Raw genomic sequence first — 72,089 nt, 5'->3', positions numbered from 1 at the left:
AAGTTTGAGAAAATACCCACATGGCGGGGTAAAGTTGGCATAGTACATATGTTAACCAATCCTGCATGGCGGGAGAGTTTGGCATAGTACTTATCCCGCATGGCGGGAGAAGGATGTGATGACTCATGTGCTCTAAGTGTATCCCGCGCATGGAGAGAAGTTTGAGGTAGCTTTTATGCTATCCTAGTATTGACCGTACACTCTGATTGTGTCATGGTCATTAAGTACTCAATGAGTTTGAGAACAAAAGAAAGTTGCATGTGAACCAAAAGATAAGAATGATATGCAAGTATGACTTGCAGAAGTATTGATAATAATAGACTATGTTGAGTTTTGAAGTGTAATGAGGAAAATATACTCCCATATGAATTTTGTTTGCATAATGTAATCATGTGGATGAAGTAAGTAATCAAAGTTTCCTCATTCACAAGAGTTCTGAATGTTTCAAAATTGTGGTAGAAAAGTTCATACCACATTTCGAGGGGGAGAAATGTAAGATTAATTAAGAAAGACAATTAAAAAAGATACTTTCCCCATACTTCAGATAATGCAATGCATACTATGCATTGAAGGTAAAAGTGATTTATAAAAGATGAGTGTGATCGTTGAGGGAGTAAGACGGTCATAATAACGATACCCCTAAAGTGAAGAAATAGTTAAATTCCTGGACTTTTTACAGTTCCGATAGGAAGATAGCATAGTCGGCTAGTATTCATACTGGACGAGTCACAAAGTTATTAAGACGGTGCTTAAAGCACCATTCGAGTTTTGAAAGATTAAACCCAAAATAAGAAATTTGAAGATACACCATCTTTAAAGAAGATGGAGTAATCTGGGGGAGCATGGTATGTAGATACCTAAGGCTTGAATAGAAGTGGGATTACATATCCACTAAAATGTTTTAGAGCAACAAATTGCTTAATACATGTTGATGTTGTATGACATATACACCACCTGATGTTAGCTCTTAAAGAAGATGAATAAGTAAATAAGGATCTTGTGATACAGGAGGCTATAGAACAATTGTCTTTTGGCAATGAAGAGTAATAATAGCCCCATATGAAAGAAGTGCCATGAGGCCCCAGAAAGTCTCAAAGAATAAGAAAATCAGATATTTCTGGCGACTAAGAAGTAAAAGTTAAGGAAGAAATTCAAATAGAGAGTGATTCCACCTCATTTGAAGAAGCCATGAGAGGCGTTCACTCGTCTAAATGGCAAGAAGCAAAGGAACATGAAATGAAATCGATAAATACCAACGATGTTTGGGACTTAGAAGAAATTTCTAATGAAGCCAAAACAGTAGGCTATAATGGGTCTACAAGACAAAGGTGACTCTAAAGGGAATATAGAAAGATATCCAAAGGGAATATGGAAAGCTTTAAAGCGCCACTTGTGGTGAAATGATTTACATAAAGAGAAGGAATAGATTATAATGAGCATGCAAAGATTCTTTTAGAATCATAATGGTATTAGTGGCACATTACGATTTATAGTTACATCAGAAGGATGTAAAGACACATTCCTCAACGGGGATTTGTATGGAAAAGTTTACATGTCATAACTCAAAAGGTTTTGTCGTGGAAGGAAAAGAACGTAAAGGGATGTTGCCTAAAGAAATCCATTTATGGATTAAAGTAAGCTTCAAGACAGTGGTTCTTGAAGTTTGACGGTACAATAAGAAAGTTTGGGTTTTAAAGAGAATGTAGAGGACAATTGTATTTATGCAAAGTTTAAACATGGGAAATTTATTTTCCTAATCCTACATGTGGGTAGCACCTTACTCGCTAGTAGTGGTGTTAATCTACTGTTGGAGAAGAAGCAGTTCTTGTCCTCAAGTTTTAATGAGAATGGTCTTGGTAAAGCATCATTTGTTCCAGGAATTGGAACTTACCGAGATAAAAGGAAAAGGGGTATTAGAACTATCTCAAGTGTATACTTAGAGAAGATTCTAAAGAAATAAAGTATATATGTGAATAAACCAGCGCCTGTTCCTATAGTCAAGGGTAATAGTTTTCGGAACTTTCAGTGTTCCAAGAATAAATGTGAGATCGATCAAATGGACGTCCTATATGCTTCAGCTGTTGGAAGCTTACTGAATGCTTATAAGCAAGAACTTACCCTGACACAGTTTATATATCCGGGATGTTTTTGGCAGAAGTCCAGTCCAGATATAGATCACTGGAATGGAGTTGAGAATGTTTTGCAATTGTGCAAAGATTTATAGTCCTCATGGTGAGTAAGAAAGAATAAGTACTCTCAAATAGTTGTGGGTACAAATGTTAAATTTTAGCGAGATGTTTAGTGAAACCCACATAGTAGCTAACACTCACAGTTGGAGTTTTATTGTGGAAAAGCTCCAAAGAAACAGTTGTGGTGTCATCAAAGATGCATACCCACAATATAGCTTGTTATGAGGCTTAAGGACAGGCGAAGTGGTTAAAAGAACTTACACCTGGAATTGATAATGGTATACAATAGCAATAACCATTTAAGTAGTTCGCTCCTATAACAACGGGTCAAGTGTGCTGCCAAACACATTGACGTTAAAGTTGTGCGTTGTGAAGGAGAAAGTCTGGAGTCATACTAAAAGTATTGAACATATAAGTAACAAGCAAGTGCTTGCGGATCCGCGTACAAAAGGCTTACCACCCAGTGTGTTTGGAGAACACACAGTCGACATGGGTTTATGGTATAGCCTATGATTTCTGGAAAATAAAGGGCCCAAAAGTTAAAGAATCTGTTTCAGAACAGAGACGTATTTTGTAGCTGTTAAGTCTATCGGCGATTGACCGTGACAATGAAGCATGCTCTATGCACTAATCCGTAATGGAACAAATAAAAGTGAAAAGGATTAAAGTCAAAGTTTAAAGTCAAAGTATGAGTTGAGATCAAGGGGGAGAATGTTAGAATTGATCTCATCCGTCTTGACCCAACGGTCGAGACGGACCCCTTGACCGCGTCCTGATCGGGGACGTCCAGCCATCTAGTGGCTGATGGGCCCCGTCGCACAGTGCCTATAAAGGAGGAGGTGGGGCAAATGGCTCAGGGTACGAGGTTCACCGCCGCCACAGCCCCACGGTCCTAACCCTAATCCGATCCAGAGGGTGGCACTGCCAGCGGCGGAAAGCACCACCGGACCGCCGTAGCTCCACCCCGCCGGGACTCCGCCACTTCTACACCGTCACTGCCACACCGCCACTGACACCGATGCCATGGACTCCTCGAGCTCGTCCACCAAGCCCGACGGTCTGTACCTCTCCTTTTCTCCTCTCTCACTCTCTCTGGATCCATGTGTTCTAGTTCTTTCATACCGAATGGACTAAATACCCACTGATCTACTCCTAGTCGATCCAAAAGATCTAACAGTCCGGCCTGACGGCGACGCACGTGGCCATGATGATTGGCATCGGACACCGTCTGACAGAGTCCAAACGCTTCAGCCGCCACATGGTGATGCAGAACAGCGAGGGCAAGCTGTTTGGGGTCAACGGCATCGGTAGGGTTGGGAAGAAGCAGACCCTCAGGAAACTCTACTGGATTGAAGTCGAGGATGTGAAGCCGAAGCCAGCTCCTAGCACTTCCGGCCGCCGCCGCCGCTGCCAAGCGAGCGAGGGAGGTAAGTGATGCAAAGTGCGAAGCATCGTCTGATCAGTGACCTGAACCGATGAGCGGACACGGACTCATGAAGCGACCAGCTCAGCTGTGTCGTCGACCTGCTGCGTTGTTTAATTGCAGCAGCATTTTTGTAGATCCGGTAGACCATTGCCTTGTATGTTTTGCAGATTGCTATTGCATCCCAAGGCACATGCCTGCCTGGTCAGTGGCCTGAGACTCACTTGCTGACGCGCGCGCATGTGATGGCTGCTAACGAACTCTTGATGCTATGTCATGGCGTAGATGATGTGGTGGACATCCTCCGTTTTTGGTGGGTGTTCCCGGACACGATCAGACGTGAGCAAATCAAAGCTAGCATTTAATTTTCTTATCATTGGTAGGACACGATTCTGTTGTCATTGCTAGGACGAGTTATTGCCTAGCTACTCCCTGCATTCCAAATCTTACTCTACTTTAGGCCCCGTTTGGCCGGGCTCCCGCGGGCTCCGGCTCATGCACTGTAGCAAGGTATCGGCCGCCCAGGAGCCGATAGGTGCCGATAGGAGCCGGAGCCGCGGAGCCAGAAAAACGAGCTTCTCCGGCTTTGGTTGTGTCAGTGAGAGAGGAAAAGAGGAGAGAGAAAAACGGCACCGATGAACAGTAACCGGGTGTCGACCGCCCCACAGCGACAGGCGGGAGCCGGAGCCCGGCCAAACAGGGCCTTAATTTAACTTTGTTCTATAAAAAAACACTTCATTCTATAATTCAAATTTCTCTGAGTTTCACATTGTTAGTAGAAAATCCATCAACTTTTACAATATGATTAGTTTCGGGTGGTGTTATAAAATATATATTTATTATTAAAATGTCCGGCCTCTTGATTTAGAGCAAAACTAAAATTATCTCTACGTTCCAAAATAAATGAAGTTCTAGAGTTGTAGAAAAAACGGTCCGCAAGCTTTAGAAGTTGTTCATACTTGTGTTTGATTCCCACGTACTTAAACTTATCAGCCTGTTTTATCAGATATGAAACAATGTTTTTCTCTCATAATAAATTAGTTTTAGCCGGCTTATCAGCCGTAGAATCCATCAGCCGAACAGCCTATAAACTTTAGTCCCTGTCAATCGGATGTTTGATACTAATTAGAAGTATTAAATATAGACCAATTAAAAAACTAATTGAATAGTTGAAGGATAATTCGCGAGACGAATCTATTAAGCCTAATTAGTCTATGATTAGACAATATGATGCTACAATAAACATATGTTAATAAAGGATTAATTAGGTTTAATAAATTCGTCTCGGAAATTAGTCGTGGCTTATGCAATAAGTTTTATAATTAGCTCATATTTACTCCAAATTGACAATAAAAAATTTGATATGACATGAACTAAAGTTTAGTCCTAGGATCTAAACACCCCCTTAAGTTATCTAAATCCATCGTAAAGCCCTATGATTATATATTGGGCCCGTAGATATTTTCAGGTGCGCAAATCACTGTAGCATCACCTAGAAGCTTGCATCCGCAGCGGCTTAAAGCTGTTGCGAACAGGCCCAATGGGTGTGCTCGCGCGCCTCCGACGGATACCGGAATAAACGCCCCGAGTATACCCAACGTGGAATGACAGATTGGATGGGCTGGATCCTCGCTGCTTGGCAACCCTGATCGGGCGATCGTCGCTCGGGTCACCATGAAGTGGACTCACCTTAGCGGTCGGCCCTTCGGCACCTGACCGCCCACATCATGCAGGAGGTGTTCAAAGATCTGACAGCTTGTACGGGCAGGGACACAGCAACGCGTATATATCCCTGACAATGGATCTGCTAGAGCAGCGTCTATAGCGGCTCGCCATGCCCGCGATATGCACTACCACAAAAAAGAATTTTGGAAGATAGGTCCCCGGATTAATAGAGGTGGATACAAAAAGGTGTCGCCTTGTTAATGGAGGGGGCGACCTGGGAAAAGCCCGCCTCTATTAATCATTAAGGAACCCGACTCTACTAATGTTTTATTAATGGAGGCGGTCACTTTAAAATGGCCGCCTCCGTTAAACAGTTAGAAGAGGAATGATGTCTTAAAATGCTCTCTAGGAACGGTAAGTGCCACCCTATGCGTGGTAGGAGGCAGTAGCCGTGTGAAAGGTTCTAATATGGCTAGAGGGGGTGAATAACCTATTAAAAACTCCACAAGATAACTAGAGCAATTTGTTAGAATGCTAAACGGTGAAATGCAATTTTACTCTAGCTCTACAAGAGTTGCAAGCCACCTACCTAACAATTCTAGTTGCTATAATCTCTAGGTACACAAAAGGCTAAGTCACTACTCATTAAGAGCTCTTAACAAGGCTACACTAAAGAGCTCCACTAGGTGAAACTAAGCTAGGAAGCAAGCTCCCAAAACTAGCTACACTAAAGAGTTTGCTACGCAACTAGTTTGCAAAGAATGTAAGGGAATGAGTAGGGTTATTATACCGCCGTGTAGAGGAATGAACCAATCACAATATAAAAGCCAATCAATCACCAGGAGAAATCCAATCACAAGATGACACAAGTTTTTTCTTCCAAGGTTCACGTGCTTGCTGGCACGCTAGTCTCCGTTGTGTCGACCAACACTTGGTGGTTCGGCAGCTAATTGGTGTTTCACAAACCTGGTCCAACAAATGGACTCCACAAGAAGCTACCGACAAGTGAGGTAACTCAATGACACGAGCAATTCACTAGAGTTACCTTTCGGCGCTCCATCGGGGAAGGCACAAGACCCCTCACAATCACCGGGAGATGGCCACAAACAGTCATCAACTCGTGCCGATGCTCCTCCGCTGCTCAAAGCCATCGAGGCGGCGGCAACCACCAAGAGTAACAAGAATTCCGCAGCCACAACGATTCCCATGTGCCACTAGATGCAATCACTTAAGTAAATACAATAGGAATAACTTCCAATCTCACTACGATGATGAATCAATGACGAAGATGAGTGGGAGGTGTTTGCTTAGGTTCACAAAGATGTCAAGAATGTCAAAGTGCCAAGAGAGTGAGCCCCAAACCGGCCAAGACCTATTTATAGAGCCCCCTTGGCTCAAAGAGCCGTTGGGCTCGCGCAAGCAATACCGGACTCATCGATCGGACTCTGATCAGGGGCCAGTCGCCTGGGTCCGGTCGCTCCTGGCCGTCCATGTGTCCTCACTTTGAATCTTGGCCGCTGGATCTCAATGGCTATAACGGTCAGTGCCAAAGCCAAACAACGACCGGACTCAGAGAGGTCGGGTCCGATATTTTTCACGCGCGTGAGTTTCATCGTTTACAGAGAGTTCCCGAGCGCTAAAAAACCGACCAGACTCAGTCCAGTTTTCATGACCGGACTCCCAACAGGATCCGATCCTCACACCTGCTGCGCCGTGCGCTACCGAGATGATGACCGAACTCAAGGAGGGGTGGATCAATTCCTAATATGCCACCTAGGTCCGGTCACTTCCAGAGAAGTCCAGAGAGCGCCAAAATCCTTTGGACCGGGTCTGGTCATACATGACCGGACACACCCTCCGGGTCTGGTTGTCCTGTGCGCGCCATGCGTCCATGCCGTGAACACACCGCATAACAGGACTCTGGGCGTTGGGTCCTGGTACTCCCGCGCACCTAGGTACGGTCGCCTCCAAGCCTTCTTGGTCGCGCCGGAACACTGACTGGATTATAGCTCACAGGGTCCGGTCCCAGCGCAGTTAGGGTCCGGTCCTAGACCAGCAGCCCCTTTTCTTTTTCTATTTCCTCAGTCGCTTCGCCCTTGCTTCCAAGTTGCTAGCCACAAAGTGTAGAACTTGTGTGGTCGTGTGTTAGCATTTTTCAAAGCCTTTTTGAAGGGTCAATTGTTAGCACACTAGGTCCCTAATGCATATGCAAGAGTCATGTCACCTAGTGGCACTCGACAACCGCTTAGCCAAAGATTTCCCCTCTTTATAGTAGGACTATCAATCCTAAACACACTCACATCCTCTATGATGTCTTGAGTGCCAAAACAAAAACCTATTAGATACCTTTGCCTTGATTTCCTTGGTTTTTGTTTTTCTCTTTCTTCTTTTCCAAGATGGAGCACTTGATCATCTCTTTTGTGGCCACCACCTTCACCATGACCATCATCTAGCTCCACCACTTGGATTGGACTACCTTATCTAATTCACACACTTAGATCAAGGTTAGTCCTAGGGTTTCATCAATTATCCAAAACCAAACTAGGGCTTTCAATCTCCCCCTTTTTGGTAATTGATGACAACTCTTCACAAAGATATTCAATGAAATATTTTAGGATTCATGTTGCTTGCCCAAGCATTTTACCATGTGTAAAGGATATGGACAAGTTTCATAAACCCAAATTGGTAGCATTAGCTCCCCTTACATATGTGCTAAGAGTTTGAATTTAAAAGCTTGCACATATGCATGGATTAGGAAATTTGGGAGAGTAATGTCTACCAAATGATGCTAAGGTGTAAAAAATGGACCTTTGAAGCGTGATACCAATCGGAGTTGCCATTTGAACATCATCCTTAGCACCAAGGTTTGCTAGATACCACTTGAAAACTAAAACCTCTAGATACCTCGTGAGATCAACATTATATGCAAGGCTCTAGTACCACTTGTAAAACATGCAAGGCAAATCTAACAATCATCCTATGCATGCTAGTTTTTCATTTCATCAATCAATCCTACAACTAGCATACACCACACAAGCATGGATATGGAATGTAAAAACTTGTGCCATGCAATCAAGCATATGTAATGCACATACAAATACAACATAAAAGTTTATGAGCTTGCTCCCTCTACTTGTGTACTTCAAATTTTAATTGATCCCCTAACAATGTCATTTTATTTGTTTGCTCCTCCTATCTTACTATCTTTGTGAATCTCTCTCCCCCTTTGGCATCAAATTCCATAAAAGGTGAGCTCAAATTTTAGATAGGTTGGGGTGAAACCATGTTATATGAGGATCATTTTTCCAATCTGGTTCAATCTAGATCGCTTGCAAAAGATATTTAACTTGGTTTGATCCAAGGGCAAGCTTCTTCACACCTCATTGCAAGGGTTATCTTTACCATGTTGAGTTAAACAATTATAGCTCGTTTTCTATATCAAACACTAGGTTCATAAGCCCACAAACATGTCATATGCTACCACTAGATCATTTCAATAATAGAGGCAATAGTGGTACCATACAAGCATTAAATTCATTTAATTTTCATGAATGAACCTAAGACATGTAAGGAATGACTAGATGCACTAAACAAGTCCTTAGCAATGGATGAATGACATGCCAATCAACTTTACCTTGCTTTGCTCGAAGGAGATGCATGTCATATAATGGGGGTGCATCAACATATATTTGAGAAGTCAAGTATGTTCAATTCATTCCTTAGCTTGCAAAACCTGTTCTCATCAAGTGGCTTGGTGAAAATGTTGGCAAGTTGATCATCGGTGCCCACACTCTCAATGCAAATGTCCCCTTTTTGTTGATGATCTCTTATGAAATGATGGTAGACATCTATGTGCTTTATTCTTGAATGTTGAACTGGATTGTTGGTGAGCTTCACGGCACTCTCATTGTCACAAAGCAATGGCACTTGTTTGAACTTGATTCCAAAATCATTCAAGGTAGCCTTCATCTATAGTAATTGAGTACAACAACTACCGGCCAAAATGTACTCCGCTTCGGCGGTTGAAAGTGCTACACTATTTTAATAGCTGGGGTTCAATATTTATGCCCGAGGCTTGACTACAAGTCCTGGTCGAACAAGACCAATCTCAAACTTGGAAAACAAAATAAAGCTTCCTAAATTACGATAACTTGGACCTCAATCTTTCCCTTCTATGAAGTCCAACATATCTTCTCGCTTCATGCCTTGTCATTCTTGCCAATGCGGTTCATTCCCCTAATATGATGGCGTCATCTTACTCGGCTGACGACAACTTGGTTAGCTGATCTCATTGAATATTTTGGCTTTTCCTTGACAAGTTTTGACCTCAGAGTCCTTTCTTCTCGAACCAAATTTTGGTGTCAACACATGCCCCCCAGTTTTGGGATAAAATAATTTTATTCCAAAATTACTTCTCATGACCGTTACATGAGATGCACTTCCAACCATCTGCTCTAATCTCATGTTAACTTCTTCGACCTCCTTGCAGATCTATCCCATTGGCTCTTCTCGATCAAGGATTATATCGAAGATCATGATGTTTGGTCATCTGATGGTGATCATCCTCTTGACCTTTTGAGCCATTCTTCTCCCCTTCTGACTCGTGCTTATAGCCAATCCTTTGTTATTCCTTGAGTTCAGCTGATACCTGTTCTTTAAATCCTTCTACCCTTGTCGACTATTGTACTGGTGATCCTTGTTGGATTGATCATCTCTTCAAACTTGGTCCATCAGCTAACTGATTGATCTTTAGTTTGATCAACTTCCAGGGCATTCTTTTGGACGTGCGTGAAAATGTAAAACTACAACAAATTACAGTTTACATCTGCATCCCAGATTTGAATGAGACTGTAAATAATCTTGATGAATGAAATTTTCAAATCCGTTGCTTCTACAATTGCTGCCCTCTCATTAGGCCACACGTGGTTTCCTTAATATTCGAGATGGCCTTCCCTCTTCCATAAGTCAAATTTATTTTTTCTTGGCTCAAAAGATCCATTAGTATCCCACTTCAGCTATAAATACACCCTTGAAGGATAGCCAAGGGACCACATCTGTTCCTGCACCCATTTTTGTCACCATGCAACCTCTTCCTCTCCAGATCTAAACCGTCCCTCCTTTTTCCAAAACCATGGCCGATGATAAGTGTCCTGTCGGCGATATCCCAGAGGAAGAGCTCTCTATGCGCCAATGCCACTGCCATCATGGGTAAGTTAGACCTTGTCCACATCTTTGTTCTTTTCAATGATCATCTTAACTGACTTCTTTTGATCTGTAGAGCCATATCCCATGCTGGCGCCCGTTGTCATGTGGCAGGGCCTTCTGGTGCCGCCTGAGATGCCAAATCAGCGACATCGACAGGATCTTCTGATGACTCCTCCGACTCCTATAATGGAGACGCCGCCGCCATTATCTTCGTGAGCAGAACACGGCGATGGACCGCTACTCGGAGGAGACTCATGAGAGCGGTCGTCTAGAGGTCACCTTGAACACCTCCCAGGCTGCCCTCACCGCCGTGGAGGGGGAGACCAATGCCGTTCGGGCACAACTGGCGGCGTCTGATGCTAGGGTTGTGGGTAAGTTCTTCAAGACAACTTTGTATTTTATTACTCTATTTTCCTAATCCTATCCTGACGACCTCTTTCTTCTTGTTGTAGCTCTGACGGAGCAACTGGAGGCACTCCAGTTGGTGGCAAATGATGCGACCGATGCCCTAACTGCTTGGGGCGGTGTGTTGGAGGCCCGCCTCCAGGACGTCCCTATGCGTGTCTAGGAGGTGGCTCTCCATGGCATTCGACATGGAGCCGTCATTGTCCTGGTGATTGCTCAGGTGCGCTCAGGGCATGATCTCCATCCGCTATAGCCCAGCTTCCTAGAAGGTAAGGACCCTGACATCAACCAGGAGTTGGTGGATGATTTTGAGGGAGCCACCGAAGCTGTAGGGCACATATCCCCGGTCGAAGGAATCATCAACCACGTTTTCTTTGGCCCTTAGATTGTAAATAGGGTTATGTCAATGAGTAAAAAATTCCTTTTGCACCTGTTCCTTGTGCTTTGGCTTTGATCGTTCTTTTTTGTCACCAATTTCCTTTAGCGATAGCTTCTAAATTGATAACCGAAGAATCAATTAGAGAACTTTGAACTTAGGTCCTTTATCTGACCTGAAAATAGCAGATTGAACTGAGTCAACTATCTTTCTGGGGTCAGACCGTCTAGGGTCAAGTGCGAACACAAAACTGCACCAAGCAAATTTCCTTCTAAATCTATGATCTAGAACCTTGAGTGACTATGTAGTTGCAATAACCGGTGCCATTTGCTAAGATGACCTAAATGTAACTCGCGCGGTCTTGAACTTGTAACTTGTAGCTCTTGTGTATATCTGATCTGCGACATTTGGTGCAAATATTTAGCCGATGCATTCTTTGTCTTGTATAAATCCTCCATTGTTTAGCGGTCGACATTCAAAAACTGGCTTTTTACAACCATCTTCAACTGATTAACCCCCTAGAGCCGGTCTCTGGACTTGGGTTGTAGCACAAAATTGCAGCGAATGAATTTTCAAATCCACAGCCCGGAACCAAACCAAAATGTGGAAAATCCTAGTAAAATGGAAATTCCTTGCATCTGTGATCTCCATAACCGTTGCTTCCTCATTTGGCCATGCATTGCCTCCTCGATTCTTGGAATGACTTTTGTCTTTCATTAATTGCACTTTATTCTGACACGGCTCGATAAACCTACCCGTGTCAACTTTAGTTATAAATACATAATTCCAGGGGATAGCCAAGAGGTCACATATGTGCTCGCCTTGATTCTTGCCATTGCACAACCTCTTCTTCTTCTTCCTTAGACCAAAAAAGTCAATCCTAGCCAAGAACAATGGCGGGCAGCAAGCATCCTATTGGCGACATTCCAGAGGAGGATCTCCCTCCGCACCAGCGCCTCCGTATCCTAGGGTATGTTTGAATTGCATCCCCGATCTTCTGATAACCATCTGAATTTGGTAATTTTTGTTTCGCAGGAACGTCACTCAGGGCCGGTGTCCAAAACTTGCTGGCGAGGTTCGAGGCCTAGCCGGTGGCACCAGTGCCTTCTTCCATCGATTCCACGGACTCATATAATGGAGATGATGCCCAGCAGTTATCTTTATGAATGAGATGAGGTGCTTGGGTCGTCATTAGGAGGTGCGAGCATCTAGAGGCCACCTTGGCCACCTCCCAAACTGCTCTCGCCACCATGGAGGGGGAGAGTAGCAGCTGCTCAGGTGCTGGTTAGCGGATTCTAACTGCCTAGAGTCACAGGTAGGATTCTTAGAAGAAACCCTATCCCTCTATCATTTTGCTCCTATCATGTTCTTCTTGATGATTCTTTCTCTTCTTATTTCATGCCCTGACGGAGGAGTTGGAGGCCCTCCTACCTGGTGACTGAATAATGTCCGTTGGGGCTCTGAATGCCTGGGGCGACATGCTAGCAACATGCCTCCAGGACATTCCTATGCGCACTGGGGAGATTGCCCTCCATGATGTCCGCCATGGGGCTACGATTGCCTTGATGACTGTCCAGGTGAACTCTGGGCATGAACTCCGGTGGCTCCAGCCTAGCTTCGCCAGTGGGGATGACCATCATGAACTAGTGGAGGATTTCGCCGGTCATGCCGATGCTGTGGCGAACACTACTTTGGCCAAAGGAATCATGAACCAGGTTTTCTTCGGCCCTTAGTTTGTACCTAGGATTATAATTATGAATAAAATCTCCAGTCAATCCTCTTTGTGTCTTTGTCTATCTCACGTTTGATCTTGTGAATGCCACTGATGCTTTTTCCATATAACTTGTATTTTTATTTTTTATTTTTGCACTATAGGCGATGCGTATTGCATCAACTTTTGCACCCTTAAGCTGAATTTGGATTGCTAATTTTGTTCTAAAGGTGAAACTCTGCTAGTATCGGTTGTTCATCCTGGCGATATTTGATCTTTTTTTTTGTTCCATCCATTTTTTTGGTTCATCTCCCTCTAACTACTGGACAACGGAGAGTTATTTCTGTCTGGGCTTATATATATATAACCCGCACTCATACTACCGGACAATGGAGAGTTGTTTCCGTCTCGACTTATATATATAACCCGTGTTCATGTGATTTAGAATAACTCTTGTCTAGCGTGATATGGAGTCCGATTCTAAAACGTACTGGGTCATGTACGTGACTCATAATACAAATCCAAATAGATCTCTACGATTCTGAATAATATGATTAGAATAGAATCCTATTTCTAATCTAAATAAAAAATATAAAAGTAGCCAAATAGTAAACTACTATATACGAATACGAAGATAATAAAAGAGCCAAAATTTCTGCCGGCAAATTTTTCGTCCACCTATCCTAATCACCGACCGCCTCCTCGGTCACCCACTCGGAAGTAGCCCACGCGTTTTACTCCCATGGCACGGAACCGTCCGGAATTTCTGGTGCAAAACGTCCATATCCTTTCCGGTTTTCTCTTTTGTTTTTTTCACCGTTTGACCATCCCGTGTTCGCTTCCTTGACTTGTTTTCTTTTTTTCTTCTTTTACTATATGTCATAAATATAATATTTTGGACCTTTAAAACTCTAAATTATTGATGTAATTTTAATGAGAAATAAAACTGTACATTAGAACCTTGATCAATCTAGGATCCAACTAATCAAACTGTAGATTGAAATTTTAGTTGTCCAATCTAAATGAAATAAATGTATGTTCATGTTGTACGCGTATACGAGTGAAATACTCGATGAGGGCTGCCATGTAAAAATTGAGTGTGGTCTTTGTCGTAATCATCAAGTATGTTCCACTACCGGAGACCTACTCTTTGCCGAGTGCCAAGTGGTTTGCCGAGTGTTGTTTTTCAGGCACTTGGCAAAGACGCCTTTGCCGAGTGTTTTTTTTTTACACTCGGCAAAGAAGCTTTTTGCCGAGTGTTTTTTTTTTGACACTCGGCAAAGAAGCTCTTTGCCGAGTGTTTTTTTTTTACACTCGGCAAAGAAGCTTCTTTGCCGAGTGTTTTTTTTGACACTTGGCAAATAAGCTCTTTGCCGAGTGTTTTTTTAACACTCGGCAAAGAAAAATTCAAAGCACATTTTGAAGCAGTAAATTAATTCAAATGAAAAAGTTTTCAACTACAAAGTTGTATAACTCATCAAGATGTACAATGTTTGTTTTGGTCTTTTCTTCATATGACAAAGTGAAAGTAAATTTGTTCACAAATCTAACATATCTCTCTTGTAGTTTATGAAACTACAAGAGAGATATATAAGATTTGTGAACAATGTTAAAACGACCATGTCGGATGAATAGATGATTAAACAACCAAAATAAACTTTGTATATCTCGAAAAGTTATGAAACTTTATAATTGGCAACTTTTTTATTTGAAATCATCTTGTCATGCAAAACTGTGTTTGAATTTCAAAAATTTAAAATTCGAACTTTTCAAATGACCTCGGATGGAAAAACAACCAAAATAAACTCTGTAGATCTCGAAAAGTTATGAAACATTGTAGTTGGCAACTTTTTAATTTGAAATCATCTTGTCATGCAAAACTGCGTTTGAATTTCAAAATTTTGAAATTCAAATTTTGTAAACGATCTCGGATGGAAAAACTTCCTAAACTAAAAGTGTAGATCTCGAAAAGTTATGAAACTTTGTAGTTTATAACTTTTTTTTGAATTCGTTTAGGGCCTCAAACAAACAATTTACACTCGGTTTAGTATAATATATTGGGAACTAAAACAGAATCCAGACACAAGTGAGAGTATGGTGTAGTGGTAAAGGAGGTTTGCGCGCAGGGGGAGGTCACAGGTTCGAATCCCGTCGGTCGCGTTGCTGTGAATTTTACGCGAAAAATGCCGGAGATAGGTGGACGCTGGACGGTGGGGGCCTCCACCGATTAAAAAAAATTTCCATTTTTTCTCATTTTTTTCGGGTTTTTTTTCGGTTCCAACTTTGCCGAGTGTCCGACAAAAAACACTTGGCAAAGACACATTTGCCGACCCATTTTTTGCCGAGTGTTCTTTGCCGAGTGCAGCACTCGGCAAAGCCTTTGCCGAATGCAAATTGGGCTTTGCCGAGGGCACTCGGCAAAGCCACTGAGTCCGGTAGTGTTCCCCAACTCTTTGACATCTTACTCATCAACAAATGGATGCTATGAAAAATAAAGCTATGATGTATTTACGAGTTAATGTTTATGTGCCTTATACAATGAAAAAAAAAATCTATCAAGGCTACATTTTAATTCCATACAAACATAAGAAGATATTGGCAAATTACCGTCAATATTAACTTATATTATTGTTAATATTAACTTATATTATGAATGTCATGATCATCATAAAATAAATTATAACTTTTAAAGAAAATAATTATGCATAATTAGGATTCTCATTTGATATTAACGTTTGATAGTTTTTTTTCTTTCATTGCAAGACACGGGCATATATGCCAGTATTAATATTAAAAAGGGAAGCAATTTTTGCGTCCATCTTTGTTACTTTTCACAATGCCCTTGCGCTTCTCATTGTCTCCTCTGGAATCTAAACTCACCACATGTGATCATATAGGTTAGAATCACCAACATTTATGCATCCAACGATGGTATTGAATTCGATTTCAATACATATTGGCACTACTACAGAATTGGATATCACTATCGGCCTCATCACTGCCGGATTTTAAGAAACCGACAGTGATAGTCCATCACTGCCGGTTTTTGGCTAAAACCGACAGTAATAAGATCAATCGACACTAATATTCGGGTTTTCACTTCGGTTCATATTATTGTTTGTTTTAGCCAAGAACTGACAGTGATATTGGGTAATCACTGCCGATTTTAGCCAAGAACCAACACTGATTTTATCACTGTCAGTTCGTGGCTTGAACCGACAGTCATATGTTGCAAGATTTCATAAGTTTCTTATATGATGTTCGATTAAGACGAACTTTATATCAAAGTTGTAGTACTCGACGAGACCTACAACTTTGTAGTTTAAACTTTTTAATTTAAGATCGTTTGGATATCCAAATATTTTCATTTAAAATCATCTATCTAATGAAAATTACGTTTGATTTCTCAAATTAAAAATTTGAATTTTTCAAACGACCTCGGATGGAAAAACGCCCAAAACAAAAGTTGTAGATCTCAAAAAGTTATGCAACTTTATAGTTGACAACTTTTTCATTTGAAATCATTTACTAGTTCAAAATGCTATTTGAAATTAAATTTTAAAATTAATTAAGAACTCTGATTTCTCTTTTTAATCTCTGGCTAAAACTTGTAACTAGTCTTTCTCCCTCATACTAACTTCAATTTTGATGATTTTTTTCTTAAAAATTCTAAAATCATGCTCTATCAATTTATTGTGTTCTTACGGCTATTATTTTATCCATCTTTTCATATGACTGTGTTTTATCTATTTGAATTTTGAATTTCAAAAAAATAGCAACTTCAAATGTCATTTTGGAACACTAAATAATTTTAGCTGAAAAAGTCATGAACATATAAGTTGTAGAACTTATAAAGATCTACAACTTTTGTTTTGGTCATTTCTTCATCCGATAAAGTGGTAGTGACATTGTTCATAAAATTTACGTATCTCTTATAGTTACATAAACTATAAGAGGTATATTTTATATTTGTGAATAATGTTACTACAACTATGTCATATGAATAAATGATCAAATGAATAAAATAAAAGTTATAGATTTCGGAAAGTTATGAAACTTTGTGGTTGACAACTTTTTAATTTGAAATCATCTTGTCTAGGAAAACTACGTTTGAATTTCAAAATTTTGAAATTCAAATTTTATAAACGACCTTGGATGGAAAAAGTACCAAAATAAAAGTTGTAGATCCCAAAAAGTTATGAAACTTCGTAGTTGACAACTTTTTGATTTGAAATCATCTTATCAAGAAAAACTACGTTTGAATTTCCAAAAATTTAAAATTTGAATTTTTTAAATGACCTCGGATGGACAAACAGCAAAAAACGAAAGTTATAGATCTAAAAAAGTTATGAAACTTTGTAGGTGATAACTTTTTGATTTGAAATTATGTTGTCATGGAAAACTACGTTTGAATTTCTTAAATTTCAAATTCTAATTTTGTAAACGACCTCGGATGGAGAAACTACCAAAATAAAAGTTCTAGATCTCGAAAAGTTATAAAACTTTATAGTTGACAACTTTTTCATTTGAATTCGTTTAGGGTCCCAAATACTTATTTCAAAATTAGATAAACATAAAATGGCCAGGACGAAAATCCCATTCGGACACAAACAACTTGCAGGTGGAGTGGTTAGGGGCTGAAGACACGAAGCAGGAAGGTTCAAGCGCCGGTGGCCGCGAAGCGTGTGTTTTTCGCATGAAAAATCTTGTGACTTGCGATGCCCGACCGTGTGGCTGTGCAATGGGACCTCTCCCGAAATTTAAAAAAAAAATCCTTATTTTTTTGGCATGTTTTTTGGATTTCCTAAAAACCACATCAGTGTCGATTCATAAGAACTGATAGTGATGTCAACCCCACATCACTGTCAGTATGCCACTACCGGTTCAAAATCCGACGGTGAAGGAGGGTTTTGTATCGACAGTGATGTCGAAAACTGGGATAGTGTGGAACGTAATTGTTACACAAATCTCCGATCAACAATTCTTGAGATGACCCAACAACAAGGTGTAAGACTCGTTGCAACGCACGGACATGTTATGCAAGTGGTATAATAAAAAGAGATGCGGGAGTTTTTTTTCTATTTTTGCTTCATTTCATTTAGCAGGAGATCCCTCATGTCACTTCATTTTTTATCCGAATCACGACAAAAGAAAACGTGCAACTAAAATTTTTCATAGGCATGGGTCACCAAATCCATAATCACAGTGAAAATTTTTGTGCTATTGTAATCTTTTCGGTGCACCGCGCACATGTTTAAGCTTAACACTATATTAAAAAGGCAGCCTGATGCCTTGATCTTTTTTTAGAATTACGCAGTATAATATAGACGTCCACACGTATGAACACACGCGCTCAAATTCTATCCTTTTGAGCCGCTCTGAAGGACTAAGCCAGCGGGGTCGTCGCCTACCACTGAAAGTATAGAGCCGTTAAATCCTGGAATAAATTTAGAAAAATACGAGTACTTATGCCAAGTCGAGGATTTGAACTCGAGTGGGCATGTTCCACCACATGGAAGCCATATTAACTTATCTATGATCAGTTCACCAGATGCCTTATTCTTGTATACAAATTTAGTTTTGGAGCTCACCTTTCATACGCAGCTTAAACCATAGAGTTTTCCAACTCGCAAAAAAGTATTGGGAGGAAAAAATAAGACCGTCTTCAACAGTTTTCTATAATTCACTCCTAAAATATAAAAGATAATTTTATATCAGGAATCCTATATACTATTTCTAAATTATCCTAACTATATATATATTCTTTCTCTATTGTATGTTTGCATCATGAACCTTTTTCTACTCTTTATTCTATTCCCACGTCTTTCCACCTTAAATTGGGACGGTGATAAATCCGTGGAAGACGCGCAGATATATCCGCGCGTTCGGTGATTTTTTTCGAAGTGGCAAAAGATTAAGAGGTGGTATTGAAAACTCTTGGAGATTGATTTTTTCTATTCTTGACAAAAATTCTAGATGCATGATTTATTGGGAACTCTTAGAGGTTGGTTGAAACAGGAAGGGATCAGAGCCGTTAATTTTATTTTACTGCGACTACCATATACACCAGAGTAGCAGACCAAGAAAAATATTCCTAGCATACTAAGCCCTTTTCTAAAATGTAGGTCCTATATAATCGAAGGCTAATTGGGTGGCCCGTCCTTGCCTGACACAGGCCCATTAAGGCAAGGCTATGCTTCCGGTCTATGCATGGCCCTACAAGGTATTGGTCGTATTTTTATATTTTTTGATTTGAAGGAAAGGTATTGGTCGTATTGGTCGTTGTGGCCTGTGGGTTGATCTAGGCTGGTTTGGGGTTCCAACCGTTTGGAACCAAACCATGAATGAACAGGCCTATTTGTGGGCCACCATTGGCGCCACGTCCAGTTTCTGCTTCGCATCAGCCTTCTTAGGTAAGATTAGTGGTGACAGAGGATTGGCTTGGCAGCCAGAAGTATTATGTAGTAGTTACGTGGAGAGATGATTTAAATATTAAAGTGTGTAAATGAAAGGAAGTAAACAAAATACAAGAGATCACATATAGGGATGAAAAAGGCAGGGTATCGGATCCTGATATCACCTTTTAGTGCATTTTAATTCGAAATACAAATATGGATTTGGATATTTTTTAATAGAAATACAAAACAGGTGTCTCGGATTTGAATAGAAATACAAAACAGCTCCACTCAACTAAAAGTTACCCAAACGGTCTAACTCCACGAAATCTAGATTCACCGAAATGGTGGATCGGCAGGCCAGATTCAATGTTTTGGTGGAGCTTCTCAAAGGGTGCTCCGCCAAACTCAAATTGGCGGAGTTAGAAAAAGTTACCTGTCGCTGCCACTAGTTACACACATCCCTCCCGTAGGAGTTGGTTTTCTATTCTATTCTTCTCCTCCTCGTGAACAACAGACTCCGTCACCCGCCTCCTCGAGGCCACTGCTCAACAGCGAGCTCCCCTACTCCGGAACTTGTCCCCCTTTTTCTCCCCAGCCCCTTTCTGCCCCTGGATGCGGGGCACGGCTAGTTTGGCTGGGGCAAGGCCCCTTGAGCGCCAACGCAACTCGCCTAGCCGAGGCGCGCCCCCCTGGCCGCCGGCACGACTGGCTTCGCCAGGGGCATGGCACCCCTGGCAGCCTGGCCGGGGCGCAACCCTCCTGGCCACCAACACAGTTGGCCTGCCCGTGGCGCAACCCCCTTGATTGTGAAGTTTGTTTAGACCTCGAGGAAATAAAGAACACCGCGTAGTTTTTTTCATACACCAACACATGGGGCCTATCTCGAGGGCAAATCAGTGCATTCCAACCCGAATGCCTTGTGTGGATCTAAAGTTGTTGTAGCCAAATAATTCCTTGGTAGATCCATAGTGGATCTTAGATCCACTAGTGAAGCTACTCCACGGTGAATCCCAGATCTAGATTCACTTGTTCAATGGTGGAGCTATCCCAAACAGCCCTAAATCTCTTAATAGGAATTCTGCTACCAAATCGCGGGCACCCGTTAGCCTGCTAACCGTCGGATTAAGGCAGCTCGCGATAAGGACTGTCCAATCGAGGGCGTAACGGGTCTCTCACCGTCAAACCCGGACGGCCGCGAATCTTCACGAACCCGCTCGGGGCGACTCCGGCACCTCCCTCATCGGCTCCTCCCATCACGGGCGCTGCGCTCTGGCCATCCCGGCGCGGGTGAGAGCCCGATGACCCCGGCGCAGGCGGGGTACGAGCGCGGCGGACCAGGCCGTTCCGGTCCCGGCCATCCCGACGCGTCGCACATGGAGCCTATGCACGGCTCCTCGCTCGCCCTTGCGCCCTCTCTGCTCAGCTCCCCTTCCCTCACTCTCTCTTCCTCACGGCAGCAAGCGCCATGGCCGGCTTGAGCACTTGCCACCGTCATTCTTGCGGTCAGCAGGCACCTCCCTATCGCCCTCCGCCCCTACCGCCTCGCTCTAACCGTCCCTACCGCGGTCGTGCGGCCGTGCTGCGCCGCTGCAGCAGCGCCTGCGCGCGTGGCCAGCAGGCCACGGACCACCTCCCGGTACCGCGCGGGCCTGGCCCAGCTCGTCGGCCGGCCGGCCAGCCACCGCCGCCGTGGCCATCCCGGCCGCTCTGCTGAGCGTTCATGGGTCTTCCCTTTGTCGCTGGTATTTGGTTCATCAGAGGTTTCCCATTTGCTGCCGGTACTTGGCTTATCTGGGATCTTCCATTTGCTACTGGTGTTTGGCTCATCAGAGTTTTCTCATTTGGTGTTTGGCTCACCAGCTGCCTTCCATTTGCTGCTGATGTTTGGTTCACCACGGTTGCTACTGGTGTTTGGCTCACCCGGGTTACCTCTGGTGTTTGGTTCACCTAGGGCCTTTCATTTCTATCAACTGGTAGTTGGTTCATCAGGGGCCTTCCGTTGGTTGTGCATCTCTGGTCCTTCAGTCAAGATGAAAAACATAGAAACTAAAGAGGAGATACAGATGGAACTTCGACTTGCTTACTATAGTAATGGATACATACTGTTGGCATTCGGATTGCATCAATCTTACTATTGAGAGATCTGACAGCTCTAACAATCTCCTGCACAAAGAGGCAATGATCAGCCAGTGTCCAAACACTGGTTCTGCATTGCCTTTTTTGGCAACCCAAGTGACCTGGTTTCAGAATGCAAAATGGAATACAAGTGACATGGTTTCAGAATGCAAAATAGAATGCGAGATTCACCATATAATTTGAGCCATCTCCAAATTTGAGCTAGCTTGTATATTTATGTGAAACCGAACTGATATCTACTGCGACGACAGGGAAACTCAGAAACTAGCAAGTTGATAAGATAATTATTTGTGCGCACGTGCCAGCCATCACAAAAAACCAAAAGACAAATGTAAGTAACAGATTCATATCGAATTAGAGGCTGATCATAGCATAAGAAACCCAAGAGCTACCTCTATGTCTTTTCTAAAAATTCTGAAGATGTCGTCACTCTGCTCTTGCTTTAAATCTTTTTCTATTCGTTTCGGCAAGATTGAAAGGGTTGAGGACATCTCATCCAGTTTGTTGAAGTGGGATTTCATAACAGTCAGCTGATCAGAGATGCTTTTGGTGTTGCTCTCAACAAGCGCGTCGAGATCATCTTGTCCCTTAAGCTACAATGGCGTAAATAATCTTATACAAAATCACAGAAAAAATCACAAAATGAAAAATTAAGTTTTGTTGAGTTTCTCATGTAGATCAAATTAAGTTTTGTTAAGTTTCTCATGACTAGATCTATGCAGTAGATATATAATATCATATGAATTAGTGCAACTTCAAATGTTCAATATTAGCGATTTACTTTTTCTGTCTTTATCCATTTCACGTATAGAAGTATTCTTTTCATTTACTTTCAGATATTCATAATCCAGATCTCAATTGGCATCTGTATAATATTTGACAAATCAGATCAAGCAAAGGTTTATTGTCACCCGTTAAAATCCAGCCATATGCTGTTAGTCTTAAATAACCACGTCTATAACCGCTATTGCCCATTTTCAAAATTTCTATATGAAACTTGGAGATTCTAGACTTTATATGAAAATTTCTTTTACAACAAACACAATATATTTAAAATATTAAAAGACCTCGTACAGTTCTGCTAGTTATCCTCAAAGTAAAAGATCAACACTAGGTTCATCTCCTGCACAACTGGTTCGACCCAGGTGGCCGCGCGGCAACGCCGCACGTTGCTTTCTAGTGCTTTCCTAATCGCACTTGCATATCTATGTGGGGAGATGTGGCGGCAATGTGGTGGAGAATATTGGGACTCGAGAGATGGATAGAGGCGATGATGGAGCTTCGGATTGGGCAAAATCTGTCACAGATACAATCGTGTTGAGACGAGATTATTAGATCATGGATACAAATGTTTTCCTCACACCGCCTGCGGATGCCAAGACACACCAAGTTACTCTGTGGTGTAAAGTGTGCTTCACCTGATGCCTCAGGTCCCAAGTTCGGTTCACAAGAGCCCAAGATAAAGAGCTCTCATTGAGTTATTTTTTTTTGGCTCTTACTCTATATTTTCTTGGATGTTGCGGTGTTGTCCTACATTCCTTGGCAGCCAACCAGCCTTCAAGAAAATCATCCTTGAGTGCCAAAACATACAAAGAAAACAATTTCCTTTATCCTCTATCCATGACAGAATTTGCTTGATGGTTTAAGCATTTTTCTTGACAGTTTTTGGCTCTCAAGTTAATTCGGAATTTTTATAGTGATTTGATTTATTTTTTAGTTCCTCCCCGAACATAACCTTGATGACCATGTCTTCTTACCTCGTCGCATAGGTTGTATGTTGTTGTTTAGTTTCTTTTTTTTAACAGGAAAGTTTGAGTAAAGACGCTCACAAACATACACGCACACTCATTCCCATGAACACATACACACATGCTTTATATTGATGATCACCTCCAAAAGATTTAGCCGACAGATCTCAAAAATGATGAAATAATTTTAAATAATAATAATTTTAAATAATAGAATAAATCTAAGAAAATATGTGCATTAGGCTCCGTTCGGCTTATCTTATAATCTGACTTATTCGGCTCCTTTTTTCAGCCAGAACAGTGTTTTTCTCTCACAATAATTCAGCCGGAACAGTATTTTTCAGCCAATTTCAGCCAATCGAACGAGACTATATATATATATATATATATATATATATATATATATATATATATATATATATATATATATATATATGTTAAGTTGAAGACTTGACCTGAATGGGCAGTCTCCGCCATAAAAGAACCAATTTTTTTTATCTAAGTGCTTCATTTTTTAAAAAGGGTTTGGTGGCTTTTTTGGAGTATCCAAGCATACTATCAAATATGCTCGTGCGTTGCATCGCCGGACGCGAGTTGTTCTAACACATATGACGACGGACCCAATATGTTTTGAAATCGGACTCCGTATCGCCCTAGACAAGAGCTATTCTAACTCGTATCAGCGTGAGCTATATTATAAGTCCGGACATAAGAAACTCTCTATTGTCCGCTAGTTAGAGGAAGACATACAAGAAAATAGATGGATGAAAAAATGGGCTGAAATTTTGCCTCTTCATTATTAGGTATAGATATAGATATAAATAGGACCCTACTGTTTATCCATAGTAGAATTTGGACAGGTAGCAAGATGTCATATTTTTTTTAAATTACATAGTACAATGTAGATGCCCAGCACAAATGCACACTAACCTCTATGAACACACGTGCACAAACCTACCCCTATAAGCATCTCTAAAGAACTGAGCCAGCAGATCTCGAGATTCATGAAGTCACCATATATAGGTGCCTCGCTGTCGACTGGGACGTCGCCTACCATTGAAAGCATAGCACCGTTAAATCCTAAAATAAATCTGGGGACTCAGCCTCTTGCGCAAGTTGAGTGGAAATCTGGGGACACGTACTTTTGGGTATGAAGGTGAAACAGATGTTCTTTCATTTTGGAACGTTCATAATAAAAGATAGATCCCAAATTAGATGCTCGGAGGACAATTGGTTGGGAAACAAAACACTTCGCGAACAATAATATTCATGCTTATACAACATAGCAAGAAATAAACAGGCTACAATTGCTGAAGTTCTTAGTTCATCCCCGCCAAATTTGTCTTGGCCCAGGGATCTAATAGGCGCAAAGTTAGCTAAGAAATAAACAAGCTACAATTGCAGTTTGCTTATTAAAGTTTGAACAGTACACAACAATAATTATACTACCATGTAGAATGGGGTGGTAGGACTACTGGTAAAGTGGCAAACGACTCCGACGAGCCTGCCGTCGTGCCAGCGGTCTCTGCCGAGCGGACTCCGCTAGCGAAGGAGCTGCCGGAGACACCAGAGTCATCGACGACCGTCGAGGCAACGTTGCCAACAGATGGTGGCGTCGCCAGCTTGCTGTACATGTGTAACGAGAGCGCCGGCAGCTTCAACTCCTCGGACTGCAGGACCTGCATGGCCTCAGCGATGGATGGGCGCTGCCCGGGGTCACGGTGCGCGCACCAGAGCCCGACGAGCAGAGCACGCTCCATCTGCCGGTCATGGGCTTCGTCTCCCCGCAGCCGCACATCAGCGGCATCCAGGACGCGGCCGACGCCCTGCTGGCAGTACAAGGTCTCTACCCACTTGAGGAGCGAGAAAGACGGATCCTGGCGGTCCACAGGTGACCGGCCGGAGACGATCTCGAGCAGGACGACGCCGAAGCTGTAGATGTCTGACTCTGTGCTTCGGCGGTGCGTGTTGACGAACTCCGGATCGATGTACCCCATGGTGCCCTTGACGAGGTCCGTCGTCTGCGGGCCGGTGCCATGGTCACCGAGGCGGGCCAGACCGAAGTCTCCCAGCTTTGCGTTGTAGGACGAGTCAAGCAAGATGTTGCTTGGCTTTATGTCACCGTGCACAACACGTTGATCCCAGTCCCGATGGAGGTAGTGTAGTGCTGATCCCAATCCCAGAATAATCTTGTACCTATAGATAGTATTTGATTTAATCTTGTACCACAAAGTTAATTTGTAGTTTTAATATATACCACCGAATGCATTCATGCATGATTTTCCTATTAATAATTATGAACCAGCTTCCACATTAATAATCACAAGACACGATTGGAAAAATAATGATAAATCCCACAAATCGTCACAAAATTCTGAAACACCAACCCATTAGTCTTATAGCTTGTACTTAGTCCGTTTCAAATTATAAGTCGTCCTGGCTTTTCTATAGACAGTTTTTAGTATGTGTTTAGACATGGTATATATTCTACATGGTCAAAGGTGAAAAAATTACAAAAATAGATGATGGATTTATTGCTAATTAGTTTGTAAAATTAACAAAGAAGAAAAAAAGAATATGAAGTATCCAATGGGTTTTGCGTTAGATAAAATGAAGATAGAAATTATTCGCAAACATTAGTAAATTTGATTAGTTGTTGGAGTTAAATACAATTTCTTCTAGTGTTCTAAGCCAGTTCAGGAGTATTGGTTCGATAGAATAGTGAAGGAAAAAAGATATAACTATAACCGAGTAACAATTAATGTTATTGATAGGATGCATGTTGTACCTCTCGGGCCAATTTAAGACCTTGTCAGTGCTGTAGATGTGTTTGTCAAGGCTCCCTTCGGGCATGAGCTCGTAGACAAGCAAGAGTCCTCTACGGCTATCACACCAGCCTAGCAGTTGCACAAGATTGCGATGCCTTAGACGTGCTATGATCTTTACCTCAGCCTCGAACTCTTTCCGGCTCTGAGACAATGACTCCGAGTTGAACTTCTTGATGGCTACCTCCTGCCGCCGCCGCTGCAGCTGCAGCTGCTGCTGGTGCTGGTCTTCATTGTCGTCCTCGTTAGAAGAACCGGGGAGCCGGCCCTGGTACACGCTGCCAAACCCCCCACGCCCAAGCAAATTCTCGTCTGCGAATCCGCCGGTTGCAGCGGCGAGATCGCGGTAGTGGTAACGTCTTGGACCGGCGACACTCATTTCGAAGGTGGCAGCCTCGCCGTTGTTTTGCTCGTCGGATTCCTCACTGTCGGAACCTTGACTTGGGCGGCGATTTCTTGCATGCGTCCTCCATAGGAGAAGGACGGCACCTGCACATACGAGAACAGATCCTGTAGGAACTAGTACCTCCAGTAGTAATTTCGCCGAGGGCTCTGGTTTGATGACTGCCCCGGCAACCTCTGCCAACTTGGGTTCTTGGAGTGTCGAGTTGAAGGACCAAGACAGGAGCTGGTGCAGCTCCACACAGTCGCCGGTCGATGCTGAGAATCCGACAGCCACAATCTCCGGCAAGCTTTGTGTAAGGTTGACGGTCGTGTTCAGGGCGTACGGAGTACCGTTGATCTGCAGATCAACGGCTAGCATCTGGGTCACGTTGTCGTAGCTGATCATGGCCGCCTTGGTGAAGGGGGATGTGAGGTTGTTCATCCCTGGAGTGTCCGTGCTCGCCACAGACACGATGGAGTTGACATCGATGCCGATGTGCTGGATGGTACTGTTGTCCCATCCCACATTATAGAATGTGTCGAACTCGACGGCAACAACCCGATTGTCACCCGTTGCGTTGAAATGGTTGCTGGGGTTGAAAAGGTAGAGGTCGCCGCCTTCCATTGCGGTTGCGTTGGGCAGGACGATGCCGCCGCCGGTGCTCGAGTTAGAGTTAGGCCAAGGCGCAAGGAAGAAGGCCATGCCGTCGCCCGTCTGAGATGCCCATGTGTCCATGCACCGGTTGGAGTCGGACGGCGTGAGGTTGAAGGAGAAAGTGGTGGTGAAGCTCGCTACCTCGCCGGTGCTCTCTTTCCATAGCGGCACGGGCAGCTTGTACCACACCCGACCTTGGCTGTCGGTGATTTCTCCTCGGAGGTCCTTTGTCAGCTCGATGGCTGATGTGGTCTTGTCGAAATGCGCATCGCGGTAGCACATGAGCTCGAGTCCGCCGCAGGGGTCGTCACCAGTAGTGTTGGAAAAGTTGAAGCTGAATGAAACCGATGACGACGAAGGAACGTGCATGCATAGCACCAAGAAAGAGTAGCTGAGGCAGATGAAAGCGAGAGAATATAAGGGGGCTGATGCGCTCGCGCGAGCCATCGTTGGAGCTTGGCAAGAAAACAATGCTTCTCGTATATATATCGCGGTAGTAGTAACTCTGCCTTTTGTTTATTGACTGGCTCTGTTGGGGTGACCGTGACTTTGGCTGAAGAGAGGAGCAGTCCAAGTCGTCGTCTCTACGGTTCATATCTCTTCCACTGCTTCTCCACAACAGTCCAAGTCGTCGTCTCTACGTCCCGTCATAGGCCAACCCCAGTCAACACGTGAATTTACTTGCATGCCCATCACTGCAGCTTCCAGGAAGAAGCACTGATGATGATGATGATGCGGACACCAAAGGACGACGAGTCCCATCTGCCTATACAGTGTTTATCTTGTGCGTGAGACGAATAAGGTCCTGTTTGGTTATCTAAAATTCATGTCACTTCGAATGTTTGATACATGTATGGAGTATTAAATATAGATTAATTATTAAACTAATTGCACAACTTGCGACTAATTTGCGAGACGAATCTTTTTAGCCTAATTAGTCCATGATTTGACAACGTTGTGCTACAGTAAACATGTGCTAATGACAGATTAATTAGGCTTAAAGAATCATCTCGCAAATTAGTCTCCATCTATGCAATTGGTTTTGTAATTAATCTATATTTAATGCTCCTTATTAGTATCTAAATATTTGATGTGACATAAATTTTAGGAGCGACTAAAGAACCAAACACCTCCTAAGCCAGCTATTTGATACAGAGAGGCAAAGTCAAGCTGGTCGGCGTTGGGGAATTTTTTTAACACTTTTTGTAAACTAATTTTAAATCTAACACTCTTTTATTTTTAAAAGTTTGTTGTAGAGCCTACTCATAAATTAGATCTGCAGTATAGATCTGCGGTACAGACATGGGGTGTTTGGTTCCACCTACTAAAGTTTAGTCTATGTCACATCGAATGTTTGACACTAATTTAAAGTATTAAACGTAGACTAATTACAAAACTAATTGCACAGATTGAGACTAATTTGCAAGACGAATCTATTAAGCCTAATTAGTCTATGATTTGACAATGTGGTGCTACACTAAACATATGCTAATATTTGATTAATTAACCTTAATAGATTCATCTCACGAATTAGTCCTGACTTCTGTAATTAATTTTATTATTAGTATGCGAACACCCGATGTGATATCTGATGTGGTACCCGATGTGACACCTTGTGTTCTTTTCTGTGGGGGAATCTAACCATGAGTGAAATAATGAATTTGGTTTGTTGAGGAAGGCTTGACTTGCATCGAGATCTCGTTTATGAGTATACAACAGTCGTAGTAATAACGAAGTTGGCTTTTTTGGGGAAGACTTGACTTGCATCGAGATGCGCCAGGCGTGCATAATTTTAAATACAAAAAAGGGAGATTAGTTCTCTGATCTTGTGCCAAAAAGATTGATCAACTTGTGCTTCGCCCTGACATACATTAATTTACAGTTGGATTAGGGCTCACTGCACAAGAAGGTGGTATCGAGTATGCCAACCATAACTTGTACTCCCTCTGTTCTAAATTATAAATTACTTTGACTTATTTAGTATATTAATTTGTTATGTATCTAGATATAATATATGTCTAGATGTATAATAAAATGAATGTATAAAAAATAAGTTAAAACAACTTGTAATTTAGAACGGATGTAGTATTTAAAAACTACCATTTGTCCTTCAGTGTGAAGGAAAGATCATAAACTAATTTCAAAATTTGAAATTTGAAATTTGAAATTTAAAATTATCAAACAATCTTGAATATTGATATGGTCTATATGAAAGTTATAGTTCTCAATACAATCTACAACTTTGTAGTTGAAAAGTTTTTTGTTTGAAGTCATTTAGTATCCCAAAATTTAATTTTAAATTTCAAGTTTCAAAATCTATAAACATACAATAATATTTTGGGACCCTAAACAGTTTTAATTCAAAAACTTTTCAACAACAAAGTCGTAGATCGCGTCGAGGGCTTCAATTTTGATATAAAGTTTGTCTTCATTCGGGTTCATATAAAAAATTATGAATTATTTTTTATATAAAGTTTTTAGATCACCCTGTTTTGACCCAGATGAGACTAAGTTTAGGGAGCGGGATGACACAACTGAACAAGTTTGAGGACTTAAACGGTCGATTTGCAAGTTTAGAGACAGGGATGACACAGCCGAACAAGTTTAGGGACCGAGATGACACAGATGAACAAGTTTGAGGACATAAACGGTTGATTTGTGAGTTTAGGGACCGGGATGACACAGCGGTACAAGTTTAGGGACCGCTGCTGCACTTTACTCATTTTTTATGTTACGGTGGGTTCCATATATTGGTCCATATAGACTCTTGCACAAATAGTAGCTATAGCTCACTGATATAAAAGCTGACCATATGGACTACCAAGTTCATATTGTGGTTGCTCTCAGCTGCGTTTCACTTAACGTTGTATACTGAGGTCGTACTCATACAAGAACATGTATGCATGCATAGTAAAATAACATGATGATGGCATGGTTTGCTACAAATTTAAAAATCTATAGTTTACAAATTAAAAATGTAAATTAAATTTTGATTACACTATTGTGTTTATTGTAATAAATCCTTTAAAACAAGACCCGCATGGATATATGTAGATAAATTTTATTATCAAACATTTATCTCATAAAGAAAGAACATTCTCTTTTATTATATAGAGACCATGTTTAGGATCAGCAAACAATGTTCCATCTTCACAAGGGAACAATATCCCAGATCTGGGAGAACAAATTATAGGGTAATACGATAATATTATAATATCTGTGAAAATAATATATATGCTCACTACAAGAGATTGGGCCTTCTATGACAATTTTCTGGATTATGACGGACCTTCTATGACAACAGCATATTGTCAGAGAAGGGGTACTGTGACAAGAAAAAGCCTACAATTGTCACAATCAGAGTGTCAGAATTACTGATTGTGACAATTTTTAGTATTCGGTCATAATTACAGGCTTTTTCTTGTCACAATACCCCTTCTCTGACAATATGCTGTTGTCATAGAAGGTCCGTCATAATCCAGAAAATTGTCATAGAAGACCCAATCTCTTATTGTGGCTTTTGTATTTACTATCTTGTATATAGAGTTGAGGCCAACAACAAGAAAAAAAAAAGATTTACCTGGGCTCCTAGAGCGCATGGGCCGCTGCCTCCACTTAGGCCCCATTTAGTTCCGAAAATTTTTGGCTTTTGGCTACTGTAGCACTTTCGTTTTTATTTGGCAAAAATATTCCAATTATGGACTATTTAGGCTTAAAAGATTCGTCTCACGATTTCTCGGCTAACTGTATAATTAGTTTTTTTTCGTCTACATTTAGTACTCCATGCATGTGCCATAAGATTCGATGTGATGGGGAATCTTGAAAAATTTTGGGTTTTGGGTTGCATCTAAACAGGCCCTTATCATTATTGGGTGTAGAAAAAGGAGTAGAGAAACAACCCAGGCAACTGCGCGCGTGGAAGTAGGAAGTACTCAGCGCATGGTTCTAGGCCGACGTGTAACTGTTACTCGCTCCGTCCTAAATAAATATTGTTCACTTCAATAAATAATTTTCACTAATTTTATATAAAAATATTAATATATGTATATAAATATTAATATATATATATAGATCTTTCCTTCAATGTGATGGATGAATTATTGAGCGACGCCTCAGTCAGAGTTGAATCAGTCGAGTGGCAGAGCTGAGCGATTGATAACCTGACGACGACATGGATGGTAAGTCTCTCAAGCTGCACCACTCATTTGTTTATTGGAACCATTAAAATAAATTACCCATAGCAGTTTGCTCGGTTGGCAGCGTTCCCCGTAGTGACAAGCTCCAGGTCGGGAGTTGGACTCCCCACCTTCGCATGCGTAGGTTTACACATTATAAAAAAATCTCGTTGCCAGTCTCATGCTAAAAACACATGCGTCGTAGTCTCACATGGACTGCACTGCCGCTATATATAAGTGGAACACGGTTCGAAAATTTTCTGAATCTACGTTAAGCACATGTTTAAGGGCTGGCACAGTCTCATGTGAGCTACGCTGCCTCATGTATACATATAAGTGGAGCAGCGGTTTCAGGATTTTCTCGATCTGCGTGAAGCACATGTCTAAAGGCAGGCACAGTCTCACGTGAGCTACGCTGCCGCTATGCATAAGTGAAACATAGGTTCGAGGATTTTCTCGATCTACGTGAAAATAACTTTTTTTGATCTACGTGAGAAGATCACTTTTTATCTTAACCAGGAAACCGAGGGATGTCTCCCACATGGATGATGTTTTTTTATTTATGAAAGTCCTGCCCCTTTTCTTGTCCCCAACTCCCCACCACCGCTCCTATCGGCTCCATGGAGTTCGCGACAGGGGCACCGGGCACTCTGCTTGATGCGTCTGATCTTTCATCATCATGCATGGATGATATAACAAAAAGAGGTGCGGGTATTATTTTTCATTTTTGCCTCGCTTCATTTCGCAGCAGATCTCTCATGTCACTTCATTTTTTTATGTTACGGTGGGTTCCATATATTGGTCCATGTAGACTCCTGCACAAATAGTAGCTATAGCTCACTGATATAAAACGTGCAACTAAAATTTTTCATAGGCATGGGCCACCAAATCCATAATCACATTGAAAATTTTTGTGCTATTGTAATCTTTTCGGTGCACCGCGCACATGTTTAAGCTTAACACTATATTAAAAAGGCAGCCTGATGCCTTATTCTTTTTTTTAGAATTATGCAGTATAATATAGACGTCCACACGTATGAACACACGCGCACAAATCCTATCCTTTTGAGCCGCTCCGAAGGACTGAGCCAGCGGGGTCGTCGCCTACCACTGAAAGTATAGGGCCGTTAAATCCTGGAATAAATTTAGAAAAATACGAGTACTCATGCCAAGTCGAGGACTTGAACTCGAGTGGGCATGTTCCACCACATGGAAGCCATATTAACTTATCTATGATCAGTTCACCTGATGCCTTATTCTTGTATACAAATTTAGTTTTGGAGCTCACCTTTCATACGCAGCTTAAACCATAGAGTTTTCCAACTCGCAAAAAAGTATTGGAAGGAAAAAATAAAACCGTCTTCAACAGTTTTCTATAATTCACTCCTAAAATATAGAAGATAATTTTATATCAGGAATCATATATACTATTTCTAAATTATCATATATATATATATATATATATTCTTTTCTCTATTGTATGTTTGCATCAGGAATCTTTTCCTACTATTTATTCTATTCCCACGTCTTTCCACCTTAAATTGGGACGGTGATAAATCCGTGGAAGACGCGCAGATATTTTCGAAGTGGCAAAAGACTAAGAGGTGGTATTGGAAACTCTTGGGGAGTGATTTTTTCTATTCTTGACAAAAATTCTCGATGCATGATTTATTGGGAACTCTTAGAGGTTGGTTGAAACAGGAAGGGATCAGAGGCGTTAATTTTATTTTACTGCGACTACCATATACACCAGAGTAGCAGACCAAGAAAAATATTCCTAGCATACTAAGCCCTTTTCTAAAATGTAGGTCCTATATAATCGAAAGCTAATTGGGTGGCCCGTCCTTGCCTGACACAGGCCCATTAAGGCAAGGCCCGAGTAGAATTAGATCGGGCCCTATTGCTCAGGGTGCCGTGCCTATCCATGGGCTATGCTTCCGGTCTATGCATGGCCCTAGAAGGTATTGGTCGTATTTTTATATTTTTTGATTTGAAGGAAAGGTATTGGTCGTATTGGTCGTTGTGGCCTGTGGGTTGATCTAGGCTGGTTTCGGGTTCCAACCGTTTGGAACCAAACCATGAATGAACAGGCCTATTTGTGGGCCACCATTGGCGCCACCGCCTCGTCCAGTTTCTGCTTCGCATCAGCCTTCCTAGGTAAGATTAGTGGTGACAGAGGATTGGCTTGGCAACCAGAAGTATTATGTAGTAGTTACGTGGAGAGATGATTTAAATATTAAAGTGTGTAAATGAAAGGAAGTAAACAAAATACAAGAGATCACATATAGGGATGAAAAAGGCAGGGTATCGGATCCTGATATCACATTTTACTACATTTTAATTTGAAATACAAATATGGATTTGGATATTTTTGAATAGAAATACAAAACAGATGTCTCGGATTTGAATAGGAATACAAAACAGTTGCACTCAACCAAAAGTTACCCCAACGGTCTAACTCCACGAAATCTAGATTCACCAAAATGGTGGATCGGGAGGCCAGATTCAACGTTTTGGTGGAGCTTCTCAAGGGGTGCTCCACCAAACTTAAATTGGCGGAGTTAGAAAAAGTTATCCGTCACTGCCACTAGTTACACACCTCCCTCCCATACTAGTTGGTTTTCTATTCTATTCTTCTCCTTCTCGTGAACACCAGACTCCGTCACCCGCCTCCTCCCTCCCGCCGCGACCAACAAGGAGGCCACTGCTGAACAACGAGCTCCCCAACTCCGGAACTTGTCCCCCTTTTTCTCCCCAACCCCTTTTCTGCCCCATGGATGCCAGTACGTCTGGTTTGGCTGGGGCACGGCCCATTGAACGCCGGCGCAACTCGCCTAGCCGAGGCGCGGCCCCCCTAGCCGCCAGCACGGCTGGCTTCGCCAGGGGCGTGGCACCCCTGGGAGCCGGCGCAGCTAGCCTGGCCAGGGCGCTACCCTCCTAGCCGCCAACACGGTTGGCCTGCCCACGGCACAACCCCCTTGGTTGTGAAGTTTTTTTTAGACCGCGAAGAAATAAAGAACACCGCGTAGTTTTTTCAGACACCAACACATGGGGCCTATCTCGAGGGCAAATCAGTGCATTCCAACTAGAATGCCTTGTGTGGATCTAAAGTTGTTGTAGCCGAATAGTTCCCTGGTAGATCCATAATGGATCTTAGATCCACTAGTGTAGCTGCTCTACGGTGAACCCTAGATCTAGATTCACTTGTTCAATGGTGGAGCTATCCCAAACAGCCCTAAATGCTTTCCTAATCGCACTTGCATATCTATGTGGGGAGACGTGGCGGCAATGTGGTGGAGAATATTGGGACTCGAGAGATGGACAGAGGCGATGATGGAGCTTCGGATTGGGCAAAATCTGTCACAGATACAACCGTGTTGAGAAGAGATTATTAGATCATGGATACAAATGTTTTCCTCACACCGCCTGCGGATGCCAAGACACACCAAGTTACTCTGTGGTGTAAAGTGTGCTTCACCTGATGCCTCAGGTCCCAAGTTCGGTTCACAAGAGCCCAAGATAAAGAGCTCTCATAGAGTTATTTTTTTTTTGGCTCTTACTCTATATTTTCTTGGATGTTGCGGTGTTGTCCTACATTCCTTGGCAGCCAACCAGCCTTCAAGAAAATCATCCTTGAGTGCCAAAACATACAAAGAAAACAATTTCCTTTATCCTCTATCCATGACAGAGTTTGCTTGATGGTTTAAGCATTTTTCTTGACAGTTTTTGGCTCTCAAGTTAATTCGGAATTTTTATAGTGATTTGATTTATTTTTTAGTTCCTCCCCGAACATAACCTTGATGACCATGTCTTCTTACCTCGTCGCATAGGTTGTATTTTGTTGTTTAGTTTCTTTTTTTTAACATGAAAGTTTGAGTAAAGACGCTCACAAACATACACGCACACTCATTCCCATGAACACATACACACATGCTTTATATTGATGACCACCTCCAAAAGATTTAGCCGACAGATCTCAAATATGATGAAATAATTTTAAATAATAATAATTTTAAACAATAGAATAAATCTAAGAAAATCTGTGCATTAGGCCCCGTTCGGCTTATCTTATAATCTGACTTATTCGGCTCCTTTTTTCAGCCGGAACAGTGTTTTTCTCTCACAATAATTCAGCCGGAACAGTGTTTTTCAGCCAATTTTAGCCAATCAAACAAGACTATATATATATGTTAAGTTGAAGACTTGACCTGAATGGGCAGTCTCCGCCATAAAAGAACCAATTTTTTTTATCTAAGTGCTTCGTTTTTTAAAAAGGGTTTGGTGGCTTTTTTGGAGTATCGAAGCATACTATCAAATATGCCCGTGCGTTGCATCGCCGGACGCGAGTTGTTCTAACACATATGACGACGGACCCAATATGTTTTGAAATCGGACTCCGTATCGCCCTAGACAAGAGCTATTCTAACTCGTATCAGCATGAGCTATATTATAAGTCCGGACATAAGAAACTCTCTATTGTCCGCTAGTTAGAGGAAGACAGACAAAAAAATAGATGGATGAAAAAATGGGCTGAAATTTTGCCTCTTCATCATTAGGTATAGATATAGATATAAATAGGACCCTACTGTTTATCCGTAGTAGAATTTGGACAGGTAGCAAGATGTCATATTTTTTTTTTAGAATTACATAGTACAATGTAGATGCCCAACACGCATGCACACTAACCTCTATGAACACACGTGCACAAACCTACTCCTATGAGCATCTCTAAAGAACTGAGCCAGCAGATCTCGAGATTCATGAAGTCACCATATATAGGTGCCTCGCTGTCGACTGAGATGTCGCCTACCATTGAAAGCATAGCACCGTTAAATCCTAAAATAAATCTGGGGACTCAGCCTCTTGCGCAAGTTGAGTGGAAATCTGGGGACACGTACTTTTGGGTATGAAGGTGAAACAGATGTTCTTTCATTTTGGAACGTTTATAATAAAAGATGGATCCCAAATTAGATGCTCGGAGGACAATTGGTTGGGAAACAAAACACTTCGCGAACAATAATATTCAAGCTTATACAACATAGCAAGAAATAAACAGGCTACAATTGCTGAAGTTCTTAGTTCATCCCCGCCAAATTTGTCTTGGCGCAGGGATCTAATAGGCGCAAAGTTAGCTAAGAAATAAACAAGCTACAATTGCAGTTTGCTTATTAAAGTTTGAACAGTACACAACAATAATTATACTACCATGTAGAATGGGGTGGTAGGACTACTGGTAAAGTGGCAAACGACTCCGACGAGCCTGCCGTCGTGCCAGCGGTCTCTGCCGAGCGGACTCCGCTAGCGAAGGAGCTGCCGGAGACACCAGAGTCATCGACGACCGTCGAGGCAACGTTGCCAACAGATGGTGGCGTCGCCAGCTTGCTGTACATGTGTAACGAGAGCGCCGGCAGCTTCAACTCCTCGGACTGCAGGACCTGCATGGCCTCAGCGATGGATGGGCGCTGCCCGGGGTCACGGTGCGCGCACCAGAGCCCGACGAGCAGAGCACGCTCCATCTGCCGGTCATGGGCTTCGTCTCCCCGCAGCCGCACATCAGCGGCATCCAGGACGCGGCCGACGCCCTGCTGGCAGTACAAGGTCTCTACCCACTTGAGGAGCGAGAAAGACGGATCCTGGCGGTCCACAGGTGACCGGCCGGAGACGATCTCGAGCAGGACGACGCCGAAGCTGTAGATGTCTGACTCTGTGCTTCGGCGGTGCGTGTTGACGAACTCCGGATCGATGTACCCCATGGTGCCCTTGACGAGGTCCGTCGTCTGCGGGCCGGTGCCATGGTCACCGAGGCGGGCCAGACCGAAGTCTCCCAGCTTTGCGTTGTAGGACGAGTCAAGCAAGATGTTGCTTGGCTTTATGTCACCGTGCACAACACGTTGATCCCAGTCCCGATGGAGGTAGTGTAGTGCTGATCCCAATCCCAGAATAATCTTGTACCTATAGATAGTATTTGATTAAATCTTGTACCACGAAGTTAATTTGTAGTTTTAATATATACCACCGAATGCATTCATGCATGATTTTCCTATTAATAATTATGAACCAGCTTCCACATTAATAATCACAAGACACGATTGGAAAAATAATGATAAATCCCACAAATCGTCACAAAATTCTGAAACACCAACCCATTAGTCTTATAGCTTGTACTTAGTCCGTTCCAAATTATAAGTCGTCCTGGCTTTTCTGTAGACAGTTTTTAGTATGTGTTTAGACATGGTATATATTCTACATGGTCAAAGGTGAAAAAATTACAAAAATAGATGATGGATTTATTGCTAATTAGTTTGTAAAATTAACAAAGAAGAAAAAAAAGAATATGAAGTATCCAATGGGTTTTGCGTTAGATAAAATGAAGAGAGAAATTATTCGCAAACATTAGTAAATTTGATTAGTTGTTGGAGTTAAATACAATTTCTTCTAGTGTTCTAAGCCAGTTCAGGAGTATTGGTTCGATAGAATAGTGAAGGAAAAAAGATATAACTATAACCGAGTAACAATGTTCTTGATAGGATGCATGTTGTACCTCTCGGGCCAATTTAAGACCTTGTCAGTGCTGTAGATGTGTTTGTCAAGGCTCCCTTCGGGCATGAGCTCGTAGACAAGCAAGAGTCCTCTACGGCTATCACACCAGCCTAGCAGTTGCACAAGATTGCGATGCCTTAGACGTGCTATGATCTTTACCTCAGCCTCGAACTCTTTCCGGCTCTGAGACGATGACTCCGAGTTGAACTTCTTGATGGCTACCTCCTGCCGCCGCCGCTGCAGCTGCAGCTGCTGCTGCTGGTCTTCATTGTCGTCCTCGTTAGAAGAACCGGGGAGCCGGCCCTGGTACACGCTGCCAAACCCCCCACGCCCAAGCAAATTCTCGTCTGCGAATCCGCCGGTTGCAGCGGCGAGATCGCGGTAGTAGTAACGTCTTGGACCGGCGACACTCATTTCGAAGGTGGCAGCCTCGCCGTTGTTTTGCTCGTCGGATTCCTCACTGTCGGAACCTTGACGTGGGCGGCGATTTCTTGCATGCGTCCTCCATAGGAGAAGGACGGCACCTGCACATACGAGAACAGATCCTGTAGGAACTAGTACCTCCAGTAGTAATTTCGCCGAGGGCTCTGGTTTGATGACTGCCCCGGCAACCTCTGCCAACTTGGGTTCTTGGAGTGTCGAGTTGAAGGACCAAGACAGGAGCTGGTGCAGCTCCACACAGTCGCCGGTCGATGCTGAGAATCCGACAGCCACAATCTCCGGCAAGCTTTGTGTAAGGTTGACGGTCGTGTTCAGGGCGTACGGAGTACCGTTGATCTGCAGATCAATGGCTAGCATCTTGGTCACGTTGTCGTAGCTGATCATGGCCGCCTTGGTGAAGGGGGATGTGAGGTTGTTCATCCCTGGAGTGTCCGTGCTCGCCACAGACACGATGGAGTTGACATCGATGCCGATGTGCTGGATGGTACTGTTGTCCCATCGATCATTATAGAATGTGTCGAACTCGACGGCAACAACCCGATTGTCACCCGTTGCGTTGAAATGGTTGCTGGGGTTGAAAAGGTAGAGGTCGCCGCCTTCCGTTGCGGTTGCGTTGGGCAGGACGATGCCGCCGCCGGTGCTCGAGTTAGAGTTAGGCCAAGGCGCAAGGAAGAAGGCCATGCCGTCGCCCATCTGAGATGCCCATGTGTCCATGCACCGGTTGGAGTCGGACGGCGTGAGGTTGAAGGAGAAAGTGGTGGTGAAGCTCGCTACCTCGCCGGTGCTCTCTTTCCATAGCGGCACGGGCAGCTTGTACCACACCCGACCTTGGCTGTCGGTGATTTCTCCTCGGAGGTCCTTTGTCAGCTCGATGGCTGATGTGGTCTTGTCGAAATGCGCATCGCGGTAGCACATGAGCTCGAGTCCGCCGCAGGGGTCGTCACCAGTAGTGTTGGAAAAGTTGAAGCTGAATGAAACCGATGACGACGAAGGAACGTGCATGCATAGCACCAAGAAAGAGTAGCTGAGGCAGATGAAAGCGAGAGAACATAAGGGGGCTGATGCGCTCTCGCAAGCCATCGTTGGAGCTTGGCAAGAAAACAATGCTTCTCGTATATATATCGCGGTAGTAGTAACTCTGCCTTTTGTTTATTGACTGGCTCTGTTGGGGTGACCGTGACTTTGACTCAAGAGAGGAGCAGTCCAGGTCGTCGTCTCTTCCACTGCTTCTCCACAACAGTAATTGAGAAATACGTCCCGTCATAGGCCAGCCCCAGTCAACACGCTCAAATTGGGGGTAGACCTCAGCTCTTTTATTTGCATGCAGCTTCCAGGAAGAAGCACTGATGATGATGATGATGATGCGGACACCAAAGGACGACGAGTCCCATCTAAGGATGAAAACGGACGGAATCGAACGGAGAACTCCTCAACCGTTTTCTACTTTTACATTTGAATACGAAAACGAAAACGAAAGCGGACAAACCGAACACGAAAACGAACACGAACTTACGGAATATCGGGAATTTCGAAAACGAAACAATTCGAGCGGAATTATATCGAACACGGTCGGTATACGAAAACTCAATACGGAATACCGACCCGTAGACCAAGTGCATGACTAAGTGCATACATGATCAAGTTCAAGTGCATATAATAATTAACAAGTGCATATTATAGAAACATGAACTCAAACTGAGTCAGAATAATTTTATTAATCTTTTTAGAATAGATGTAGTATTTTATTTTAAAGATTTATTTAGATTTTTCTTTTGAGTAACAAAGATTTATTTGGCTGATGCAAAAACTATCAAATGATTGACTTTGCAGGTGGGGGTTAAACCGATGAGCTTGATGGGCTATGGCCCAGGTGGGCTTTCGTGTAGATGCTGCCGGTTTCCTGACATTTAGCACCATCTCATGAGGTGAAGAGAGACGAGGCTGAGCGCCGTCTATAAGAGAGGGCAGCTGGCCACCAGTAGAAAGAACACAGCTGCGTGGTGAACAACCTGTAATTGGGCTGTATGACCTGTGCAGTTGGCCAAATTCGGTTTAAACCGAATTTTCAATTCGGAATATTTCAAATTAAAAGTAGAAAAGTAGAAAACGATCGGAAAAATGTCTAAACCGTTTTCTACTTTTACATTTGAAATACGAAACATCTGAAATGCGAAAGCGAAAACGGTAAAGTCGGACAAGAAAATACGGATTCGATCGGATTAAATATAAAAAAACGATGCGGTTCGGTTCGGGATATTTCCGTTCCGTTTTCATCCTTAGTCCCATCTGCCTATACAGTGTTTATCTTGTGCGTGAGACGAATAAGCCAGCTAATTGATACAGAGAGGCAAAGTCAAGCTGGTCGGCGTTGGGGATTTTTTTTTATTTTTAATACTTTTTTAAACTAATTTTAAATCTAACACTCTTTTATTTTTAAAAGTTTGTTGTAGAGCCTACTCATAAATCAGATCTGCAGTATAGATCTGCGGCACAGACATGGGGTGTTTGGTTCCACCTATTAAAGTTTAGTTTATGTCACATCGAATGTTTGACACTAATTTAAAGTATTAAACGTAGATTAATTACAAAACTAATTGCGCAGATTGAGACTAATTTACAAGACGAATTTATTAAACCTAACTAGTCTATGATTTAACAATGTGGTGCTACACTAAACATATGCTAATGATAGATTAATTAGTCTTAATAGATTCATCTCACGAATTAGTCACGGCTTCTATAATTAATTTTATTATTAGTATGCGAACACCTGATGTGATATCTGATGTGGTACCCGATGTGACACCTCCTAAGACGTGTGTTCTTTTCTGTGGGGGAATCTAACCATGAGAGAAATAATGAATTTGGTTTGTTGAGGAAGGCTTGACTTGCATCGAGATCTCGTTTATGAGTATACAACAGTCGTAGTAATAACGAAGTTGGCTTTTTTGGGGAAGACTTGACTTGCATCGAGATGCGCCAGGCGTGCATAATTTTAAATACAAAAAAGGAGATTAGTTCTCTGATCTTGTGCCAAAAAGATTGATCAACTTGTGCTTCCCCTGACATACATTAATTTACAGTTGGATTAGGGCTAACTGCACAAGAAGGTGGTATCGAGTATGCCAACTATAACTTGCACTTCCTCTGTTCTAAATTATAAATCACTTTGACTTATTTAGTATATTAATTTGTTATGTATCTAGATATAATATATGTCTAGATGTATAGTAAAATGGATGTAAAAAAAAGTCAAAATGACTTGTAATTTAGAACGGATGTAGTATTTAAAAACTACCATTTGTCCTTCAGTGTGAAGGAAAGATCATAAACTAAGGGTCCGTTTGGTTCGCACCCAAACTTTGCCGCACCGCGCCGCACCTTCCGCGCCGTAAGTTTGGCGTGCGTTTGGTTTGCTGCGGCAGTTGCGGCATTCCGCGACCTCGCCATCGCGTGCCAGTGCATTTTTGCTACCAAAACATGCCGCAAGTGCGGCGAACGAAATTGGTGCCGCAAGTTTGGCGCCACCGCAGCTCTGGTGTGGCATGCACCGGCTGCGAACCAAACGGACCCTAATTTCAAAATTTGAAATTTAAAATTTGAAATTTAAAATTTAAAATTATCAAACAATCTTGGATATTGATATGGTCTATACGAAAGTTATAGTTCTCAATACAATCTACAACTTTGTAGTTGAATTTTTTTTTTATTTGAAGTCATTTAGTATCCCAAAATTTAATTTTAAATTTCAAATTTCAAAATCTATAAACATACAATAATATTTTGGGACCCTAAACAGTTTTAATTCAAAACTTTTCAACTACAAAGTCATATGAAAAAGTTATGAATTATTTTGTGATATAAAGTTTTTAGATCATCCTGTTTTGACCCAGATAAGACTCAAAACCAAGTTTAGGGAGCGGGATGACACAACTGAACAAATTTGAGGACCTATACGGTCGATTTGCAAGTTTAGGGACCAGGATGACACAGCTGAATAAGTTTAGGGACCGAGATGATACAGATGAACAAGTTTGAGGACCTAAACGGTCGATTTATGAGTTTAGGGAATGAGATGACACAGCGGTACAAGTTTAGGGACCGCTGGTGCACTTTACTCATTTTTTATGTTATGGTGGGTTCCATATATTGGTCCATATAGACTCCTGCACAAATAGTAGCTATAGCTCACTGATATCAAAGCTGACCATATGGACTACCAAGTTCATATTGTGGTTGCTCTCAGTTCACTTAACGTTGTATACTGAGGTCGTACTCATACAAGAACATGTATGCATGCATAGTAAAATAACATGATGATGGCATGGTTTGCTACAAATTTAAAAATCTATAGTTTACAAATTAAACATGTAAATTAAAATTTGATTACACTATTGTGTTTATTATAATAAATCCTTTAAAACAAGACCCGCATGGATATATGTAGATAAATTTTATTATCGAACATTTATCTCATAAAGAAAGAACATTCTCTTTTATTATATAGAGACCATGTTTAGGATCAGCAAACAATGTTCCATCTTCACAAGGGAACAATATTCCAGATCTGGGAGAACAAATTATAGGGTAATACGATAGTATTATAATATCTGTGAAAATAATATATATGCTTTTGTATTTACTATCTTGTATATAGAGTTGAAGCCAGCAACAAGAAAAAAAAAGATTTACCTGGGCTCCTAGAGCGCATGGGCCGCTCGCTCCACTTATCATTATTGGGTCTAGAAAAAGGAGTAGAGAAACAACCCAGGCAACTGCGCGCGTGGAAGTAGGAAGTACTCAGCGCATGGTTCCAGGCCGACGTGTAACTGCTACTCACTGCGTCCCTAAATAACTATTGTTCACTTTCGATAAATAACTTTAACTAATTTTATATAAAAAATATTAATATATATGGTACATAACTAATATCATTAGATAGATCTTTGCTTCAGTGTGATGGATGAATTATTGAGCGACGCCTCAGTCAGAGTTGAATCAGTCGAGTGGCCGAGCTGAGCGATTGATAACCTGACGACGACATGGATGGTAAGTCTCTCAAGCTGCACCACTCATTTGTTTATTGGAACCATTAAAATAAATTACCCATAGCAGTTTGCTCGGTTGGCAGCGTTCCCCGTAGTGACAAGCTCCAGGTCGGGAGTTGGACTCCCCACCTTCGCATGCGTAGGTTTACACATTATAAAAAAATCTCGTTGCCAGTCTCATGCTAAAAACACATGCGTCACAGTCTCACATGGACTGCACTGCCGCTATATATAAGTGGAACCAAGTTTCGAAGATTTTCTCGATCTGTGTTAAGCACATGTTTATGGGCTGTCATAGTCTCACGTGAGCTACGCTGCCTCATGTATACATATAAGTAGAGCACGGGTTTAAGGATTTTCTCGATCTTCGTGAAGCACATGTCTAAAGGCCGGCACAGTTTCACGTGAGCTACGCTGTCGCTATGTATAAGTGGAACATGGGTTCGAAAATTTTCTTGATCTACGTGAAGGTGACTTTTTTTGATCTACGTGAGAAGATTACCTTTTATCTTAGCCAGGAAACCAAGGGGTGTCTCCCACATGGATGATGTTTTTTTATTTATGAAAGTCCTGCCCCTTTTCTTGTCCCCAACTTCCCACCACCGCTCCTATCGGCTCCATGGAGTTCGCGACAGGGGCACCGGGCACTCTGCTTGATGCGTCTGATCTTTCATCATCATGCATGGATGATATAACAAAAAGAGGTGTGGGTATTATTTTTCATTTTTTCCTCGCTTCATTTCGCAGCAGATCTCTCATGTCACTTCATTTTTTTATCCGAATCGCGACTAAAGAAGACGTGGAGACTAAAATTTTTCATAGGCATGCGTCACCAAATCCATAATCACAGTGAAAATTTTATGTCATAATAAAACATTGTGCTATTGTAATCTTTTCGGTGCACGGTGCACATGTTTAAGCTTAACAATATTGAAAAGGCAGCATGATGCCTTATTCTTGTATATGAATTTAGTTTGGAGCTCAGCTTTCATATGCACGTTACTGCGTGGAAACAGGAAGGGACCGGAGCAGTTGATTTTATTTACCGTGACTACTGCACCAAGCTCGCTGTCGAATTCATAAACCCAGGGTCCTCGATGGACCCGCTTTCCAGCAAAAACTCGGCCTAGTAGATGGTATTACAACGACGCGTGACTCCTGGGCCAGCCCAGATACCTAACGATAGGCCGGAAGAGCGATCCAGTCTCCGACCACAATGTCTGGCCAAGGAGGGGACGACGCTCGCTTCCGACTCCGACCCGCTTTTCTGACCGGGAATACACCGAACCTCTGCTTACGGCTTTTCTCCGACTGGCGCGGTCGGAGCCAACTGGGAACGACCGACCGGGGACGCCCGATCGGTAAGGACCCAAGAGTCTGGCGGAGCAGATAAGGCAAGACGCTCGAGTCAACCGCAATACCGAGGACCATACCCTGCACACCTGCAGGACAGTACCGCCAGGCCATGCCAGAAGGGTGCTTTGCAACCTTTCTGACATGTCAGAACATGAACAGTGTTGTGGGCGTCGACATTTGTCCTACAGTATGGTAGGCGCCGACATTTGCCATACTAGAAAAACACGATGAAGCCTGCCACATGCATCTGGGCGTCAACAGTACTGTGGGCGCCGACAAACTGTCTTGTACCTGACGGCATGGGCAACAAGACTAGGAAACACACACTCTCTTTCTCTCTCTCTCTCTCTCCTAACCTCCATTTTGTTTGGAATCCCAAAGTGATTAGTGAGTAGAGACTAGTGAGCAGTCATACTTTTATGGGAACTGTAATGTTCTTGATTCCTATAGGCAGCTGAGACATGTGGGGTGCTTGTGGACGTTTGGTGGACGTGATGTGCATCTAGTCGAGAGTGTGAAATGCTTTGCTCGATGTTATATTGATGCTACAGTATATTAGAAAGGGACTAACCTTCTTATACATATGGTATGGTAATGTGTGATCTGGTGCATGTTGATTTGTTGCTGTATAGTAAAACTGTGCATGATCTTTGCTGTGTTATGTTCATATGGTAAATCCGTTATGTAGCTAATGGTTGTGTCTAATTTGTGGCATGCAGTTCCGGCGGTTCAAGATCAAGGATTACGGGATCATGGGTAAAAGCGACACAGAGGCTGTGACTGCACATCTTAAGAAAGGCGGCATAATGGTCGGGACTTTCCCAATATCCCGGAACTAGTACTTCAGCCTGAGTCCTAGAGACGTTTATGTCTACGACCCGGACAAGGTGATCAAACATGAGAAGTCCGGCCTGACGGCGACGCACGTGGCCATGATGATTGGCATCGGACACCGTCTGACAGCAGAGTCCAAACGCTTCAGCCGCCACATGGTGATGCAGAACACCGAGGGCAAGCTGTTTGGGGTCAACGGCATCGATAGGGTTGGGAAGAAGCAGACCCTCAGGAAACTCTACTGGATTGAAGTCGAGGAAGTGAAGCCGAAGCCAGCTCCTAGCACTTCCGGCCGCCGCCGCCGCCGCCGCCAAGCGAGCGAGGGAGGTAAGTGATGCAAAGTGCGAAGCATCGTCTGATCAGTGACCTGAACCGATGAGCGGACACGGACTCATGAAGCGACCAGCTCAGCTGTGTCGTCGACCTGCTGCGTTGTTTAATTGCAGCAGCATTTTTGTAGATCCGGTATACCATTGCCTTGTATGTTTTGCAGATTGCTATTGCATCCCAAGGCACATGCCTGCCTGGTCAGTGGGCTGAGACTCACGGAACCATGCGCCCGCATGTGATGGACATCCTCGGTTTTTGGTGAGTGTTCCCGGACACGATCAGACGTGAGCAAATCAAAGCTAGCATTTAATTTTCTTATCATTGGTAGGACACGATTCTGTTGTCATTGCTAGGACGAGTTATTGCCTACTCCCTGCATTCCAAATCTTACACTACTTCAATTTAACTTTGTTCTATAAAAAACACTTCATTCTATAATTCAAATTTCTCTGACTTTCACATTGTTAGTAGAAAATCCATCAACTTTTACAATATGATTAGTTTCGGGTGGTGTTGTAAAATATATATTTATTATTAAAATGTCTGGCCTCTTGATTTAGAGCAAAACTAAAATTATCTCTACGTTCCAAAATAAATGAAGTTCTAGAGTTGTAGAAAAAACGGTCCGCAAGCTTTAGAAGTTGTTCATACTTGTGTTTGATTCCCACGTACTTAAACTTATCGGCCTGCCTTATCAGATATGAGATAATATTTTTCTCTCATAATAAATCAGCTTTAGCCGGCTTATCAGCCGTAAAATCCATCAGCCGAACAGCCTCTAAACTTAAGTCCCTGTCAATCGGATGTTTGATACTAATTAGAAGTATTAAATATAGACCAATTATAAAACTAATTGCATAGTTGAAGGATAATTCACGAGACGAATCTATTAAGCCTAATTAGTCCATGATTAGACAATGTGATGCTACAATAAACATATGTTAATAAAGGATTAATTAGGTTTAATAAATTCGTCTCGGGAATTAGTCGTGGCTTATGCAATAAGTTTTATAATTAGCTCATATTTACTCCAAATTGACAATCAAAAATTTGATATGACATGGACTAAAGTTTAGTCCTGGGATCTAAACACCCCCTTAAGTTATCTAAATCCATCATAAAGCCCTATGATTATATATTGGGCCCGTAGATATTTTCAGGTGCGCAAATCACTGTAGCATCACCTAGAAGCTTGCATCCGCAGCGGCTTAAAGCTGTTGCGAACAGGCCCAATGGGTGTGCTCGCGCGCCTCCGACGGATACCGGAATAAACGCCCCGAGTATACCCAACGTGGAATGACAGATTGGATGGGATGGATCCTCGCTGCTTGGCAACCCTGATCGGGCGATCGTCGCTCGGGTCACCATGAAGTGGACTCACCTTAGCGGTCGGCCCTTCGGCACCTGACCGCCCACATCATGCAGGAGGTGTTCAAAGATCTGACAGCTTGTACGGGCAGGGACACAGCAACGCGTATATATCCCTGACAATGGATCTGCTAGAGCAGCATCTATAGCGGCTCGCCACGCCCGCGATATGCACTACCACAAAAAAGAATTTTGGAAGATAGGTCCCCGGATTCATAGAGGTGGATACAAAAAGGTGTCGCCTTGTTAATGGAGGGGGCAACCAGGGAAAAGCCCGCCGACCGCCTCCGTTAAACAATTAGCAGAGGATTGATGCCTTAAAATGCTCTCTAGCAAGTGTAAGCGCCACCCTATACGTGGTAGGAGGCGGTAGCCATGTGAAAGGTCCTAATATGGCTAAAGGGGGGTGAATAGCCTATTAAAAACTCTACAAGATAACTAGAGCAATTTGTTACAATGCTAATTGTGAAATGTAATTTTGCTCTAGCTCTACAAGAGTTGCAAGCCACCTATCCAACAATTCTAGCTGCTATAATATCTAGGTACACAAGAGGCTAAGTCACTACTCACTAAGAGCTCTCAACAAGGCTACACTAAAGAGCTCTACTAGGTAAAACTAAGCTAGGAAGCAAGCTCCCAAAACTAGCTACACTAAAGAGTTTGCTATGCAACTAGTTTGCAAAGAATGTAAGGGAGTAAGTAGGGTGATTATACCGTCGTGTAGAGGAATGAACCAATCACAATATGAAAGCCAATCAATCACCAGGAGAAATTCAATCACAAGATGACACAAATTTTTTCTTCCGAGGTTCACGTGCTTGCCGGCACGCTAGTTCCTGTTGTGTCGACCAACACTTGGTGGTTCGGCGGCTAATAGGTGTTTCACAAACCTAGTCCAACAAATGGACGCCACAAGAAGCTACCGACAAGTGAGGTAACTCAATGACTCGAGCAATCCACTAGAGTTACCTTTCGGCGCTCCGTCAGGGAAGGCACAAGACCCCTCACAATCACCGGGAGATGGCCACGAACAGTCACCAACTCGTGCCGATGCTCCTCCACGGCTCAAAGCCATCTAGGTGGCGGCAACCACCAAGAGTAACAAGAATTCCACAGCCACAACGATTCCCATGTGCCACTAGATGCAATCACTTAAGCAAATGCAATAGGAAGATGATGAATCAATGATGAAGATGAATGGGAGGTGTTTGCTTAGGTTCACAAAGATGTCAAGAATGTCAAAGTGCCAAGAGAGTGAGCCCCAAACTGGCCAAGACCTATTTATAGAGCCCCCTTGGCTCAAAGAGCCGTTGGGCTCACGCAAGCAATACCGGACTCACCGATCGGACTCTGATCAAGGTCCGGTTGCCTGGGTCCGGTCGCTCCTGGCCATCCATGTGTCCTCGCTTTGAATCTCGGCCGCTGGATCTCAATGGCTATAATGGTCAGCGCCAAAGTCCGATATTTTTCGCGCGCGTGAGTTCCATCGTTTGCAGAGAGTTCCCGAGCGCTAAAAAACCGACCAGACTCAGTCCGGTTTTAATGACCAGACTCCCAACAGGGTCCGATCCTCACACCTGCTACGCCGCGCGCTACCGAGATGATGACCGAACTCAAGGAGGGGTGGGTCCATTCCTAATATGCCACCTGGGTCCGGTCACTTCCAGAGAAGTCTAGAGAGCGCCAAAATCCTTTGGACCGGGTCCGGTCATACATGACCGGACTCACCCTCTGGGTCTATTTGTCTTGTGCGCGCCACGCGTCCATGCCGCCAACACAACGCATAACAGGACTCTGAGCGCTGGGTCCGTTACTCCCGCGCACCTAGGTACGGTCGCCTCCAAGCCTTCTTGGTCGCGCCGGAACACTGACTGGATTATAGCTCACAGGGTCCGGTCCCAGCGCAGTTAGGGTCCGGTCCTAGACCAGCAGCCCCTTTTCTTTTTCTATTTCCTCAGTCGCTTCGCCCTTGCTTCCAAGTTGCTAGCCACAAAGTGTAGAACTTGTGTGGTCGTGTGTTAGCATTTTTCAAAGCCTTTTTGAAGGGTCAATTGTTAGCACACTAGGTCCCTAATGCATATGCAAGAGTCATGTCACCTAGTGGCACTCGACAACCGCTTAGCCAAAGATTTCCCCTCTTTATAGTAGGACTATCAATCCTAAACACACTCACATCCTCTATGATGTCTTGAGTGCCAAAACAAAAACCTATTAGATACCTTTGCCTTGATTTCCTTGGTTTTTGTTTTTCTCTTTCTTCTTTTCCAAGATGGAGCACTTGATCATCTCTTTTGTGGCCACCACCTTCACCATGACCATCATCTAGCTCCACCACTTGGATTGGACTACCTTATCTAATTCACACACTTAGATCAAGGTTAGTCCTAGGGTTTCATCAATTATCCAAAACCAAACTAGGGCTTTCAATCTCCCCCTTTTTGGTAATTGATGACAACCCTTCACAAAGATATTCAATGAAATATTTTAGGATTCATGTTGCTTGCCCAAGCATTTTACCATGTGTAAAGGATATGGACAAGTTTCATAAACCCGAATTGGTAGCATTAGCTCCCCTTACATATGTGCTAAGAGTTTGAATTTAAAAGCTTGCACATATGCATGGATTAGGAAATTTGGGAGAGTAATGTCTACCAAATGATGCTAAGGTGTAAAAATGGACCTTTGAAGCGTGATACCAATCAGAGTTGCCATTTGAACATCATCCTTAGCACCAAGGTTTGCTAGATACCACTTGAAAACTAAAACCTCTAGATACCTCATGAGATCAACATTATAGACAAGGCTCTAGTATCACTTGTAAAACATGCAAGGCAAATCTAACAATCATCCTATGCATGCTAGTTTTTCATTTCATCAATCAATCCTACAACTAGTATACACCACACAAGCATGGATATGGAATGTAAAAACTTGTGCCATGCAATCAAGCATATGTAATGCACATACAAATGCAACATACAAGTTTATGAGCTTGCTCCCTCTACTTGTGTACTTCAAATTTTAATTGATCCCCTAACAATGTCATTTTATTTGTTTGCTCCCCCTATCTTACTATCTTTGTGAATCTCTCTCCCCTTTGGCATCAAATTCCATAAAAGGTGAGCTCAAATTTTAGATAGGTTGGGGTGAAACCATGTTATGTGAGGATCATTTTTCCAATTTGGTTCAATCTAGATCGCTTGCAAAAGATATTTAACTTGGTTTGATCCAAGGGCAAGCTTCTTCACACCTCGTTGCAAGGGTTATCTTGACCATGCTAAGTTAAGCAATTATAGCTCATTTTCTATATCAAACACTAGGTTCACAAGCCCACAAACATGTCATATGCTACCACTAGATCATTTCAATAATAGAGGCAATAGTGGTACCATACAAGCATCAAATTCATTTAATTTTCATGAATTAACCTAAGACATGTAAGGAATGACTAGATGCACTAAACAAGTCCTTAGCAATGGATGAATGACATGCCAATCAATTTTACCTTGCTTTGCTCGAAGGAGATGCATGTCATATAATGGGGGTGCATCAACATATATTTGAGAAGTCAAGTATGTTCAATTCATTCCTTAGCTTGCAAAACCTGTTCTCATCAAGTGGCTTGGTGAAAATGTCAGCAAGTTGATCATCGGTGCCCACACTCTCAATGCAAATGTCGCCTTTTTGTTGATGATCTCTTATGAAATGATGGCGGACATCTATGTGCTTTGTTCTTGAATGTTGAACTGGATTGTTGGTGAGCTTCACGGCACTCTCATTGTCACAAAGCAATGGCACTTGTTTGAACTTGATTCCAAAATCATTCAAGGTAGCCTTCATCTATAGTAATTGAGCACAACAACTACCGGCCGAAATGTACTCCGCTTCGGCGGTTGAAAGTGCTACACTATTTTAATAGCTGAGGTTCAATATTTATGCCCAAGGCTTGACTACGAGTCCTGGTCGAACAAGACCGATCTCAAACTTGGGAAAGAAAATAAAGCTTCCTAAATTACGATAACTTGGACCTCAATCTTTCCCTTCTATGAAGTCCAACGTATCTTCTCGCTTCATGCCTTGTCGTTCTTGCTAATGGGGCTCATTCCCCTGATATGATGGTGTCATCTTACTCGGCTGACGACAACTTGGTTAGCCGATCTCATTGAATATTTTGGTTTTTCCTTGACAAGTTTTGACCTTGGGGTCCTTTCTTCTCGAACCAAATTTTGGTGTCAACACATGCCCCCAGTTTTGGGATAAAATGATTTTATTCCAAAATTACTTCTCATGACCGTTACATGAGATGCACTTCCAACCATCTGCTCTAATCTCATGTTAACTTCTTCGGCCTCCTTGCAGATCTATCCCATTGGCTCTTCTCGATCAAGGATTATATCGAAGATCATGACATTTGGTCATTCGATGGTGATCATCCTCTTGACCTTTTGAGCCATTCTTCTCCCCTTCTGACTTGTGCTTATAGCCAATCCTTTGTTATTCCTTGAGTTCAGCTGATACCTGTTCTTTAAATCCTTCTACCCTTGCCAACTACTGTACTGGTGATCCTTGTTGGATTGATCGTCTCTTCAAACTTGGTCCATCAGCTAACCGATTGATCTTTAGTTTGATCAACTTCCATGGCATTCTTTTGGATGTGCATGAAAATGTAAAACTACAACAAATAACATTTCACGTCTGCATCCCAGATTTGAATGAGACTGTAAATAATCTTGATGAATGAAATTTTCAAATCCGTTGCTTCTACAATTGTTGCCCTCTCATTAGGCCACACATGGTTTCCTTGATATTCGAGATGGCCTTCCCTCTTCCATAAGTCAAATTTATTTTTTTCTCGGCTCAAAAGATCCATTAGTATCCCACTTCGGCTATAAATACACCCTTGAAGGATAGCCGAGGGATCACATATGTTCCTGCCCCCATTTTTGTCACCGTACAACTTCTTCCTCTCCAGATCTAAACCGTCCCTCCTTTTTCCAAAACCATGGCCGATGATAAGTGTCCTGCCAGTGATATCCCGGAGGAAGAGCTCTCTATGCGCCAATGCCTCTGCCATCATGGGTAAGTTAGACCTTGTCCACATCTTTGTTCTTTTCAATGATCATCTTAACTGACTTCTTTTGATCTGTAGAGCCATATCCCATGCTGGCGCCCGTTGTCATGTGGCAGGGACTTCTGGTGTCGCCCGAGATGCCAAATCAGTGACATCGACAGGATCTTCTGATGACTCCTCCAACTCCTATAATGGAGACGACGCCGTCGTTATCTCCGTGAGCAGAACACGGTGATGGACCACTACTCGGAGGAGACTCATGAGAGCGGTCGTCTAGAGGTCACCTTGAACACCTCCCAGGCTGCCCTCACCGCCGTGGAGGGGGAGACCAATGCCGTTCGGGCACAACTGGCGGCGTCTGATGCTAGGGTTGTGGGTAAGTTCTTCAAGACAACTTTGTATTTTATTACTCTATTTTCCTAATCCTATCCTGACGACCTCTTTCTTCTTGTTGTAGCTCTGACGGAGCAACTGGAGGCACTCCAGTTGGTGGCAAATGATGCGACCGATGCCCTAACTGCTTGGGGCGGTGTGTTGGAGGCCCGCCTCCAGGACGTCCCTATGCGTGTCTAGGAGGTGGCTCTCCATGGCATTCGACATGGAGCCGTCATTGTCCTGGTGATTGCTCAGGTGCGCTCAGGGCATGATCTCCATCCGCTATAGCCCAGCTTCCTAGAAGGTAAGGACCCTGACATCAACCAGGAGTTGGTGGATGATTTTGAGGGAGCCACCGAAGCTGTAGGGCACATAACCCCGGTCGAAGGAATTGTCAACCGCATTTTCTTTGGCCCTTAGATTGTAAAAAGGGTTATGTCAATGAGTAAAAAATTCCTTTTGCACCTGTTCCTTGTGCTTTGGCTCTGATCGTTCTTTTTTGTCACTAATTTCCTTTAGCGATAGCTTCTGAATTGATAACCAAAGAATCGATTAGAGAACTTTGAACTTAGGTCCTTTATCTAACCTGAAAATAGCAGATTGAACCGAGTCGACTATCTTTCTGGGGTCAGACCGTCTGGGGTCAAGTGCGAACACAAAACTGCACCGAGCAAATTCCTTCTAAATCTATGATCTAGAACCTTGAGTGACGATGTAGTTGCAATAACCGATGCCATTTGCTAAGATGATCTAAATGTAACTCGGGCGGTCTTGAACTTGTAACTTGCATCTCTTGTGTATATCTGATCTGCGACATTTGGTGCAAATATTTAGCCGATGCATTCTTCTGTCTTGTATAAATCCTCCATTATTTAGCGGTCGACTTTCAAAAACTAGCTTTTTGCAGCCATCTTCAACTGACTAACCCCCTAGAGCCGGTCTCCGAACTCGGGTTGTAGCACAAAACTATAGCGAATGAATTTTCAAATCCGCAGCCCGGAACAAAATCAAAATGTGGAAACTCCTAGTAAAATGGAAATTCCTTGCATCTGTGATCTCCATAACTGTTGCTTCCTCGTTTGGCCACGCATTGCCTCCTCGATTCTTGGAATGACTTTTCCTCTTTCATTAATTGCACTTTATTCTGACACGGCTCGATAAACCTACCCGTGTCAACTTTAGTTATAAATACATACTTCTAGTGGATAGCCGAGAGGTCACATATGTGCTCGCCTTGATTCTGGCCATTGCACAACCTCTTCTTCTTCTTCCTTAGACCAGAAAACTCAATCCTAGCCAAGAACAATGGCGGGCGGCAAGCGTCCTACTAGCGACATTCCAGAGGAGGATCTCCCTCCGCACCAGCGCCTCCATAAACCAGGGTATGTTTGAATTGCATCCCCGATCTTCTGATAACCATCTGAATTTGGTAATTTTTGTTTCGCAGGAACGTCACTCAGGCCGGTGTCCAAAACTTGCTGGCGAGGTTCGAGGCCTAGCCGGTGGCACCAGCGCCTTCTTCCATCGATTCCACGAACTCATATAATGGAGATGATGCCCAGCGTTATCTTTATGAATGGGATGAGGTGCTGGGTCGTCATTAGGAGGTGCGAGCATCTAGAGGCCACCTTGGCCACCTCCCAAACTGCTCTCGCCAACGTGGAGGGGGAGAGTAGCGCTGCTCGGGCACGGTTAGCGGATTCTAATGCTAGAGTCACAGGTAGGATTCTTAGAAGAAACCCTATCCCTCTATCATTTTGCTCCATCATGTTCTTCTTGATGATTCTTTCTCTTCTTATTTCAGCCCTGACAGAGGAGTTGGAGGCCCTCCTACTGGCGACGAATAATGTCATTGGGGCTCTGAATGCCTGGGGCGACATGCTAGTGAATCGCCTCCAGGACATTCCCATGTGCGCTGGGGAGATTGCCCTCCATGGCGTCTGCCATGGGGCTCGATTGCCTTGATGACTGCCCAGGTGAACTCCGGTGGCTCCAGCCTAGCTTCGCCAGTGGGGATGACCATCATGAACTGGTGGAGGATTTCACCGGTCATGCCAATGCTGCGGCGAACACTACTTCGGCCAAAGGAATCATGAACCAGGTTTTCTTCGGCCCTTAGTTTGTACCTAGGATTATAATTATGAATAAAATCTCCAGTCAATCCTCTTTGTGTCTTTGTCTGTCTCGCGTTTGATCCTGTGAATGCCACTGATGCTTTTTCCATATAACTTGTATTTTTATTTTTTTATTTTTGCACTATAGGCGATGCGTATCGCATCAACTTTTGCACCCTTAAGCTGAATTAGGATTGCTAATTTTGTTCTAAAGGTGATACTCTACTAGTGTCGGTTGTTCATCCTAGCTATAATCCAAAGTTCATCACACTTAAGTATTAATCTTTAATCACCAGGGCTCAAAACCTGGTAAAGAAAAATTGCTTTCAAAATAGCCGACGATGATTCAAATGAATAAAAAATCACTGACTATCAAGCTTCTTAAAAATGTTGTGTGTTTAAATCCAACTCTGACCCCTCAAAACAGAACGACTATATTTTGATGAGTTAATGTCATAAGGGCAACATTCAGCCGTCCCGCACCAACCGGTTGGAGGAGTCATTGAAATAAACTCTTAGAGCCAATTGCTTGGATCAGCTGTTGACGTTCATCGTTGACCCTAATGACACCTCCTTCCCAGATTCTTCCAGAGAAGCACTCATAATGTTCAAACTCCCAATACACTAGATTGGCAGATGCTACGCCTATAGACGTGTTGGCTTGAACAATTTCAACATTATCTCTGTACCACTGAATAAGGCATTGGTGCATCGTCAAAGAGATGCAACAATTAGCATGGATCCAGTCACATCCAAGGAGCAAACTGTACGTTCCTTTACCATCGATGATGAAGAAATTGGTCAGCAGAGTCTTACTCCCGATCATCAATTCGACGTTAATTGCCCCCCGTGTCTCAGATGCATTACCACCGAAGTTGTTCAACATCATGTCGGTCTCAAGCAAATCTCTAGGAGCTTTTCCAAGTTTGTGAAATGTGGTATAAGGCACCAGATTGATAGCAGCACCTCCATCGACTAACATCTTAGTCATCGGCTTTCCATCGACAAATCCTTTCATGTATAAAGCTTTTAAGTGATGATGCTGAGATAGTTTGTCAAATATAGCTTGTTGGGACTAGAGGGTTAGCTGAGTCACTGCTTCTCCCAATTCTCCTTCATCACACCCTTCTTCATTGGATTCTTCTTGCTCATACTTGGAGGGAGCTCTAAATTCTGTAGGTAGAATGAAGACCATACCAATATTAGCCGATGGTTTACCATTGTCGACTGCTTGTTTGACGCGCCATGCCTGGGGTCTATTATACTTTTGAGCTTCTAATTCTCTATTCCTCAAGCACTGAACTCTCCTTTTCTGGCTCTTGGTTAGGCCTCCTAGACACCATTGGCCTTCTTGCCAAACATACTCTTTCTCTTCATCATGACCGGCCCAACTTTGATCATACGCACGCTTACCTAGCCGATCATGAACTCCTTCATTTTTTACGCACCGATCCACGTTATTAGATTGATAACTTAAACATTCATGGATAGAATGGTGGTTGGCTTGAGCTTGCCTGAATTCTGAATATTGATTACTGCACTCTGGGCAGTTATGTCTCATGGGCAATTTCGAACCTTCGTTCCAACAGTGTCGGAAGAAAGGACAATTCCAATGTAACTCTGCTTGCTCTCTTTCATACCTTTCTTCCTCGCACCAACGTTCATATTCTTCTTCTTCAAGCTGGCACTGGTAGTCGTTCTCCTTCTGGCGTTGCCACTTGTTCAATAAAATTCTAGAAGTTACGTGAGGACGCATAGCACTAGCTCTGGATGTCTCGCCTTATTCATATCGGCCCTTTTGCTGATCGCGCTGTTTCTTAGCTTCTTCATACTCATTAGCTGATATTTGAGCCTTGAGGTCGATTGACCCATCTTCTTTGGCTTTAGCCGACATCAAGACCTTAGTTTTTCCTTTGGCCAACTGAAACTCTACCATATGTATCCCTAGGAAATGATGCTTATCTATGTCCATTGTTGGTTTCTTGGCTGGCTCAAACTTGGTCTTTCTTTGCTCGATGGTCTTCTGAATGTGAAAGCGGAGGATTCTGCACTCATTGGTATTATGGTTAGTAGCATTGTGGAACTTGCAATATTTCTTTCCTTTAAGTTCTTAAGCTGAAGGGATCACATGATTTGCAGGTAATTTCAACTGCTTCTTTTCTAGCAGCTAGTTAAAGATCTTATCGGCCTTCTTGACATCAAAGTCATAGGTATTTTATGATTCTTTCACCCATGGACAACATACAGGAGCCTGGCCCCATGTCCATTTGGTGATCACAACTTCTAGATCGTCACCATCAGAGTCTGCATCATAGGGATCAGTCATAGCAGCAATACCCTTCAAATATTTCTCTTTGTGCAAGGACCGATGCCGACTGTCAAAAGCAGACACCTTCTGAACTAAATGGGCCAAACTTTCAAATTCCTGGCCATCAAACTTCTCTCTGATCAATGGAGACATCCCTTGAAGGGCCAATTCAGCCAATTGGCCATCAGACAGGTTCAATGAGTAGAAATGACTCCTTTTTCTCTGAATCTTTGAATGAACTCAGAGCTTGACTCATTGCTCCTCTGCCTCATGCTTGTCAAGTCCGTGATCTTCTTCTCTCCTGTCCCATTGTAAAAGTATGCGTAGAACTTGTTCTTCAGATCGGCCCATCCAGTGATTGAGTTTGGCTCTAGTGATGAAAACCAACTGAAGGTCGGTCCAGACAGGGACTAGGGGAAGAATCTAGCTTTATGTGCCTCCTCAACAGATACTTTTCCGAGCTGAATAAGATAGCAGCTGATATGTTTCATGGTTGTTATCTCATCTATCCTAGTGAATTTGGAAAAATCTGGGACTCTGTAGCATGGTGGGAGTTGCACAATGTCATACTAGGTCGGGTATGGACGTTGGTAAGAGCCAACCTGTCCTTTGGGTTTTAGACCAAACTGGCTCTGCATTATAGTAGTTATCTGGTTGACAAACTCATCAGCCTCCATGCCAACAACTTCCTATCTCGGCTGCCCTTGAGCCAGAGCCTGAGAACCTTGTACTTGAGCTTGTTGACCTTGAGCCGAAGGCTGCTGGAGTTGCTGTGCATTATAACCATAAGGATTCTGGTACCCAGGATGTGGCATGAATTCATACGTGCTGGCATCAAAAACCAGGTGATATCCTTCTGGGTAGTCGATCTGAGCATTGCGGGTTGCAGATCCTTGCAATCGACTATTGAAGTAGTTGGGGTCAACATTCTTGATGATCCTCTGCACTAATGGAGCAATTTTAAGGGCCAACTAAGGCGCTTGATAGGAAGTACTGAATCTTCCTTGAGCCGACCGTTGCGCAACCTGCTGAGTAGCTAGAGAGGTTGGCTGCTGGACTAAATAAACTTGGTTTTGTCTAGTAGACTATTGATTCATCTGCGTGATAGGGGCACTTGGTGATTGCTATGCTGGTGGCTGCCCCCTATCATATGACCTTGCTCCCCTGCCATTGGCAGGGCTTGATCTTTTCCCCCTGCTGTTGATAGGACTTGGGCTTCCCCCTGTGGTTAGCTGAGGTTGAAAATCTAGGGCTTGTCCTCCTTGAAGCTTCTGTGTTGGTGCCTATTGGAACTGTCCATCGTTCGATTGCTGACTAGAGCTAGGTACACTAGTTCCCATAGCCAAAGGATTAAAGTTGTTGAAATACGATGGCCCCAATAGATCAACCGGTGCCCTGAAGAAAACTTCTTTCATGATGTTGCCAATCGTATTGGCTAGCACCTTATTGTGATTCTTGAAGTCTTCATGAACAGTCTTGTGGACCATCTAGGTAGCAATTCTAGCCTCAGCTTCTTCACTCTGCCCTTGCAGGAGGACCCTTGGCAATGGAGTCTTCTGAACGACTGAATCACGCGTCCTACTGTAAGATAACAGGCACTTCTCTTTGATTTCTTCTGTTGCCTTGTCGATGAGTGCCCTCTTCTCATCGAGCAAGTCTTCTAGGTTGACATTGAGGATCGCCTGATTATCCATGTCGACGATTGTGGTCCCACTAGGCGTGCCAAGTTATGTGTCGACGGTGAAAAGTGATGGGCCACCGGGACACACAGCAAGTCGAGAGAAACCACATGGAGCAGAACCTGAGCTCTCCCCGGACTTCAAAGGACACCAGACCGCATGGTTGTGACCGTGGGCGTTCCAGTCAATTTGACCCTACAATTGACAAGTAGAGAAAATTGATCAGTAATATGAGGTAGAACATGGCGGTGTTTGTCCAGACAGTTTCTAATAAGTGGCTAAGTAGCGAATGAAATAAGGCTATCAACTAGAGAGTCGATATACCGCATGTTCATGATGTATGATAAGCGAAAACGAGCATATCGGCAATTGTCATTTACTTAGCTGCATAGATCTAACTTAGCCAATGATCATGAAGACATATGAAAGATGTTAGGATAGGCATGTAAGCATTCATGTGAGAAACATACTAGCTTTTAACTAAGTTGAAAACAAATAAAAGCATGTAAATAGCCAGTACATCCTCAACAAAATAGGCTATCGGCTAAAACAGTCGATTCCAGTGATCTTGTCGTATAGCATAAGATCGCTCATCTGTTGGATATAAATAAATCTACAAACAACTAGACTCAATCTATTATACCGTCAACAAGTATAGTCGTCTAATGCAGCATTGACAGTAGGACCCTAGATCAGAGACAAGTAATCGATAGATCTACTTATATCGCAAAGGAGTCATGAAGGCATATTATACACGTGGAAGCTTGGGCCTGAAACATCCTCAATTTTCCTCGAAGGGAAAATCCACTGAATGAATTTTAATATGATAAAACCAAGAACTGATTCCATCATATTATCATATTTCAGTCGATGTCATAGTCATACATCGTAAGATTCCAAGAATACAAGATATTACATCACTGGGGAACACACCTATTATAGAGTTAATCTAGCGGAAGACTGTCGAGTGAAGGCTCCTCCTTCACGGGCATCATCAGAGTTGGCGTAGTGCAGCGTAGATTCCATCTCCTAACCAAACTTGAGCGTAGGCACGAGACCTTCTAATCCTTCTAAAGTCAGCATCTCTGAGAAACAGGAAATCTGCACACCGCCAGATGTGTGCAGGCCATGGTCAGCACCGATGAGCTTTAGTGGAAGAGATAAACAAGGGATCTGGCGATCCTAATATTTGGCTGTGGTTTGCATCATTAGCACATGAGAAGTAAATAACATTAGTAATATAATAGTAATATCCAATTTTTAACACATTCACCACCACACCATCCATATCCATCTGCCAACCATCCATCTCAAGCCATCTCCACACCACCACGCCGCATCTCATCTCACACACTCAGGTCGACAGGCCAACTCCCTCTCGGCCTTGTCTCAATGGCCCACAGCCCCTAGGCTCACGACCGGAAAATACCCCAACCCTGGAGGTAGGAAAGAAGGACTCATCTCCTATCTAGTTTAAGTGAAACCCAGGAAAGGTCCACAGCCGACAAGTCGGCATATGTATCGACCGATCAACCCAACACTCTACAGAGGTTTTACATACCCACAAGATAGCCATCCTTGATGGTGCCCCGTCTAGGCAGATTCCGGCCGCTTGCTAGTCTAGAACGATGCCAGCCTACCTCTCAACCCTAGAACATCCCAAGTCTAGTCTGGGATGGCTGATACTGTGAGTCGTAGACAGAGCCGGGGCCCTCCGGATGTCAAGAGCCGGGTCCACAAGGCCTCCTGAAGTCTCGGAAGGGTGTGGGGGAAACCACGCGCCCCGTACCTCCTTGCACATGTTCGCCTAGCAGTAGTGGCATTGTTCTACCAAGTAGTCCGACTGTCTCGCACCATATAGGGCGAGTGGGATGTAAAAGATTCCCGGTGAGTCTGAGTGCTAGTAAGTCCTTAGGGTTTGACCATGCCAGAATGTCTTCATCAGGGTTTCTATTTTACGTGCCACCACATCACCTCTACCCCGGGCTCCACCTCTCCGAGGTTCACACCCAAGGCCACCTCCAATTACCATTTACCCACCACAGGTATTCCATATCCAAGTGCCCAGGTAGCACCACATAGCAAGACTCGCCCTAGGCTCGTCGTTATTCCAGCTCGGTCGACACAACCCTCACTCTCCACGCACCCAAGACACACACAGCACGCTCATACACCATGAAGTCTGGCACCCATAGCCAAACCATCCCTAGGGGGTTCACCACTAGCATCACATCCCTGATATAATGCGAAGTGGAGTTAATAATAAGTAAAGTGGTGTAATATGCAAGCAAGCAGGCAAGTAAGCATACATAAGCGAGCGAATGCGCAAGCAGGGTGACGTGGTAGAGTGGGTTGCATCAGGGTAATAATGGCTCAGGTAGTAGCATGCATCAAGGTACTAGCAAAGGAATAATTATAAAGCGCTAGCAGTTCTAGATATTATGCAATGTCTAATGGGATTCTCTAAAAGAGGGTGCTACCATGACACCTGCGATGTAGAGGTAGTAGTGGTACAATTCTCCATTCGTTGGTGTTCTATTAGCGGGGTCACCTCCTCCTACGTTGACTCCATTCCGTAGTCCTTGTCATCATCCTTGTTCTCTTGGTCCGATCGTTTGCTACTCCACAAAGCGACACACAAGGCAAGAGAGCACTCAACACTCGAAAAGACGACAAGACGTAGGAAAATCCAATAACACCAACGAGACAATAAAAGATACACGGCTTGGCCCTCTCGGCAGTTGTCCGATTCCCTCGGGCCAAAGAAACACGAGTGGTGGTATGCTGAGCACAAGCTTAAGTCATGGCCAAGCTAGTATGGCTTTACGATAAATGGTTTAAGCCAGAGCTTATCTAGAGCAAACACCATGGCTCATGATCTTTTGATCCGGTGTCATTGAATTGATGGGGATTGGAAGTCGGGCCCCAAGAAAGAAGAATGACGGGGTTCGGCTCTTATAGCCTTATCCCGCAAGTCACAATTGGACACGAGTAGCAAACAAGAATGATTAACACTATTGTGACTTGGCTCCAACGTACTTCGGCTTGCCCGCTATGGTAGAAAGCGGTAGCGCAAAGAGATTGGACATCAACGGTTTCCCTCGATCCACATGACACAATAACATCGGGAGCTGAGAAGAGGGTCGCTCAACACGGCTAAAGATGCGGGGTTAGCTAGGCACATCCATGTCATGTTCTCAGACACATCTTTAGGAAAGATGGTTATAGACGGTCGATCGGGTCGACACGCATGGGTCCAAGGTACGACATAAGCCATTGCTTTGCTAACTAAAAAGAGATAGTTCAGTCTTTGATCCAATCACCATGGACAAGGTGGGATCGAACAGAGTGGGCTAGTAGAGAACGGAGGTCTACTCCTTCCGACACACACACACCATGACATAAGACAGGGCATCGGAAGGAGCGACTCACTAAAGAATACAAGTGTGCAAACCACCCATAGGGCACCCGACCTGGGTGCACTGGCACTAAGTCATCTCTCAGATTCGCAGCGGTGCGGTTGTCACCGCGAGAATCAAAGAAACATGATGGTCGAATGGAGTACAAGCATACAAGGGCTTGTGCACGAAGAAGCAAACAAAAGCGAAAGAGAGGCGTAGCTCCATGGTCATGGCGAGGCGAACTCACGGCCACAAGCTACACCAACAAGTTGGCACCCATCGTTCTACAATTGTTATCTCTAGGTCATCTCCCACAGGACTTGGTCATGGAGGGCTCAAAAGCGTGTGGGTGATATCCGCATCGATGTTAGTATCGACATCGAATCCATCACGACCATGTTCTAGGGCTGAAGACAGGAGCTAACATTCATGGTACTATGAAGTCAACTAAAAAGTGAGGGGTCAAGTTACACTCGGTATCACGGTCATGGTGAGACGGATCCCGTGATCGTAATGTCCGAATGAGGTATGATCCCTCAGCCGGCTTGAAAGCTCGGCACACAGGCAACAACACCAACAACCAGCGATAAGAACCAAACACGACCAAAAGATGCAACAACTCGACATGACTGCGGAGTAGCACATTTCATAGCTGGGGAATGGGTAGATCCTGTAAGACAGTCATGGACAGATAGGTCATAAGAATAGGGCCCAACAAGGTAGATATGCGTAAACAGAAAGATGCGAGATGGGGCTTTCCATGGTCTTGATAAGACCTATGATTAGGGTTCATGGTCTAGGGTTACGGCTCGCAGTAGACGAGGTCATGATATCTCCTCAACAGCACGCACTTGCAAGGCAAGGCGATCGGGATGTCGGAAAGACTCCACTTGTCATCAGTATGATGCTAGGGATCACATGGTTTCACAACGGCTTGCCCTCGCTTAACGAGGCAGCCAGAATGTCAGGAACGGACTCAATACCATGACGGCACGATGCTAGGTCATGCGGTGCATACCAGGGCTTTGTCCGTGAGTTGTGGAATGTGTCTACTTCAAAAGGCCTTTAGTGCGGGTCCCGGTAGATCTTGACGGCATGTCCTCGTGACTCGAGGTAGACGGAATAGTGGTGAAACATGGGCATAGGGTTCCACGGAGCCGTTAGGGCAACCAAAAAGATAATCCTGCAGTCCATGATGCGGTGATCAATACCACGTGGTCCAATTACGACTTCGGGGCTCACGATGAGGTCATGGTAACTCTTTGTCGCAGCATGGCTTGGCCACGACGTGTTTTATAGGCGACAAGTCCTTTTCGGTGTCTCCTACGCCATGGATCTGTTTGGCTAAGTCTGGTCTCGTGCTAGTGAGTGCGGGCGTGTCAAGGAGCGGTAGAGCTCCGTCGCAACATCAGAGACGGTGATCAAGGCTTGACTCATTCGGGCATGGTTCACGGTGGATGAGGCATGGCTTTAGAGAATGCTTCAATGGTAGTCGGCAACCACATCGGCGTTCTTGGAACTCCGGTGGTTCGATTTGGCTTGGGTTAGTCACATGTGTGTGTGCTTGTGTCCAAAGGCCAGAGGTGGCCTCGGTCTACGCATCCCATGGTTGGAACACCATGGCCGGTAAGAAAGTCGGGGTTGGAAAGAGGGGCTCAGTGGTGGCTGTTGGACGGAGCTCGGCCATGGTTCACTAAAGACGCCACAAGCGTCCGGTTTCTTCCCTACACATAGAGTTGCACAGCTCGAAGGCCGAACACAAGGATGGACATGGCCAGGTGGTGCTGTCGTCCTCCGGCATGGTGGCATTGCGGGGTCGCTTCCTCCCTACGATAGTGGGAACAGCGGCATGAAGGTCGGCTCAGCACGAATTACGGTAGGGAGGGGAAAAGATGGGGTCCTAGGCTTTGGGTGCTCACTGTCTGTTCGGGTAGGTCGTTGCAGTCTTGGAACGGGGGCACATCGACTTGCTGCCACCGTGCTTGGGGCATCGGCGAACACGTTGTGGCCGTGCTTCTAGGAAATGGCTTGCTATCCTAGCCGTGGCTTCAGCAGGCGATGCAGCTCCTGCTCTCGGCCGTGGTGACGTTGGTGTGGGTCAAAGTGGAGGGCACCTGTGCGGCCTCGGTGGAGCACAATGACATCGGCGTGGAGAGGCTCATCGTGGCCAAGACAGGGTCGGGGCTTGGCGTGGCCGCGGCCGGGGACGAGGTGCGGAGCAGAAGCTCGAGGTGGACGTCGATGAGGTGGTGCAGCTGCGTGGTCATTGCAGGGTCCTCGGGCTTGGCCTCAGGTCCTGGGATGACGCTCGTCGGGCGGCCGGGGAGCACGGTGTCACGGGCAGCGCCACGGCTTCGGCAACGGCTCCAGCGGTGTGCTTCGGAGCAGCGTGGCGAAGGTGGCTCTAGGCGGTCATCCCAGCAGCGCGGTGGGCGATGTCGTGGCAGGGGCACGGTCTCCGGTGTCGCGAGCAGCACGACATGTAGGGGCTCACGAGCGCAGACCGGCCTAGAGCAGAGGACGATGGAGCAGCTTTGCAGGCTTAGGACGAGGTGATCGTGGCTGCCAGCGTGGCGAGGCACTGCGGACGAAGAGACGGATGCGTGGTGGAGCAGTCCCGGCAGTGGAGTGGACCGATGAGGGGCCACCGGCAGCGTGGACAATGGAACCCGGCATCGGCGGCACGGTGCGTCACGTTGAGTGCCTCTGCAGCGAGCTCGAAGCAGCGGTGTGTGGCTCCGGTGGAGAGCGAGGTCATGGCCGTGGCGACGGATGTGGAGAGCGGCGGTGCACTGGAGGAGGAAGAAGGGAACGGCGGCGGCTTGGAGGAAGAAGAAGAGGGGCGGCCGGTTTGCGGCGTTTTATAGGGCAAGCGGCTAGGGCTCCAGGCACTGTGGACGGCGATCCTCGGCTTCCGTGTAGAGAAGGGGCATGCGGCGTGCATCGTGCGGCATGGAACGCGGGGCGGTGTCGGGTGCCTGCACGCGGTCTAGCGGCGGTGGCTGGGAGCGTCTGCTCACTAGGGTTCTCCGGGGCGGCTTGGACCGGCTGGGCAAGGAGAGGGGGCTTCGGTGGCTGGGCCAAGGGAGCAGGGCCATTGCCTCGGCTAGGCTAGTGGAGAGAGAAGGCCATGCGTGCGTGTGGGCCAGAATGGTGAAGCTGGGCCAGGCTAGGCAGCTGCGCCGGTTGGGCCAAGAGAAGGGGTGAGCGGGCCGTGCAGTGGATAAAGAGGGAGGGGATGGCCTGGTGGGGCTGGTGCTTCATCTTGGGCCAAAAGGAGGAGGGGGCTCGGTTGGGCCAACTGAGAGAGAGTAGGACGAGTTGGGCTAACTTGGCACCTTGGGCTGAAATGGCTTTCCTGTTTTCCTCCCCTTTTCTAATTTCTTTTCTATTTCTTGCTTCATTATATTTACTTCCGAGAGTTCTAGGTTGGTATACATGTGTCGCCTATTACGTGTTCACCTAGGTGGGGTCCACTATGGGTCTCGGAATCCAATGCCAAGGGTTGGCATCGATGGGCATTGATTTACAAGGAAGGTCGATTGACTTTATGAATTAGATCAAGGGATTCGAATGAGGTTCAAAAGCAAAAAGATGAATTGAGAGAGAGGAAAAGGGATTCATAAGATATTCTAGAAGGGATCAAAGGATTTGCTACGGACTTGTGCTCTCCAACACAAGACACTAAACCAACAAAAGAACTCTAGCAAACTCCTACAAGTAATTCTATATGCATGCAACAATTTATTTATAAATTGTTCTTAGTTTGACCTAGCATCTACATGCTTCACACATTGCAGGAAAATTTTTAAAAAGTTCGTATTTTTGGCTTCTCCAAAAACCCGGGTTGTTACAGTCCACCCTCCTTACAGGAATCTCATCCTCGAGATTTAGGGTTAGTGTCACTAGAGAAGAGGGGTCCTTGTTGTCAAGTCATATGCACCAATGCATTTGTTTCGCAGTTGGAGTTTTGAATAGGAGCTTTTGGAAAGAGTTGTTTGCATACGGCTTTTTAAATGGAGAAACTTTATTTTATAAATGAGGAAGAGATCTTTTAAAGGATCAAATCGGGGCTTGTCACAATTTTAATTTTTGCAAAGAGTCCTTTATGAAAATTTGAGAAAGGCTCTTTTTAAGTGGGTTTTAAATTGGTGGTGGAGACATTGTTCCAAATCATTTGTTTCATAAATTTCGTAAGCAAGAAGGGCACGACCTTAAGAATTTTGAAATTGTTATACAAATGCCTTTTTAAAGTAGGTTGTGTCCCATTTTGGTTTTAAAACTCAAGGGTTTCGAAAATAGTTGGAAATTGTGTTCTCATTTTGAAAAGTAACGCTTTTATAGATATTTTATTTAGTAATTCATCTGTAGTTTGATTTAATGGTAGGATTTATTTGTATGAACTTCTCATGTTAAGAATAGTGTCAAGATCTTTGATTTGGAATCAAATAAATACAAGCTTTTTAAAGGTATGGTGTAAAACGAGACTTTTGTCTTTCGAAGACGAGTTCTCCACACCTTTCGAAGCACGGTTGGTTCTCAATTTGCTTTCCGTAAAGCTTTTGAAATTTAAGGTAGGTTTGGAAAAGAGTCGAAATCACTTTCTTTTGGTAGTTTTGGAGGGTTTTAAAACAGTTTTCATTTAAGATGGAGTTGTTGTTGCAACGGGAGAAGTTTTCAACAAATGAGAGAGAGCATTTTGAACATGCCTGGACGAAAATTAAAGTCGATTTTGAAATGGACGAGTAAAAACATGACGTTTCGGCTTAGTATGTCCAACCAGTGGTCAAAATCACTTGTCTAGTTATATTACGGCCTTGATTTTTGCCTAGAGTCACACGTAGATGAAATACTTTTATAGTCTTCACTCAAGCAATATAAACACAAGAAGCATAAGAAGCAAAAAGATCCAAGCACTCAAGCAGCATTACAACTCATATATGCATAGTGTTGACTTAAGGTGACTCCTAAGCCTTTGAGTCTCACACATCTATCGATCTTGCGTGAGCGACAAAGGGAATCATTTCCTAGTGGTCAACTTTTCAGATCGGGGATAGTCAGTTAGTAGTAGAACTCAAGGTAGAGACGGGGAATCAAGTGTTAGTAGCTATGACTCCACTACAGATTGAATGTTTGGCTTCTAAACTAGTGTTTGGTACTAAAGGTCTCGTCCTAAGGTCAAGTATGGCTCTGATACCAACTGAAACATCCTCAATTTTCCTCGAAGGGAAAATCCACCGAATGAATTTTAATATGATAAAACCAAGAACTGATTCCATCATATTATCATATTTCAGTCGATGTCACAGTCATACATCGTAAGATTCCAAGAATACAAGATATTACATCACTGGGGAACACACCTATTACAGAGTTAATCTAGCGGAAGACTGTCGAGTGAAGGCTCCTCCTTCACGGGCATCATCAGAGTTGGCGTAGTGCAGCGTAGATTCCATCTCCAAACCAAACTTGAGCGTAGGCACGAGACCTTCTAATCCTTCTAAAGTCAGCATCTCTAAGAAACAGGAAATCTGCACACCGCCAGATGTGTGCAGGCCATGGTCAGCACCGATGAGCTTTAGTGGAAGAGATAAATAAGGGATCTGGCGATCCTAATATATGGCTGTGGTTTGCATCCTTAGCGCATGAGAAGTAAATAACATTAGTAATATAATAGTAATATCCAATTTTTAACACATTCACCACCACACCATTCATATCCATCTGCCAACCATCCATCTCAAGCCATCTCCACACCACCACGCCACATCTCATCTCACACACTCAGGTCGACAGGTCAACTCCCTCTCGGCCTTGTCTCAACGGCCCGCAGCCCCCTAGGCTCACGACCGGAAAATACCCCAACCCTGGAGGGAGGAAAGAAGGACTCATCTCCTATCTAGTTTAAGCGAAACCCAGGAAAGGTCCATAGCCGACAAGTCGGCATATGTATCGATCGATCAACCCAACACTCTGCAGAGGTTTTACATACCCACAAGATAGCCATCCTTGATGGTGCCCCATCTAGGCAGATTCCAGCCGCTTGCTAGCCTAGAACGATGCCAGCCTACCTCTCAACCCTAGAACATCCCAAGTCTAGTCTGGGATGGCTGATACTGTGAGTCGTAGACAGAGCCGGGGCCCTCTGGATGTCAAGAGCCGGGTCCACAAGGCCTCCTGAAATCTCAGAAGGGTGTGGGGGAAACCGCGCGCCCCGTACCTCCTTGCACACATTCACCTAGCAGTAGTGGCATTGTTCTACCAAGTAGTCCGACCGTCCCACACCATATAGGGCGAGTGGGATGTAAAAGATTCCCGATGAGTCTGAGTACTAGTAAGTCCTTAGGGTTTGACCAAGCCAGAATGTCTTCATCAGGGTTTCCATTTTACGTGCCACCACAGCACCTCTACCCTGGGCTCCACCTCTCCGAGGTTCACACCCAAGGCCACCTCCAATTACCATTTACCCACCATAGGTATTCCATATCCAAGTGCCCAGGTAGCACCACATAGCAAGACTCGCCCTAGGCTCGTCGTTATTCCAGCTCGGTCGACACAACCCTCACTCTCCACGCACCCAAGACACACGCAGCACGCTCATACACCACGAAGTCCACACCCATAGCCAAACCCTTCCTAGGGGGTTCACCACCAGCATCACATCCCCGATATAATGCGAAGTGGAGTTAATAATAAGTATAGTGGTGTAATATGCAAGCAAGCAGGCAAGTAAGCATACATAAGCGAGCGAATGCGCAAGCAGGGTGACGTGGTAGAGTGGGTTGCATCAGGGTAATAATGGCTTAGGTAGTAGCATGCATCAAGGTACTAGCAAAGCAATAATTATAAAAGCGCTAGCAGTTCTAGATATTATGCAATGTCTAATGGGATTCTCTAAAAGAGGGTGCTGCCATGACACCTACGATGTAGAGGTAGTAGTGGTACAATTCTCCATTCGTTGGTGTTCTATTAGCGGGGTCACCTGCTCCTGCATTGACTCCATTCCGCAGTCCTTGTCGTCATCCTCGTTCTCTTGGTCCGATCGTTAGCTACTCCGTGAAGCGACATGCAAGGCAAGAGAGCACTCAACACTCGAAAAGACGATGAGACACAGGAAAATCCAATAACACCAACGAGACAATAAAAGATACACGGCTTGGCCCTCTCGGCGGTTGTCCGATTCCCTTGGGCCAAAGAAACACGAGTGGTGGTATGCTGAGCACAAGCTTAAGTCATGGCCAAGCCAGTATGGCTTTACGATAAACGGTTTAAGCCAGAGCTTATCCAGAGCAAACACCACGGCTCACGATCTTTCGATCCGGTGTCATTGAATTGACGAGGATTGGAAGTCGGGCCCCAAGAAAGAAGAACGACAGGGTTCATCTCTTATAGCCTTATCCCGCAAGTCACAATTGGACACGGGTAACAAACAAGAATGATTAACACTATTGTGACTTGGCTCCAACGTACTTCGGCTCGCCCGCTATGGTAGAAAGCGGTAGCGCAAAGAGATTGGACATCAATGGTTCCCTCGATCCACACGACACAATAACATCGGGAGCTGAGAAGAGGGTCGGTCAACACGGCTAAAGATGAGGGGTTAGCTAGGCACATCCATGTCATGTTCTTAGACACATCTTCGGGAAAGATGGTTTTAGACGGTCGATCGGGTCGACACGCACGGGTCCGAGGTACGACACAAACCATTGCTTTGCTAACTAAAAAGAGATAGTCCGGTCTTTGATCCAATCGCCATGGACAAGGCAGGATCGAACAGAGCGGGCTAGCAGAGAACAGAGGTGTACTCCTTCCGGCACACACACCATGACAGAAGACAGGGCATCGGAAGGAGCGACTCACTAAAGAATACATGTGCGCAAACCACCCATAGGGTACCCGACCTGGGTGCACTGGCACTGAGTCATCTCTCAGATTCGCAGCGGTGCGGTTGTCACCATGAGAATCAAAGAAACGTGATGGTCGAATGGGGTACAAGCATACAAGGGCTTGTGCACGAAGAAGCAAACAAAAGCGAAAGAGAGGCGTAGCTCCATGATCATGGTGAGGCGAACTCGCGGCCACAAGCTACACCAACGAGTTGGCACCCATCGTTCTATGATTGTTATCTCCAGGTCATCTCCCACAGGACTTGGTCATGGAGGGCTCAAAAGCGTGCGGGTGATATCCGCATCGATGTTAGTATCGACATCGAATCCATCACGACCATGTTCTAGGGCCGAAGATAGGAGCTAACACTCGTGGTACTATGAAGTCAACTAAAAAGCAAGGGGTCAAGTTACACTCGGCATCACTATCATGGCGAGATGGATCCTGTGATCGTAACGTCCGAACGAGGTATGATCCCTCAGCCGGCTCGAAAGCTCGGCACACAGGCAACAACACCAACAACCAGTGATAAGAACCAAACACGACCAAAAGACGCAACAACTCGACACGACTGTGGAGTAGCACATTCCATAGCTAGGGAATGGGTAGATCCTATAAGACAGTCATGGATAGATAGGTCATAAGAATAGGGCCAACAAGGTAGATATGCGTAAACGGAAAGATGCGAGATGGGGCTTTCCATGGCCTCGATAAGACCTACGACTAGGGTTCATGGTCCAGGGTTACGGCTCATAGTAGACGGGGTCATGATATCTCCTCAACAGCATGCACTTGCAAGGCAAGGCAACCGGGATGTCGGAAAGACTCCACTTGTCATCGGTACGATGCTAGGGATCACACGGTTTCGCAACGGCTTGCCCTCGCTTAATGAGGTAGTCAGAATGTCGGGAACGGACTCAATACCACGACGGCATGATGCTAGGTCATATAGTGCATACCAGGGCTTTGTCCGTGAGTTGTGCAATGTGTCTACTTCAGAAGGCCTTTAGTGCGGGTCCCGGTAGATCTCGATGGCATGTCCTCGTGACTCGAGGTAGCCAGAATAGTGGTGAAACATGGGCACAAGGTTCCACGGAGCTGTCAAGGCAACCAAAAAGGGAATCCTATAGTCCATGATGTGGCGATCAATACCACGTGGTCCAATTACGGCTTTGGGGCTCACGATGAGGTCATGGTAACTCTTCGTCGTGGCATGGCTTGGCCACGACGGGTTTTGCAGGCGACAAGTCCTTTCCGGTGTCTCCTACGTCATGGATCCGTTTGGCTAAGTCCGGTCTCGTGCTAGTGAGTGCGGGCATGTCTAGGAGCGGTAGAGCTCCATCGCAATGTCAGAGACGGTGATCAAGGCTTGACTCATTCGGGCGTGGTTCACGGTGGACGAGGCATGGCTTTAGAGAATGCTTCAATGGTAGTCGGCAACCACACCGGCGTTCTTGGAACTCCGACGGTTCGATTTGGCTTGGGTTAGTCACGTGTGTGTGTGCTTGTGTCCAAAGGCTGAAGGTGGCCTCGGTCTACGCATCCCATGGTTGGAACGCCATGGCTGGTAAGAAAGTAGGGGTTGGAAAGAGGGGCTCGGTGGTGGCTGTTGGACGGAGCTCGGCCATGGTTCACGAAAGACGCTGCAAGGCGCCAGTTTCTTCCCTGCACATAGAGTTGCATGGCTCGAAGGCCGGACACAAGGATGGACATGGCCAGGTGGTGTTGTCGTCCTTCGGCATGGTGGCGTTGCGGGGTCGCTTCCTCCCTGCGATAGTGGGAACAGCGGCACGAAGGTCGGCTCAACACGAGTAATGGTAGGGAGGGGAAAAGATGGGGTCCTGGGCTTTGGGTGCTCACCGTCTATTCGGGTTGGTCATTGCGGTCTTAGAACAGGGGCGCGTCGAGGTGCTGCCACCATGGTTGGGGCATCGACGAACACGCTGCGGCAGTGCTTCAAGGCGATGGCTTGCTATCCTAGCTGCGGCTTCAGCAAGCGATGCAGCTCCTGCTCTCGGCCGTGGTGACGTCGGTGCGGGTCG

General features: G+C 44.2%; 2 protein-coding genes across 2 annotated transcripts; both read right to left on the bottom strand.

Annotated features, from left to right (window-relative positions):
- Positions 1-24,490: 24,490 nt before the first annotated feature.
- Positions 24,491-27,696, bottom strand: LOC136487114 (L-type lectin-domain containing receptor kinase IX.1-like). Its single transcript, XM_066484246.1, has 2 exons — positions 26,045-27,696; positions 24,491-25,452 (listed from the first exon to the last, which is right to left on the bottom strand). The coding sequence occupies exons 1-2, from the start codon at positions 27,565-27,567 to the stop codon at positions 24,702-24,704; spliced, it is 2,274 nt and encodes a 757-aa protein (XP_066340343.1). The 5' UTR covers positions 27,568-27,696; the 3' UTR covers positions 24,491-24,701.
- An 8,595-nt stretch (positions 27,697-36,291) lies between these two features.
- On the bottom strand, positions 36,292-39,369 carry LOC136487115 (L-type lectin-domain containing receptor kinase IX.1-like). The gene is made up of 2 exons (XM_066484247.1): positions 37,837-39,369; positions 36,292-37,247 (listed from the first exon to the last, which is right to left on the bottom strand). The coding sequence occupies exons 1-2, from the start codon at positions 39,354-39,356 to the stop codon at positions 36,497-36,499; spliced, it is 2,271 nt and encodes a 756-aa protein (XP_066340344.1). The 5' UTR covers positions 39,357-39,369; the 3' UTR covers positions 36,292-36,496.
- Between the last annotated feature and the right edge of the window lie 32,720 nt (positions 39,370-72,089).

The sequence above is a fragment of the Miscanthus floridulus genome, chromosome 10, assembly GCF_019320115.1.
Source record: "Miscanthus floridulus cultivar M001 chromosome 10, ASM1932011v1, whole genome shotgun sequence".
NCBI classification, from domain to species: domain Eukaryota; kingdom Viridiplantae; phylum Streptophyta; class Magnoliopsida; order Poales; family Poaceae; genus Miscanthus; species Miscanthus floridulus.
The sequence above is the reverse complement of the archived record's forward strand: the minus strand, read 5'-3'. Positions and strand labels throughout refer to the sequence as shown.

Bases quoted from the DNA above. Each gene is read 5' to 3' on its own strand.
- LOC136487114 (XM_066484246.1), bottom strand. From the start codon at position 27,567: ATGGCTCGCGCGAGCGCATCAGCCCCCTTATATTCTCTCGCTTTCATC. The intron at 25,453-26,044 runs GTACAACATGCA...TACTATCTATAG, and splicing joins GTCTTAAATTGGCCCGAGAG to GTACAAGATTATTCTGGGAT.
- LOC136487115 (XM_066484247.1), bottom strand. From the start codon at position 39,356: ATGGCTTGCGAGAGCGCATCAGCCCCCTTATGTTCTCTCGCTTTCATC. The intron at 37,248-37,836 runs GTACAACATGCA...TACTATCTATAG, and splicing joins GTCTTAAATTGGCCCGAGAG to GTACAAGATTATTCTGGGAT.